Here is a 72,089-nt window from a genome sequence, read left to right as displayed (position 1 = left end):
GTGAAATGGCAAAGAAATTATCCTCCAAGCAATGTTCCATGGATGGTCATAAGGGATCTGAATGAGATAACAAGTCAATCAGAAAAAAGAGGTGGCCGTATCTTTTTCCCTGGCTAATGCACAGACCTTAACAACTGGATGGATGGGGCTGGGATGGCAGACTTGGGCTTCAATGGGAACCCATACACGTGGACTAATGCTCGGGAGGGCCTGGACCTTATAGTTGCAAACCCCTCTTGGCTCACTATCTTTCCAAACACAAAGCTAACTCATCTTCCACGCTCTTACTCTGATCATTGCTCTCTTCTTATTTCATTAAATGATTGTTGTAAGGGAGGCCCTTTTCCTTTTCTATGCAAAGAATCCTGGCTACTTCACCCTGATTTTCAGAATTTTTTTACTTCAAATTGGATAAACTCTGACTTTATTAAGGGGAGGAATTCTTTTTTAGATGATATCAAATACTGGAGTAACAATATCTTTGGTAATTTAATTTATCGAAAAAAAAGGATAAGGGTTTAATTGGATGGAATTCAAATTTATCTTGCCAATAGATCTTCTAGATTTCTTTCACAATTGGATGGAATTCAAATTTACCAAATTCACCATACCGAGAAAATAATTTAGGCTCAAAAAGCCGGGTTAAATTGGCAAAAATATGGAGATTATAATACAAAATATTGCCATATTTTGGCTAAGACTAAATAATCAAGAGGAAAAATCACAACCCTTAAAAATAATTCTGATGAGTGGATTTTTGATCAAAAATTACTTAAATAAATGTCTTGGAAGTATTTCAAAGAGATTTTCACCACAAATCATGATAACGGCCACATCATCACTAGCTTCTCTAGCCCAAATCGTCTGTTAGTAGCCCAAGCCCACTGTCTCTGTGATTCAATTACAAACCTAGAGTTAAAAGATGTCCTTAACTCTATGGCCCTAATGAAGAGCCCTGGCCTAGATGGTATTCAGCCCATATTCTACAAAACCTTTTGGGATGAATTGGGTGGGACTATTACTAACTTCATTTCTACTTGTTTTGATAAGGGTTGCATTCCTAAAGATATCAATCTCTCCTATCTTTGCCTTATCCCAAAAATTGATAGCCCTACCACTCTCAAAGATTTTAGGCCAATCGGTCTATGTAACACCATATACAAGCTCATCACCAAAACCATCACCCATCGAGTGAGACCTTACCTTGAAAACCTTGTCAATCCCTCCAATCTAGCTTTGTCAAATAAAAAACCGTTGATGAGAATATCATTATAATAAAATAGATTTCACACTACTTTAACAAAGCTAAAAAAAAAGGCAAAAACATTATGGCCTTGAAAATTAACCTCGCAAAAGCTTTCGATAACATAGAATGGGATTTTATTAGAGAAACTCTCCTTGGCTTTAATTTTCCAGAAAATCTCATCAACCTCATTCTCTCTTGTATTACCTCAAATTCCATTTCACTACTTTGGAATAGAGAGATTGTAGAACCCTTCCATCCATCGAGGGGTATCCGTCAAGGAGATCCTCTTTCGCCTTACATCTTTGTTCTTTGTATGGAAAGACTATCTCAATTGATTGAGAAGGAGGTCCAAAACAAGAATCGGGATCCTATAAAAATTACCAAAGATGTAGGCATCTCCCATTTGTTCTATGCCAACGATGTTTTTTTTGTTTGGAAGGGCTAACTCTAAGAACATAAACACCATAAAAAATACTCTTAAGAAATTTGGCAAAGCCTCGGGTCTGTGCATTAATCTGTCTAAATCATCCATCATTCTCCCAGAAAAATGTCTCACTGTGTTAGGCAAAACATTTCGCATATAGCAGCTATCAAAAGCTCCACCTCATTTGGTAAATATTTAGGGGTAATGATTCGACCTAATAAACTAAAAAAGGGGGGATTACTTTGAGTTGCTTGATAAAACAAAGGTGAGAATCAGGGGATGGAAAGCAAAATTATTAAACATAGCAGGAAGGACAACTCTGCTCAAGTCAGTTCTTAACACTTACCCTTTATATGTCATGCGAACTAATCTCTTTCCCATTGGAGTGATCAAAGATTTAGAATACTGGCTAGAAAATTCCTTTGGAATAGAGTGGATAGATCACGATACATCCCTAGAACTAAATGGGATACAATTTATAAACCAATGGGCCTGGGTGGGTTAGAAATCCGATCCCTTAGAACTTGGAATGAAAGTTTTATGGCCAAATTGGGTTGGAAGATGCTCAATCAACCTGATAAATTGTGGGTTCGTATCCTAACTGGTAAATATCCAACGAAATCAAATTTCATGGACACTATTCTTTCGCCAAATTCTTTAACCATCTAGAAAGATATCCTGAAGGGTCGACACATTCTTAAACAAGGCTTAATTTGTACCATTGGAAATGGCATCACCACCTCCCTTTGATACCATACTTGGGTTGGGGATAGTCCTCTCTGCAATCTTACTGTATTTCCCATACCTCCTCATCTTGCCTATTGGTGTGTTAGCAGCATAATCAAACAAGGTAAGTGGGACATAAACGAAATTTCCTACCTTCTTCCATCCCATATCCAGCAGAAAATCCTTGCTACCCCTCTTTCCACACTTGCCTGCCCTCCTGACTGAATTAGATGGAAGCATACAAAAAATGGAGTTTTTACCTTAAAATTTGCATATGCTCTTAACTCTTCTCCTTCTCTTGCAAACACCTCCCTCGATTTTAAGTGGAAAAAAATTTAGCAAATAAGAATTCCTTTCAAATATAAGATGCTTATTTGGAATGTGGTGCACACAATACTACCAGTTGGCACTCGTCTAATGAGGAAAATCCCAAATTTTGACCCAACTTGCACTTGATGTGGAGGGGCGAATGAAGACCACCTTCACCTGTTCAAAGACTGCCCCTACTCCTCGGGTTTTTGGAATATAGTGTTTGAGAAAATCAGACCTGCTAAATAAATTGATTTGAAACAATTTCAAAATAATCAATGGTGGGATCGGATCTGCTTTAATCTCTACCAAAAAAGTGAATGGAAGATTATTTTTGCAATTGGTATTTGGCACTTGTGGAATTACAGGAAAGCAACAGTGTTGAGAAGTCAATGTCTCGAATCCAAAACCTTTTTGCAAAATTCAATAATGACCTTTACTGTAATAACAAAATCTTGCCGACAAGGAATGGTATTCCAATGAAGAATGGTCCTCTTACAGAGTGGAAATTCCCCCATATGGGTTACAAGAAACTGAACACTAACGGCAGTTGGAAGGGGGAGCAGAATGCAGGTGGTGGTGGAGTAATTCGAAGCGATGATGGATCTTGTCTAGTGGGATTTACTATCAGAGAAGGCCTGATTGCAGCGAAAAAGTTTAACCTTCATCATCTTGAACTTGAAACAGACGCAGAAGCCTTGCTGAAAATGCTAGAGAATATAGAAGACTCTCTTCACCATGAGCTGGGAATGATAATTCAAGACATTAAGAGAGTGCTAGAGGAGGATTGGATTGTCATTTTTTTCATTTAAAGAGGGCAGCAAATGCAGTAGCCCACAGATTAGCTAAGATGGGAGCTCAAATTCCTGAAGATGACCTGAAGTATTACTATTACCCTCCCAAACTTGTTGCAGATGTCTTTGCCAAGGACCTAACACTAGGTGAAAAGAGTTGTTTGGCAGCGGTTCAAACCCGGTCTAAGGCACCGGTTTGAACCGCTGCCTATGTGGGGGGTGCCAAACCCCCCCTTTTTGGCACCGGTTCAAAACCGGTGCCATATACCCAATTAGGCACCGGTTAACCGGTGCCTTTAACAACTCTCCCGCCATTTTTTTTGGGTGGTAGCTATTTTAGGCACCGGTTATTAACCGGTGCCTTTTCACCCAATATTATTATTTTTTTTTTCAATTTTCGTGCAATAATATTTAAAAAAAAAAACCTGTTTCTAGCAATAATAATAACCTGTAATTCTAGCAATTATATTAAATAAAATAATTAATAATATAATTATTATAATTACTAATAATAATATTATTATTAATTATTACAATAAGATACAAAAATAATATTATAAACAAGAATTCAATTATATATATAGATATAAATATTCCCAAACGCAATACAATAAAACAAAAAGTTGCTTACATATACAAATAATAGTAAGTAAATATATAATGAATAATAAGTTATATAGTTCAAAAGTTAACATAAATAATTTACAATGACAATGCCATTTACATGTTGAAGGTGATAAAAGACGCCAACATGTCACGAACTTCATTAAGCTCCTTGATTGTCAACGGACCATCCTTTTGGACCTTGCAAAACTTGAAATAAAAAAACATTATATTAAAATTAATTAATTAGGCAAAACAATATGTATTTTATCAAATATTACCTATATGACTTCTATGTAGCCCATTTCCTACATTACTTATCAAATGAACTATTTCTTTTTCATAACATGTCAATGTTGGGTAGTTGTATGTGTGTAAGCCCTAAAATTGTATAGGAGAGCATTTTATTAAGGTTTATGACGCTTTTTACTCAAAATGGCCCGAATATTGCCTATATGACTTTACTTTGCCCATTTCCTACATTTCTTATTAAATGAATTTTATTTATCTAATAACATGTCAATATTATCTAGTTATAGGTGTATAAGGAAAGAAATCACATCAAAAGAGCATATTAACACAAAATGGCCCAAATATGGCCCATATGACTTCTATTCAGCCCATTTTCTACCTTTCTTGTCAAATGGCCTTTTTGTTTCTCATAACATGTCATTGTTGGGTAATATTAGGTGTCTAAGGCTAGAAATCACATCAATATAGTATTTCAATAAGTTTAACAACGCATTTTACTCAACATGGCCCAAATAGGGCCTATATGACTTCTATGTAGCCCTTTTCCTACATTACTTATCAAATAAACTATTTCTTTCTCATAACATGTCAATGTTGGGTAGTTGTATGTGTGTAAGCCCTAAAATTGTATAGGAGAGAATTTTATTAAGGTTTATGACGCTTTTTACTCAAAATGGCCCGAAAATGGCCTATATGACTTTACTTTGCCCATTTCCTACATTTCTTATTAAATGAACTTTATTTATCTCATAACATGTCAATATTATCTAGTTATAGGTGTATAAGGAAAGAAATCACATCAAAAGAGCATATTAACACAAAATGGCCCAAATATGGCCCATATGACTTCTATTCAGCCCATTTTCTACCTTTCTTGTCAAATGGCCTTTTTGTTTCTCATAACATGCCATTGTTGGGTATTATTAGGTGTCTAAGGCTAGAAATCATATCAATATAGCATTTCAATAAGTTTTAGGACTTACCTCATCAAGCTGTTGAGTGTCCGTACAATGAGTCACAATGTCAAGCATGAATCTCATCACATACAAAGCACAATCAAGTCCATTCTCTTGTTGTGCGCACTAGCATATGACAAACAAATCACATCATTGAAATATGCAAAGGAAAAGAGCAAATATTTACTAACATAGTTTTTCAAGATAATAACAATATCATGTAAATTACCAACGGTGACTTCCATGTTGGACCCTTTGGAGCACGACAATGTAGCTTCTTCATAACACTGTAGTAAAAAAAAAGTACATTCAAATTTGATTAGTCGTATGACTACTAAATTATTTATTATTAGCAATAATCATCACTAGGTTGCTATATATATTTACTTTTGCAATATAGACTTCACGAGCCACTTCTCCAATGATCGAGCTGAATCAAGGTGATAAATTGTGTTAATGGAATTACAATCACCATGAGGCTCCAATGCTCCCTACATAAGTTCACAATAGACAAGCAAATTAATATTTAAGAGTCAACATATAATGAGGCCAAATCGATTGAATTTGACATGGTTAGACTTACTCTCTATAACATGGGGCGAATATGAACTTGACTCCCGCACGCACTGATTCCCTGATACTCTGTTCAACATAGTACAACACATCATGAGGGTTGCCTATGATTCTAGGAGTGGATAACTGCTCGGGGCATAACCACCCAACTTTACAAGGAGAATTAGTGTTAGTTAAGTGCTCTTATAGTGCTCTGCGTGCATGAACATTGAATAATTAATCAGATGTAGGATAATCACCATCAATTTGAATAACTTGAAAAAATTATAGATTATCTGGGCATTGAATTACCTCATGAATGTTTGAATGAGGGAAATGTTAAGCTTTGCACCACGTAGAAATTCCTTCACATCTTCTTTGCTGATCCATGCAACTGCATCCTCATCATAGTGGAACATTGCCTTAGGAAGTGCAACTTCCATGGGATCGACCAAATGACAAGCACGGTTGTGAAGAAAGGTCATGTCAGCAGAGAGCGATTGAAGAACAATGTCTTCAACAAGTGGAGTAGGTGGCATGGGTGAACCTTTCGAAGAGTGCAACTTCGACGCTTGTTCACTCTTGGACCGTTGTTCACTTAGCTTCATCTTAGGTTGATCAATTCTTTTAGGCTTCTCCACCCTCTTTCTCTTTGAAGTTTTTCTTCCATGCGAAATCTGAAATAGTTTGAGAAGAGAATAAGTTTATAAGTTGAGAAATAAAGAAAATGGCTTTATTTTGATGAAATGGGCCCAAAAACTTTAGAACTTTGCTTCTTTTATGTAATTTCAACACAAAATCACTAATAAATATGTAATTATGATATGGTTTGAGAATGTATAAGTTTATTAGTTGAGAAATGAAGAAAATAGGCAAGTGAGTAGCCATTTCGGCTCAAAATGGCTTTATTTTGATGAAATGCGCCAAAAAACTTAGAACTTTGCTTCTTTTATGCAATTTCAACTCACAATCACTTATACATATGTAATTATGATATGGTTTGAGAATGAATAAGTTTGCAAGTTGAGAAATGAAGAAAATAGGCAAGTGAGAAGCCATTTCGGCTCAAAATGGCTTTATTTTGATGAATTGGACCCAAAACCTTAGAACTTGGCGATTTTTATGTAATTTCAAATGAAAACCACTTGTAAATATGTGATTATGAGTTTTTTTGAGATGAAAGGAGTTTATAAGTTGAGAAATGAAGAAAATAGGCAAGTGAGTAGCCATTTCGGCTCGAAGTGGCTTTATTTTGATGAAATGTGGCAAAAAAATTAGAACTTTGCTTCTTTTATGCAATTTCAACTCACAATCACTTATACATATGTAGTTATGATATGGTTTGAGAATGTATAAGTTTATTAGTTGAGAAATGAAGAAAATAGGCAAGTGAGTAGCCATTTCGGCTTAAATGACCTTGATTTTGATGAATTGGACCCAAAACCTTAGAACTTAGCGATTTTAATGTAATTTCAAATGAAAAACACTTATAAATATGTGATTATGAGTTTTTTTGAGATGCAACGGGTTTATAAGTTGAGAAATGAAGAAAATAAGCAAGTAAGTAGCCATTTCGGCTCGAAGTGGCTTAATTTTGATGAAATGTGGCAAAAAAAATTAGAAATTTGCTTCTTTTATGCAATTTCAACTCACAACCACTTATAAATATGTAATTATGATATTGTTTGAGAATGTATAAGTTTATTAGTTGAGAAATGAAGAAAAGAGGCAAGTGAGTAGCCATTTCGGCTCAAATGACCTTGATTTTGATGAATTGGACCCAAAAACTTAGAACTTGGCGATTTTTATGTAATTTCAAATGACAAACACTTATAAATATGTGATTATGAGTTGTTTTGAGATGAAAGGAGTTTATAAGTTGAGAAATGAAGAAAATAGGCAAGTAAGTAGTCATTTCGGCTCGAATTGGCTTTATTTTTATAAGTTGAGAAATGAAGAAAATGGCTCGACAGGCGGCTGCCATGGCTGCTGCAGCCTCGACAGGGTTGCTGTCGGGGCTGCTGTGGACTCGGCGCGGGCTGCCTTCGCTGTTCCGGCAGCGGGGGCGGCTCCCTCGGGTGTCCCGGTTTGGCGAACCTTGCATATTGTAAAAAAAAATATTTGAGCAATTTTTAATCAACTTGGCGGACCTTTTATATTGTAAAAAAAAAAAAAAAATATTTGGCGGTTTTATTTTTAGAGTGCCTAACGGTTTAACACAAAAATTGAGAAATAAATAATTTACCTCCTTATTAATCGACTTCACCCATGCACGTGGCCAATCAACGAAGCTACCTACAGCTTGCCAAAGCTTTGTTATCTCAACCTCCTCTATCGGTACGGGTAGTGGGATGTCTTCGAACCCCGCAACCACTGAATCGATCCCAACCGAGTAATGATGTGGCCCCGCCGTAGCACCCGTCGTCGGTTGGGCACTACCATACGCCACCCAACTCAACGCCGTACTATTTGCATGCCCCGGGGCTAGAAGTGCACACCGGGTGTCTTCCTACACAAGTATATATATAAAAAGAAGATAGTTAAATAGGACTTTTACAACAACATAGATAATATAACAAAATTCATTAAGGTAGAGGGTTACAAATCACCTATAACTCTGGAAATTCATGCGGTGTTGGATTTTCAAGCTCCCTCGAGTCCGCATGTGTAGGAGTAGGAACCTGCAACAGTACATCAATCATTGCACCTCAAATCTCAATTAACTCAGTATTTTAAAACTTTTAATAACCCAATTGATTTTACCTCAGGTGGCACATCTTCACCACGTATCTCATCTCCACCATGTCTATCACCTTCTCCTTGTCCTTTTGGTTCAGAACATGTGTCGACCGGGGTACTCGTGAGGAACGGCAAAGTCGGTAAGTTCATCAGCTTTGCCCAAGCATTCAATTCACCAACTAACTCATTGCGTACTTGTTCCTTAATTGATGCCACCTTGGCATCCAACTCCCCCGGTGAGTTAACACTGGCTCGAGATCTACCCGATTTTGTGTATTCGGGACCCATCACCTTTTGCCATCCAAGCAATGACCCTCCCGAACCTACTACTCGTCCTGGATGGTATGGCCTTCCCAAAGCCATGGTGAAAGGGTCATTCTCCACACTTGGTTCAAATTTGCCCTCCACCATCTCTTGAGTGTGCTCAAGCTATAGCATAAGGAAAAATGAGGTCAGTAAAATAGTTAATGGTTTGTACAGTGATTTAGATGCAAAAGTGACTTAAATTCAACAATTCATAGGTAACTTACAAGCTTATTTGCCACTTATTTGGCTTCCGGACCCTTGATGACCCATTTTCCGGTTTCCTTATCAAACGTATGGAGAGAGCAAAAGAAATCACCGGCACGACTCAACAATGTAGTGATCGTGGAACTAGAGGGTTCCTTCGATGCCACTAGAAGCGATTTAGGGTATAAACCCGAATCGACCCACTCAGGTCTCTTTTCACCAAAAGTCTTAGGACCCATACGATGGACGTATTCCTTCTTTTCTGCATTCTTTTTATTTTGCTCTCGAAGTTCCTACAAAACTAAAAATGTTAGTATCATTGCTACAAAAAGTGTCAAGCTATTATTCAATTGAGATCAGATTTACACAAACTTACAATGGCTTTCTTTTGAGTTTTCATTCTAACGAACTCTTCCCAATCATCTTTTGACACGGTCGGCCATATTTGCCACGGGAGACGGTCATCCTCATCAGCATTCTTCTTCTTTGATTTCTTCTTATTCTTGTAGATCCACCCATTATTCAACTTGGTCTTAAAGCCTCTCTTGCCACCACATCAGCATCTCTTGCCACCACACCCATGCCCACCCAACCTTTGTCAGATAACGAAGCATCTGCATTGACCTTGCAAGCACCAGCAAGGGGTGCTGTAGGGAATAATTTCAAGCCTTTAAATCCCACTAGCTTGAACCCCACTGTGATCATACACTAAAGTACGGTGGCGTCCAAAAGGGAAGAAGATAGAGCAAAAGAGTCGCCAACAAGTTTTAGGAACTTGTAAACCGTTCACGAGGTGAAGGTTACACCCCTTAACGATCCAAGAGATCGTCAACTCCATAAGGTCTAGAACCAAATAAGGGTTCGGGGATGAAGGTACAAATCCAACCTAAAAGAGATTGAACCTGCCCTAATAATAGGCCTCTACTTTATTCTGATCGTATTCATGTGCGCCTTCTGATTAACATGCAATCAATAGGATTACCCTAAACCTGTTTAATCTATGTTGGTTGAATATTAATGCACAAATAAATCTATTATTGGCGATCACTTGAATTATAATCATATTAACCCTAACAAGATTATTAATATCTTATTAAGCATGATTACAAATACCAAATTCCCTTTAAACATGCAATAAAGGTGTGATCAAGCAATAAAAATAAATATCAAGCAACATGATAAATAACAATAAATATCATGACAATAAAATTATAATCATAATAATAATCATCATAAATAAAATAATCATCATCAAAATAATAATAATCATAAATTATAACAATTATAATCATAATCATGTTCATGTTAATATTAAAGCATAATAATAGCAAGATCCTAGGCATTATACTGACAAGATTAATAACAAACCCTAGCATGTCACTAAGCAATAAAAATCAAATCTTTAACCCTAACACGATACTAACAATTATAAATATTAGGAAAAACATAGGAAGCATCGTAACAATCATATTAAGCATATTTGATATTATAACCTTTTCCCTAAACATGATACTAGGAATATCATAATAACAATCTAAACATGATGTCTACATCATAATATCAATTAAAAACATTGAAGTACTTACTTTGATGCCTCGTACCTCTTTCTAATAACAAAATACACACGTTAGTAACTTCAAGAAAAATAATAAATCAAACAATTAAATTAAATAATTGAAAGAGAGATTTGGGACCAAACCCTCATAAATTAAAACCTTTCACGTCTAGGGCGAAGACAACTTCGAATATGGCTAGGTGTTTCTAGATCTTGTGAATGCGGAATTTTGTATGAGAAAAACAAAGTTTGAAAGAAAAGAGAAAGAATGATGAATGAAGAATGCTAATTAAAACTGATTGTAGAACTTGTGAATGATGAGAATTGGTGAATGATTAGAGAGAATAGGTGATGAATGAAATCAATTGGTGAATGAAAACGGAGTTTTTTAATACGATATTTATAGAGAAAATCAGCCAAAAAGATAAATTAAAAAAAACAGAGTCAGACGCACAAAAAACAGAGCTGGCGCCAGACACCAACACTAGCGCCAGGTGCCAATGGCTAGCGCCAGGCGCCAAGCCTGGTTCCAGGCGCCAAGGCCCGGGGTTAGGCGCCAAGCCTGATTTTAACGCGTTTTCGAAAATCAGATAAGTTTGCCGTACTGAATGATAAAATCATATAATTTCCTCAAAAATGCTATTTGATTTTGATTAAAACTCTGAAAAGTCAACAAAAGTCAATTTATCAATGCTAATTGAATTAGGAATGAAAGAACCTTCTAGAAGACTAAAACCATTCCTAATTGCATTAGGAATGATAAATCATATTAGGCCCTCCCCTAGATCATTGGGTCGTACATAAAGCTCAAACCGGGCCCAGTTTAGTAAAATGGCCATAACTTCCTCAATATTCATCGGAATTGGGCTTATAATATATCGTTGGAAAGGTCTTTGTAAGCCCCATCCAACTACACTACCATTGGACCCATATTATGGACCAACCAAACTGGATTGGCTGTTTTCTTAAAATAAGTTTTCAAAAACAGAGAGAAGAGAAAAGAAATAAAAACTTTCCGCAACACTAGACTTTCCACACTTTTGTTTCATTCGATTATGATTCGACATGAAAGGTACTCATCACTGGGTTTGGTTTTGGGGAGACACAAATGGGTGTCTACAGGTGCTATCCATTTTTTTGGGCTAGACAGTTTGGGAGTTCTAGCAGCATTATAAATTTTCTTTGCATATAAACCAAATTCCTCAATATGTCTGATCACTCTTGCTAAGACCACTACATCAGGAATGTCGTTGTTTCTAAATAGCTTCTAATTACGTAAATACCATATATTCCAGGCTAGGATTGCACTCTTTTGATAGAGTCTTATGCTAGCAGCCTTCCAGGAGGCAAGCAGAACGCATATCGAGTCCTTCTCTTCCCTTTGAACCAAACTTTGCACCCTGCTGCTGTCCACAAACCTCGAACACACACACATTCAAACAAAGCATGATGTAACGTTTCCTCTTCTTGGAAGCCCAGGGGCATTGAGCACACTCAATCATATGCCGATAATGGAGCAACTTACGCACGGGCTATGTATTAGTGCAGCACCTCCAAAGGAAGTGTCTCACTTTTGGGATGACATCCAAGCCCCACAAATCAACACAGGTCTGGTGAAACCGATCAAGATTGCAACCTTTCCCTAACATGTACGCGGTTTTCACCAAATACTCACCATCATTCGAGAAAGCCCACGTGATTTCATCTTTGAGATTAAGTTCGCTGACGGGGATCGTAAATTCGTAAGAATAAACTTTGCATCTCTTTCATTAAATAGACACTCTTGACCCCTACATTCCAATCCCTACCACTGTTGTTCATTAAATCCGCTACATTAGTAACTTCATCACTTTCTAAGCTCATAACGAACCTGCCCTCATTGTCAGCGAGCCACGAGCATGCCAAAGGTTGATGCTCTTACCATCACCAACTCTCAAAATATATCCCTTAAGGATTAAAGCTTTCAAACTCCATACACTTCTCCATAAGTAGCTACCATTAAGACCCAAATTTGCCTCAAGGAAGGACCGATTGGGGTAGTACTTCGCTTGCATAACTCTGCCAAGCAATGAATCCGGGTGACGAATTAATTTCCACGCTTGTCTGCTGAGAAGGGCATCATTGAACACTGAAAGATCCTTAAAACCCATACCACCAAGACATTTTAGGGAACATATATCCTCCTAATTCTTCCAGTGCACTTTCCTCTTTGAATTTTTTTTCCCTCACCAAAATCTTGCCATTGCAGACTTCATACTTTGAATAAAACTGCCCGGGATTTTGTACACACCCATCAAGTATGTCGGGATTGCTTGGATTACAGACTTCAAAAGAATTTCTTTTCCAGCCCGAGATAAAAAAAATTCCTTTCCAACCCTGTAATTTTTTCCAGACTCTATCAAGCAAAGCATTAAAAGACACCCTCTTTGAGTGCCTAATAATTGTAGGAATCCCTAAGTATTTTTCATGTCTGTCCACCTGCTGCATCTTTAAAATATTCATCAACTCGTCCCTTTGCTGAACACTTACCCCTCTACTAAAAGACACTTCCGACTTTTCATAGTTAATTTTCTGTTTGGATGCATCTTCGTATTGGTTGAGGATATCAACTATCGCATTGCATTCCTGTCGTTTGCTCTAGCAAAAAAAGAGATTGTCGTATGCAAAAAGGAGATGAGAAACTGCGGGGCCATTGCGACTAGCTTTAGCCCCATGAAGACTTCCCTCAACCACCTTATTTTGAATCATTCTAGAGAAAGCGTCAGCTACTAAAATAAAAAGGTAAGGTAAGAGAGGATCACCTTGCTGGAGACCTCTAGTCGGGGTCACCAATCCACCAACCCCTCCGTTAATCACAGAGGAGTAAGAAACTGTAGAAACGCAGTTCATTACCAGATTTATCCATCTTTCATGAAAACCCATTTTTAGAAGTAGTTGACGCAGAAAGCCCCATTCTACTTTATCATAGGTTTTGCTCATATCCAGTTTCAAAGAAACCCACCCCTTCTTCCCCTTACTCCTCTTCCTCATAGTATGAAAATTTTCTAAAACAACAAGGGCATTGTCAGTAATCAACCTTCCCGGCACAAAAGCACTCTGATTTTCCATCACAATCCCAGGTAAAACAAACTTCAACCTGATTACAATTGCTTTCAAAACAAGTTTATAAATTACATTACAGAGAGCAATAGGACAGAATTCAGCAGTTGTAGTAGGTGATTTAACTTTTGGGATCAGAAATATGTTAGTATGGTTGATATTTCCAGGAGACAAGGAGCCATGTAAGATACTACTAACAAAATTTGCAATATTATCACCAATAATGTGCCAAAACTGCTGATAAAAGATAGCATGCATACCATCTGGCCCTGGGGCCTTGCAGGGGTGCATTTGCTGAAGAGCTGCAAAAATTTCGTCCTTGGTATAAGGACGAGTAAGGCCGCTTCTGTTGATTGCCGATGGGATCTCGGGTTTTACTAGCCTCAAAACCTCTTCCACATTGCTTTATGACGGGTTGGCCGAAGTGAAAAGGTCACTATAAAAGTTACATATTAACTGCTCAATCTCCTCCTCCTCCGATCTCCACGCACCTGCCTCGTCAAGAAGTCCATCGATAAAATTTTTCTTTTTATGATGGAAGTATTTTGTGTTTTTGTCTCCGTCCAGAACCTCTGAGACTCTTGATCTAACGTACCATTAAGCCTCGTGTTTTTCATTTAGATCATCAAGCCTTTTTTCAAGCTTTGAACATTCCTCACAGTTCGCCCTTGTCACCAGTTTCTGTTAGGCTACTCTCAGGTCCCCCTCCACCTTCTCAATCTATTCCCCCGGCTTGTTATATTTCTTGCCACTCCATCTGATCAAGCCACGGCCTACTGCAGAAACTCTCTCCACCGTATTTAGTCTCTTCGAGTCTTCCCATGTTCCCTTGACCGCCCGTTCACAACTATCATCTAGGAGTCACCCGGTCTTGAACCTAAATTCCCTTTATTTCTTCTTTTTCTTGCGTAATTTTTTCTTGCATCTAATCAATTTAGGAGTATGATCAGATTTATATCATAGCAAGTGTTCAACATATTGCTCTGGGAAAAGATCGACCCAAGAAGAAGAGGCAAGAAAACGGTCAAGTGGTTCTCTAACACGAGTGTCTAATGTATTCCCCCTCTCCCAAGTGTATCAACTCCTCTCATACCCCATGTCCCATAGCTCACAATCACCAACCGCTTCCCGAAAGTTTTGCACTTCCCTTCTCACTCTTCCCGCCCCTCCCTCAATCTAATCATAGCTAAGCAACTCATTAAAATCACCCCCAAAAATGATAGGTACCTCAACTCCCTCACACAACTGTCGAATCAATCTCCAAGTCTTATGTTTTTCTTCCTCCTTTGGCCAACCGTAAACCCCTACAAACCTCCAATTTCCCTTCCCTTCTAGAGAAAACTCACCACAAATATGGTTTTGAGAGAAATAAATTAAAGTGCAATCAACTTCCTCCCTCCAGTACATACATAAACCCCCTGCTTTCCCTCTACTACCTACCCCAAATGCATTAGCAAAACCCAAATTATGTTTCAGATTCTCCACTTCATGCTTATTTATCATAGTTTCCGACAAGAAGACTATATCGAGGGCATAAACAACACTCCATTTACGGAGTTCACGAACTGACTAAGGGTTGCCCACCCCTCAGCAGTTCCGGCACAATATATTCATTGCTCACGGTGGGGTTGGTCAACGCCATTCCCCACCGCTGTTACAGAATACGCAAGTCCTGCCATACTCATTTTGGATCGTTTCCCACTTTGTGAGTCTGCCAAATTCAGCTCAGATTCTTCTAAGTTTCTTTTATGGTCTTTTAAGCTGATATCACTCATTCCACGGTCTTCTCCTTTGTCTAATCTCCTCCACTTTTTATTTTTTTCCTGCCTTCTCGGCCTCAGAGTGGACAAAGACAAACTTTTCAGACCTCTTATTCAAATCCTCTTCACCTCCATCTCCTTTTTCTGTCAAAGCAAGGGTTGTGTTTTGATTTACCAAAGGGGATAATCCACATTCGGTTTAGAGATCATATACTGCATATCCACCACTTTTTGTGATGAACCTATAGCATCATCAGGGAGCATTTCTTCACTTTCAGGCCTGATGGTAGAGCTCTCTGCCTTTGAGATAAAAAGAGTTTTTCGGCTAGTCATCGATTCTACTTCCTCTAGTTCTTTTGCTCTACCCTTTCGAGGAGTAGCTTTGAGGTTTAAACTCCACCCCAATTTAGCTTTCTTGTCTTCCCCCGCGACCACCTGGCAGTCCCTTTCAGAATTCCCCATTACCCCACAAGAAAAACAGAAGAACGGTAGCGTTCATAAGCAAAATCCACTTGAACCTCCCTCTCCCTCTTATCTTTAATTTTTTGAAAACGGCGCAGAGGACGGGAGACATCAAGCAGCAATTTAACTCTCTGGTAGCTCCCAATTCCCAACAAATCCTTCTCAATCTCCAACAACTCTCCCATTCCCGCCACTACATCCTTTACATAAGCATCGGAGCGGCAATTAAAGGGCAGATTTTTTATACAGACCCAAAAAGGCGAATGAATGATCTGAATTTCATCAGGTTGTTCATTGCCTTCGATTTCTTTTAACAGGAGAAAATTGTTATCAAAACACCAAGGTCTGCCCTCTAAAACCTTCTCCTTATCCCTATAATGGAAGAATTGAAAGGCGTAAAGGTTAGGACTAAGAACCCTAATCACCACACCATGAGAAAGAGACCATACACTAGTAATTGTGCGTTTAAAAGTATCAACGTTATAGGATCGGTCTGAATGGATTCGCTCAATTAGCATTAGGGAAAGATTCTCATCGTTTTCATTGTTCTGAATTTCTCCTAAATCCACCACTGTTTCTTCCTCCTCAAGAGCAAGTCGCGAAACAAAAGAAGCAATTTCCTCAGCCATTGCTAAGAGAATAAACCACCAGGGTAGCCACGCCTTCACCTTCGGCAGATCGTTCTATCGAGTAGAGAGTTTACCCTTTCTTTCGAGGGAGCTCCTAAGGTTTAAGTATTAGTACTAACTCACATATTGTATGCTTCAAATGAATTTTTTTATTAAGGCGATCGTTGATCGAATCTGCGATGTAACTAGTTCTAAGGTGATTTGTACTTGTGTTGGAATATTAGATTTTCTAGGAATTGTTTGTAAATGTTGTTTGGCTATCTTTTCTTAATGAAATCATTTTTCTTCTGTTAAAATTCCTTAAGTTTGTATATATCAATATATATGCCCTTATTATGCAATTATGCCCTTAAGGATATCAAAGTTATTGACAATCCTTAACCCATTCTAGGCACCTAACTTCTTGAAGATATCAATATCATATCAATTATCACAGTACTTGTTGCACAATACACGAGACCACAAAGCATTTGGTTTCGTAAAAACCCTCCATCCCAACTTAGATAAGAAGGCAGTATTAGCTTGTCTCATTGAGTGAAGCCGTAAACCTCCTCCTTTTGGCCAGGTAATTGTTTCCCAAGCCATAAGGTGAATTTTTCGATGCTTCTCATCTCCACCCCAAAGAGATCTCCTAGTCTTCTTATCAAATTAATAACATATAAACATAGGAATTTATCTAGTTTAACTTGCATAGTGTAATACGGAATTGCAGAGAGACAAGCCTACAACAAATTATTTCTTCCTGAAAGAGATAAAGTCTTCGACCTCCAACCTACCAATTTAGCATTAATTTGATTCATGAGGTATTAATAGTCTTGCGTAGGGTCTGTTCACATTTATTGAACTGAGCTGAGCTGAACTGAACTTAACTGATTGGAGCTAAACTGAATTGAACTTATTAGAGCTGAGCTAAACTAAATAGAGCTGAAATGAATATTTTTAAAGAGAAGGAAATTAGGAGCTGATCTGAACGGAACTGATTGGAGCTGAACTGAACTAAATTAAATTAATTGGAGCTGAGCTGTGACAGGGTAAAGTCGTATCCCCTAATCAAAAGTATTACCTAAGTCCTCTAACTAATGAAGACAGGGAAGTAGGGTCGAATCCACAGGGAAACAAGTCTTTCTACTCCTAATTAATTATTATAATCTAAATTATCAAAGTAACCAATATTGTTGTAAATAAAGACTATACTACGAAGAATAAGATCGGAGGAAATAAAGTAGGGAGAAAATAAATAATAAAAGACCTAGGGAATAGGTTCACTAATAAACAATATTCCAGGGAAAATCATAATAAGCAATCATCAAGCATTGATTAATCAGATTATAAAGGGCTTTCGCTACGCACTATAATCACATAGTTAATTTACCGGTATTAAATCTCATATGTCGAATCTCGAATTAATATTGCTAAACTCATACAATTAAATCTGGCTAAACCTAATTGCATAGCATTAAATCAATCAATAGGAAATTAACCAAGCATTGGTAATCAACAATCACAAATTTACCCCTTCATATTATTTATTATATCCCCATAAACCCTAAAAATACAACTACTCAAGCATCATCATAACTAAACTAATCAAATAAATAAAGCAAGACATAATCAAAGAAGTAAATAAAATAACTGAAATTAAAAGAAAAGAAATTGTTACCAAAAGAAATCTGGATTAATGAATGTAATTAAGAACAAAGTTGAGAGAGAATTTCTTCAAAAAAAAAAAAAGTTGAGAGAGAATTCAAGAGAGAGAAAATATCCTAAATAGAGAGAGAAAATCTAAAAGAGAAGGTAAACAAAATTTACGTACATAATTCGTACTTAAACACTCCTAAAACAAAAACTAAAACAAAATTAATCAGCTACTTAGAAAAACACACGCCCGATCGGGCGAAGGGCCGCCCGATTGGGTCCGCCTTTTTACTATGCCCCTTGCTGGTATGCTGCGCCCGATCGAACCTACGCTCACCCGATCGGGCGCGGCTTCTTCCTTGAGGCTGCATTGCGCGCACTCGCCCGATCGGGCGTATGCTTGCCCGATCGGGCCCGACTTCTTCTTCAAGACTTGGATTTTGATTGGGCTCGATTCCTCGGCCCAATCCGGATTTCCTCATCGGGTCTTGATTACTTGATCCAATAGCCCCGGTATCACATACCGAGCCCTTAATCACCGGCTCTCACCGATCCTGGGCTTCAAGAATGGTTGTGTCCTTCTAACTTCCGTAGTTGATCCATGAAAACCTGGGAAAATGCTCCAAAAGTGCAATTTCCTGTAAAACTCAACCAAAACTACGAAGAAAACACAAATTAGTAATAAAAGTGGCCCTAAAGAGCCAAAAAACTACTAATTATGACCACGGGACGGGGGTAAAACACTATATAAATTGGACATATCAAACTCCCCCAAGCCAAACCTTTGCTTGTCCCTAAGCAAAGAGCTCATCAATGAACATATAAAACATGCCTCATCCCAATAAACAAAATCAAGCGCACACGATTTAAGATAAATCTAATGAACATGCTTCAATGTCAATCAATCTCATTCATCTAATCATCTTTCATCCCCAACAACTGTCAAGTAGAGCAAACCACATGAGCATATAGAATTCAAGACTAGTGCTCACACACTCAACTCTCATTTATGTGGCGAGTAAAAGATGTACTCGATCGCTCTCCAACCAACCCCTTTATTTGTGAACAATGCCCTCCCAACTCACACTCTCGTGTGTTTAAAACAATGAACGCTCAACCTACTAGTCGACTCAAAATATGTCATATCATAACTTGCATTGATAAACAACACTTTCACATTCATACAACTCTTATGCACAAAGGTCAGAAGGTCTTTAAAGCTTGTAATGTAAGGCTAGGGTAAAGGGTAGGATAAATTTAGGAAAATGTGAGAGTAAAGCCATGCTTAAGGGAGCCATATCCTAATAAAACCCAAGGTCACAACGAGTGATGACCAAAACATCTCCAATCACAACTCAACTCCACAAAAGTTCACCAAACAATCATATATACAACACAATCCCAACACTTACATATTCACTCACAAAATATGATAATATGAAATAGAGTGATTTAAAACAAACTTTGAACCACTTATTCTTTTTTTTCAAACTTGAACTTTTTTTTTTTTTTTTTTGAATTTTTTTCTTTTTTTTTTTCTTGAGCAACCTTCAAATAGAACATTTGAACATATGAGACAACCTTTTTTTTCTTTTCTCTTTTTTTTTTCTCTTTTTACCTCATATTGGAAATTTTCAACTTTGTAACACAAAATATCAATATTTTCCAATCATAATATCAAAGAACAATCACTCTTCTTTTATTCCCACATTGTGCAAACGATATGCACACCACAACTCCCTCACCTCACCAACTAATAGCTCCCCCAAGCCAAGCTTGGGACTAGTAACCAATGGGGCTCATATAGGCTTGTAATGTGGCTAAATAAACAATAAAAGGGCACAAGCAACAACATGGGTAACAAGAAGGGAACAAATGTATCTAATATCGTCTGAAGGCTTCCTAAAAGAACAAATGTCTTCGTCCTTCTCAATGTGCATAATATTGAGCTATATAAACATTACTAATAGTTGCAAACCAATACTCAAATTCATTGACATACCAGGAACTAACACACATTCCTAACCAAATCAACTAGTCAAGCACTATATTCACAAATAGTTGATAAAATTGACGCATGTTTAGGAATCCAAACAATTAAACTTCAAATCATGATCAACAAATTCACAAAGCTCATTATCATATACCAAGAATCAAAACAATATTTTCTAAGTATGGGACACAGGGAAGCATGATTTATAATTCATTGGAACGTATTTTTGATTTTTTTTTTTTTTTTTTTTGTTTTTCAAATTTTTTTTGTATTTTTTATTTTTTTTAAAAGGAAAGCAATAAAAACTACACTAGGAAAGCAATAAATAGAGAAAAGAGAAAGAGAGTTACCATATATACAAGAAATCTCCCCCCAATCCAAATCAAGCAATGCCCTCATTGACTTGGGAAGGTAGCTAGGAGAAGCTACTCCTCATCATCATCCATCCTCTCGTACCCTCCTCCATAGCTTGAGTCGGCACCACCCTGGCTCGTTCCAGCACCACCATAACCCGAACCACCTGTAAAGTAGTTAGGGTTCACATTTCCCCCCATACCCCCAAAAGGAGCATCACCCCCAAATCCATGGACTGAAGAGTAGTCCACATAAGTACCAAATGCTCCGGGGGTGGAATACCCTCCTTGGGAGTATTGGAACCAGTCGAGAACTAATGCCTCGGGGGGAATAGCCCCTCGGCGTGCATAGTCATCGTACATGAGGTATAGACCCCTCCCAAGGTTCCTCTCTATATGACCCACCCGACTATCCAAAGTGCTTAACCTAGAATCTAGGTTTTGCACCATGCCCTCTACTCTCCCTTGCCCCATCTGGCCATCTCTATACGGTCCAGTTGGCTCCTAAAAGCCAAAAAGTCATAAGGGGAATTGGGGTCGATGTTATAATCGACCGAGGAGGTGGATATGCCATAGGTAAAGGGTGGAGGTGGTGGGTAGTGTGGTGAATGGTGTTGGGGGGAATGGTCTTGGGGTGATTGGTGGGGTTGTGGTGAGAGGTGAGGTTCTTGAACCTTGCCTTGACTGTTTATCTCAAATGTATAAGAAGGTTTCCCCTTCTCAAATTTGGTCAAGGCGGGGTTGGGTAAGGTAAAGGCTTGGTCTCTCCTACCCGATTGCCGGTGGACTATCCACCAAGTCTCACCTCCCATGGGTTGCACCCAGTTTAGGTTCCCTAAATAAGCTAGGTCCATCAGGGTTGAGCCCACTACTTTCCTATGCCCATCCGGGGTTCCAACCCAGGTGTTTGATGGCAATATGGGTCACTAACCCCCCAAAATAGATAGGTGCCCTAGACCTACCCGTTTCGACCGCATTGGCCGCCCTTTGAAAGTGATTGGCAATCCTATGAGGTATGTTTAATTTTTCAACATTAGGGATTACATAGGATGCCAACAATTTTAATTCATCCCTCCTCACGTTTGTCGGTTCATGCCTCCCAAAAATAGTGAGGCCGGCAAACCTTTGCCAAAACTTTGGGACGGGATGTTGAATCCACGTCCCTTTGGCGTGTTAGAGGTTAGCCAAACCCTCCCCAGTGAGTCTCTTGTAGACCACGGCAATGTGGTCTTGGGAGGGTTCGTTAGGTTTATCCGATTTTAATTCAAACAACTTCCCAAATTCTTTTAGAGTTAATCGCACATCGTTATTTAATAACCGGAATTGTACATGAGTGATTATAGCATTCATTTTAATAACATTAAAACTAGAGATAAATTCTAATGTTAAATAATCATAAGTATCATGATGCATTTGGAAGAAACCACTTATACCTATACCCTTAAATAATTTCTCTACATATTTATCAAGGCCTAGTCTAGATAATGTAGGAGGATGAATAAAACGGGTTGAGATTACCTGCCTCTCGATGAGATTGAGCATCCTTGCCCGTTGTTCCGCCGAGGTGATAACAACCTCCTCCCATCTCGGTATTTGAAGCTCCGGGTCGACCATTGATTGTTGTTGCCTCGAACTTTCGCCCCTTTTTTGTCTAGAACGTTTGGAAGCCATAGGTAGGTGGAAATTTGGGTATTGAAGCTTTCTCTCTCTAAGGGTTAGAAGAAATTATGAGAGAAAGTGGGAGAAAGTGGGTGGAAAATGTAGAGGAAGGTGTGAGGATTAAGAATATGTAAAAATTTTAAGGTTTTGATGGGTGAATTTGAGGAGATCTTGGAAAGAAAGTTGAAGTTGAAAATGGAGGTTTTAGAGAGAGAAAGTGTGAATGAGGAAGAAGAAGTAAGAAAGAAAAAGAAAAGAGAAAGGGAGAAGGAGGATTTAAAACTTTCGGATAAATAGGCGCGCCCGATCAGGCAAGCCTCGCCCGATCGGGCGAAGATATGTCTTTCTGAAATGTAAAGTGCGCGCCCGATCGGGCGACCTCCGCCCGATCGGGCGCGAACACGAACCTCAAAATCGCCAATTTGCTCGCCCGATATTTCTTTTTGTGGCACTCGATTTCTCCGAAATTCCGCCCGATCGGGCGAAGATTCCCTTGATTTTCTTCCTCACTTGCGCGCCCGATCGGGCGAAATAATCTTCAATTCTGACCCTTAGGTGCGCGCCCGATCGGGCCCGTACCCAATCCTGGAGCTTCTCTTTTCTTCGCCCTTTTTCTCTTGAAACCTCCATACTTTGTGATCTAAAACCTGTACAAAACACTCATGAAAGGTAAAATTCCACTCTCCTCACATCTCTAAAAAGAAATAAAAATAAAAATAACGAAAAAAATAGTCTAGAAAGCAAGAAATACAGGTTGCCTCCCGCAAAGCGCTAGTTTATCTAGGTCCCGCACGACCCTCTTACCACAATGAAGCTCAAAGTGAATCGGAACCGCTTAGGTGAAGTAATTCAACTGCACCAATCGTAGCCCCCTCATGATATAGCTTGAGTCTTTGGCCATTAACCTTGAACTCATTACCATTTTCGTCGAAAACCTCCACATAACCGAATTTATTGGCCCTTTTTACAATAAAAGGACCCGACCACCTTGACCTTAACTTTCCTAGGAATAGTTTAAGTCGAGAGTTGAACAATAACAATTTATCACCCTCTTTGAATTCTCTCGGAAGGATCATCTTGTCGTGCCACCTCTTTGTCTTCTCCTTGTAGACTCGAGCACTATCATAGGCCGTCAACCTAAACTCATCGAGTTGGTTAAGTTGAAGTAACCTCTTTTCTCCCGCTAGTTTGGCATCCAAATTGAGCTCCTTAATAGCCTAATATGCCTTATATTCCAATTCGACCGGGAGATGACATGCTTTACCGTACACGAGTCTATACGGAGTAGTACCTATAGGGGTCTTGAATGCAGTTCTGTACGCCCAAAGGGTGTCATCCAACTTGTCGCTCCAATCTTTCCTTGACTTTGCCACCACCTTCTCTAGAATGGCCTTGATCTCACGGTTTGAAACTTCGACTTGGCCACTAGTTTGGGGGTGGTAGGCTAAACATGTCCTATGGTAGACACCATACTTTTTGAGGAGGGTGTCTAACTTCCGCTCATGAAAGTGAGATCCTCCGTCACTTATTATCGCTCTAGGCACGCCAAATCTTGGAAAGATGGTCTTCTTGAAAAGTCTGTGGACCACCTTGGCATCATTGGTAGGAGTAGCGATGGCCTCAACCCACTTGGATACATAGTCGACGGCGACAAGAATATAGCGGTTCCCTTTTGAAGAAGGGAACGGTCCCATGTAATCAACACCCCAAACGTCAAAAATTTCAACTTCTAAAATTCCAATTTGAGGCATCTCATGCTGCCGCGAGATGTTGCCAGTCCTCTGGTAAGAGTCACAAGCCAGCACAAAAATGTTAGCATCCTTAAACATTGTAGGCCAATAAAAACCCGACTCATTAATCTTGGCCACCGTTTTAGTGGGGCCATGATGTCCTCCATATGGTGAGGTGTGGCAACTAGTAAGCACACCGTGGACTTCCCATTCGGGAACACACCTGCAAAATAATCCATCTGCACACTCATGAAACAAAAAAGGATCATCCCAAAAATAATGCTTAACATCATAAAGGAATTTCTTTTTTTTGTTGGTAGGACAAGTCAGGGGGTAGAGTACCACCCACTAAATAATTAGCAAAATCTGCATACCATGGGTATTGCTCTACGACTGCATATAGGTTGTCATCAGGGAAATAATCATTTATAGGAAGAGAATCCTTACCCTCATCATACCTGATACGTGACAAGTGGTCTGCCACTACGTTCTCTGCTCCCTTTTTATCTTTTATTTCGATGTTGAAATCTTGGAGCAAAAGAACCCATCGGAGTAGCCTTGGCTTTGATTCCGCCTTAGCTATCAAGTACTTCAACGCTGCATGATCAGTAAAATCAATGACTTTAGAACCAGTAAGATATGATCTAAATTTTTCTAAAGCATATATAACAGCTAGAAACTCCTTCTTCGTAGTGGCATAGTTAACTTGGGCTTCATCCAAAGTTTTGCTTGCATAATAAATAGCATGCAAAACCTTGTTCTTTCTTTGTCCGAGCACGGCTCCTAGCGCAAAGTCACTTGCATCACACATGATCTCGAAAGGAAGATTCCAATCGGGAGCACAAATGATGGATGCTGATATCAAAGCCTGCTTAATCCCGTTGAAAGCCTCAAGACACTCGTCAGTAAAAATAAAAGGAGCATCCTTAAGCAAAAGCTAAGTCAGTGGTTTAGCAATTTTAGAAAAATCTTTGATAAAGCGGCGATAAAACCCCGCATGACCCAAGAAACTTCTAACTCCCTTAACATTAACTGGGGGAGGTAATTGCTCAATCATTGAAATCTTAGCTTTGTCTACTTGTATGCCCTTATCAGATACAATGTGACCTAGAACTACTCCCTCTGTCACCATAAAGTGACATTTCTCCCAATTTAGAACTAAATTGCATTCTTCACATCGTTTTAAAATTTTAGCGAGATTAATTAGACATGAATCAAATGAAGAACCATACACGCTAAAATCATCCATAAAAACTTCCATAATAGACTCTATGAAATCAGAAAAGATGTTCATCATACAACGTTGAAAGATAGCGGGTGCATTACATAAATCGAAAGGCATTCTACGATAAGCAAAAGTGCCATAAGGGCATGTAAAAGTTGTCTTTTCCTGACCTTCAGGGTGAATTGAAATTTGGAAAAATCCCGAATACCCATCCAAATAGCAAAAGAACTTATAGTTAGCTAACCTCTCAAGCATTTGATCTATAAAGGGAAGAGGGAAGTGGTCCTTTTTAGTGGCGATATTTAGTCTACGATAATCAATGCACATACGCCACCCTGTTACAGTTATAGTGGGAATTAATTCATTTTTTTCATTAGTGATCACAGTCATCCCACCTTTTTTAGGCACTACCTGCACAGGACTTACCCATTTGGAGTCAGAAATAGGATAGATAATACCTGCATCAAGTAGTTTCATAACCTCTTTCTTGACTACTTCCTGCATGTTGGGATTTAATCTTCTTTGGGGTTGAATGTAGGGCTTATAGTTTTCCTCTAGATGTATCCTGTGCATACAAAAATCAGGGCTAATACCCTTGAGATCATCAATACTGTACCCAATAGCTTTCTTATGGGTTTGAAGAACCCCTAGAAGTTGGGAAGTTTGTAGGTCATTAAGTGCAGTACTGATGATCACGGGGTATAGTTCCTGTTCATCTAGAAAAAATATATTTTAAATGAGAAGGGAGAGGTTTTAGTTCAGGTTTCTTGACCTCTGCAGGTTTCGATTCCTGAACTAAATTTACTACCTTCATTGTTTCCTTGGGGGCTTAACTCTTTTAAGGAAAGAGCTCTTTCAATATCCTGTACCTCATTACCCCAAACGCTTGCATTGTCTTTAGATAAATTCCCGCAGAGAATTTCCTCCAGGGGATCCCTTGCAAGAACCTGTGGCAAGCTATCATCACAAATATCATCCATTATATCAATTATATCAATATAACAACAATTTTCCTCTAGCATAGGCCCTTTTAAAACTTTCCCTAGATTAAAAGTAACATTATCATCACCTATAGAAAGGGTTAGTTTGTCATTTTTCACATCAATAATGGCTCCTGCAGTATGGAGAAAAGGCCTACCTAATATAATGGGTATTTGCGTATCCTCTGCCATGTCTAAAACAACAAAATCAACCGGAATAAAAAATTTACCAACTCTGACAGGGACGTCCTGTAAAATACCGGGGTATTTTACAGAACGATCTGCCATTTGCAAAGTTATATTAGTAACTTTTAATTCTCCCATATTAAGTTTAGCACAGACAGACGATGGCATAACACTGACACTAGCACCCAAATCACACAAAGCTTTATCAATAAAAACATTCCCTATATGACAAGGGATAGAAAAACTACCGGGATCCTTTAATTTAGGAGGGGATTTGTTTTGCAATAAAGCGCTACACTCCTCTGTGAAAGCTACAGTTTCTACTTCATTAAAGGCCCTTTTCCTAGTCGGAATGTCTTTCATAAATTTAGCATAAGCAGGAACTTGAGTGATTAAATCAATGAAAGGAACTGTTACCTGCAGGTTTTTCACAACCTCTAAGAACTTACCAAATTGTTTATCAAACTTACTCTTCAGTTGTCTATTAGGGAATGGAAGTTTGATAATCGGGCTCTGCACATCTCCTCCCTTATCCTGAGATTTACCCTGCACAGAAACATTAGTAGAGTTAGTATCTATTTGTAGCCCTGCAGGGTTAACAGAATTAGCGCTTGGTATAGAGGAATCTAGATCAGGAATTGGTCTATCTTTCTTTGGCATAGGAGGTCCATCATAATGTGAACCACTCCTTAGAGTTATTGCATTGGCATGATCTATAGGATGGATAGGTTGTGATGGTAGAGCTCCCTACTGCCGGGATTGTAGGGTAGATGAAAGTTGTGCAATTTGATTATCCATGATTTTATTGTGGGCTAAAATGGAATCAATTTGCGCATCCCTACTCTCCATATGCTTTTGCATATTGGTAAGCATTGCTCTAATTCCTGTCATGGCAGGGTCGGAAGATGATGAGGGTGATGCTTGGCTTTTCTGGCCGGAATTTGGGTGGTAATATTTTTGCTGTGGTGGGGGTTGCTGTTGTGGTTGTTGTGGAGGTGGAGGGTTTTGTACATTGGTACTCCAGTACGAAATATATGGATGGTTTCGGTAACCGGCATTGTAAGAGTTGGAATATGGGTTATTCTGCCTATAGGTTTGAAAGGCATTAACTTGTTCCATGGAGCTCCTACAATCTTGCTCCCAATGCCCTACAATTCCACAATTTTCACAAAAAGCTTCATTGTTAGCAACAGCAGAAACATTAGCTACAGAGTTAGGGGTAGCAGTAAGATTATCTAATTTTTGACAAATAGACATTAATTGAGCTTGCAAAAAGGATATGGAATCGACATTATGTTTTCCTTTATTTGCAAACCCTCTCGGATTCCTGTATTGGGAATTGTGTATTGCCATGTCTTCGATAACCTGTCCTGCATCGTCCACATTTAAATTCATGAACCTCCCACTGGCTGCAAAATCCAGAACTGATCTAGAAGAATTTCCAAGTCCATTGTAGAAAGCTTGGATCAATTGCCATTGTGCTAGATTGTAGTGGGGGCATTCTCTCTGTAGATCCTTGAACCTCTCCCAAGCCTCATATAGCGTTTCGTCGGCCTCTTGAGCGAAGTTCTGAATAGCACTCCTTAGTACTGCTGTTCTCTCTGTAGGATAATATTTATTATAGAAATTCAAACCAAGAGTTTCCCAGTCAGTAATACCAAGTGCAGTTCTATTCAAACCATTAAACCATAAAATAGCTTTGCCACATAATGAAAAGGGAAAAAGAATCTCCCTGATTTGGTCCTGCGTGACCCCGGCTTGTCTAATGGTATTACAATACTGGCAGAAATCTGCGATGTGAAGATTAGGATCTTCACCCTTAGCTCCACTGAATTGCTTCCTCTCTATCATAGTGATAAATTGGGGCTTGATCTCAAATTGAACTCCATCTAGCGCCGGAGTGGGAGTAAGGTGCGGGAAATCTGTGAGCTTCGGCTGCGAGTAGTCATTGAGTTTCTTCTGGGCCGTCATCTCTGATTCTGAATCTGAAGGAATTTCTGTGTCACTAGAATCAGAGGGAGGATCTCTTCGACTGTTGTCCTCCTCAGAACCCACCAGAATTTGTCTATAGATTTTCCTTAGCCTATGAAACGAGCGTTCGATCTCAGGATCGAATGGGATGTAACCTGATCTGGAACACCTGGGCATAAACAAGGAACTAAAAGACAAATATGAGAATTGCCTCAAAGAACTAACGTTCTTTGAGACAAAAGGGGATAATCTAGACTACAAAAGAATAATTAGAGAATAAAAATAAAATCGTTTCCCCGGCAACGGCGCCAAATTTTGACAGGGTAAAGTCGTATCCCCTAATCAAAAGTATTACCTAAGTCCTCTAACTAATGCAGATAGGGAAGTAGGGTCGAATCCACAGGGAAACAAGTCTTTCTACTCCTAATTAATTATTATAATCTAAATTATCAAAGTAACCAATATTGTTGTAAATAAAAACTATACTACGAAGAATAAGATCGGAGGAAATAAAGTAGGGAGAAAATAAATAATAAAAGACCTAGGGAATAGGTTCACTAATAAACAATATTCCAGGGAAAATCATAATAAGCAATCATCAAGCATTGATTAATCAGATTATAAAGGGCTTTCGCTACGTATTATAATCACATAGTTAATTTACCGGTATTAAATCTCATCTGTCGAATCTCGAATTAATATTGCTAAACTCATACAATTAAATCTGGCTAAACCTAATTGCATAGCATTAAATCAATCAATAGGAAATTAACCAAGCATTGATAATTAACAATCACAAATTTACCCCTTCATATTATTTATTAGATCCCCATAAACCCTAGAAATAAAACTACTCAAGCATCATCAAAACTAAACTAATCAAATAAATAAAGCAAGACATAATCAAAGAAGTAAATAAAATAATTGAAATTAAAAGAGAAGAAATTGTTACCAAAAGAAATCTGGATTAATGAATGTAATTAAGAACAAAGTTGAGAGAGAATTCAAGAGAGAGAAAATATCCTAAGTAGAGAGAGAAAATCTAAAAGAGAAGGTAAACAAAATTTACGTACATAATTCGTACTTAAACACTCCTAAAACAAAAACTAAAACAAAATTAATCAGCTACTAAGAAAAACACGCGCCCGATTGGGCGAAGGGCCGCCCGATCGAGCCCGCCTTTTTATTATACCCCTTGCTGGTATGTTGCGCCCGATCGAGCCTACGCTCACCCGATCGGGCGCGGCTTCTTCCTTGAGGCTGCATTGCGCGCACTCGCCCGATCGGGCGTATGTTTGCCCGATCGGGCCCGGCTTCTTCTTCGAGGCTTGGATTTCGATTGGGCTCGATTTCTCGGCCCAATCCGAATTTCCTCATCGGGTCTTGATTACTTGATCCAATAGCCCCGGTATCACATATCGAGCTCTTAATCACCGGCTCTCACCGTTCCTGGGCTTCAAGAATGGTCGTGTCCTTCTAACTTCCGTAGTTGATCCATGAAAACCCTAGAAAATGCTCCAAAAGTGCAATTTCCTGTAAAACTCAACAAAAACTACGAAAACACTAGAAAACACAAATTAGTAATAAAAGTGGCCCTAAAGAACCAAAAACACTACTAATTATTACCACGTGACGAGGGTAAAACACTATATAAATTGGACATATCAAGCTGATCTAAACGGAACTGATTGGAGCTGAGCTGAACTGAATTGAATTAATTGAAGCTGTGAACTGAAATTAAGCTAAAGTGAACAAGCCCTTAGATGTACTACCATTTATAGTCAAGACTACCAAATATCTCACTATGTTGTCAGTGTTGTCCATATCCAAAGTATTACAAATAGACACCTGAACATCACAATTGGTATTACCACAAAAGTAAACGCAAGACTTATCAAAGCTAAATTTGCTCCGAACGCTCCGTAAAATTTATCAAGACAATTTTTCATACAAGTAGCTTGTACCCAAAGCCTCGCAAAATAAACTAGGTTGCCTGCAATGGCTAGATGAGATATATCAAGGTCTCTACAACTAGCTCGAACAGCTTTCTTGGCTCTACATTTCACCTTATGTTCAATCAAGTGAGCCAATTGCTCCATACAAATAACATAAAGGTACGATGACAAGGGATCTTCTTGTCTAATAACTCTACTAGGGAAGTAGGAGAGAAGCTCATAGTTGGTTGACCATTCCACATAATCTGCATCAATGATTCCTAAATAAAAGACTAACGAAACCTATCATAGGCCTTTTTGAAATCAATCTTCACTGCCACCATTCAACTTTTCTCCGTGTATCCATCTCATCATTGTAGCATTTCTTGCACAATAGTTATATTATTAGTGATTTGATGTTTAGGGACAAAGCTAAATTGAGGATTTATTCTCTTCAACTTATTTCAAATACTTATTACTTATTCTTTGATAAATTCAAATCAGATCATACCAAATCAAAAAGATTCATATCAAATCAGACCAAATCAGAAAGATTCAGATCAGACCAAATCAGAACTTTTGATTATCATTTACTTATCGCTAAATATCATTAATTGTGTATTAAAAAATTAATAAAAATTACATATTTAAAAAGTTCGTGAGACAAATCTAACAAGATCCATTTTGATAATGTTTTCATTTATAAATTAATAATAAAATGCGGTCAAAGTTTAGTCAAATTATTAAAACAAATCAAACCAGATTAGAAATATTCACATCAGACTAGATCTACTTGTTTCAGGTGAAGAGAACAAGTCCTGAGTTAGAGAAATCAAATTAGGCAACAATGGTTTTGAGACAATTAACAATCACTTAAATGACAATTTTATAAATAATATTTCACAAATTTATAAGCAACATTGAGTTTGAGCAATCAGGAGGAATCATCAGATTAAGCTAAATAAGTTGAGAAGTTAGGATATTATTAGTTGAAGAATAAGGCTAAGAGCATCATTCTGAAGCATACCATAATAGATGAAGCAACACTTTGAAGCATACCTGAATACAAACACCTAGTTAAGCATCATCTCTGAGAATGAATGACAATTCATTCTTGTGTTTTAAAGCTGTTTTTAGGAGATCCAAAGACCTTTTTTAATATGTAAGATCATTAAAAGCTGATCTTGTCAAAATGAATTCTGGAAATTTTCATGACATAGTTAAGAGAAGTATATAAACCAATTGGAAATATAAGCAATAACTAAGAGCATAGAAAATCATCTTGAATAGACACGATAGAACACAAAACAAAGTAGGGAGGGTATCTCTTTCTAAGGATGCTCAGTATTCATTTCAAGACGGTACAAGTTTCATCTGAGTAGGCAAAATTTAAGACAAAACCAACAACCTTAACCTAGGACCTCGGTTTTTCCTTCTTTTCCTTGAACAGAGCTAGAAGAGAGACACCAGCAACCTTGACAACCTTAAATCGGACTCCAGGAATATCTCCCACGGCATGTCCTTTACGACCAAATCCAGCGATCAACACCTCATCCTGCACAAACCACAACTCCTTAAGAATGGAAGGAATAACATAGCTAGATAATGTCAATTTCAAAGTCAAATACAACATAATAAGGTAACAAATATTAGACAAAATTCCACAAACTTCTGCATGATCCACATTTTCAGCATGATCTACACCCAAAGTCCCAAGCACAACGTTAAATTACATACATATAACAGAAGACCTTGAATTCTTCTACCAATCAGGTAACTTCTTTAGTAAAAGGGAACAGTTCAGCGCTCTTTGATAAGAAGTATGAATCAGCAATATCTTAGAACAGCTTTTTCTAGATGATTTGCTCATAAAAAGATAAAAATCCAACAGTTTATGACTGATCATAATTGCTCAAGCTAATATACTCTCCACCGGAATACTGTTATGATAATCTTAAACCACAAAAATAAAGCTGCACATGTACTGAAAATGAGTGGGAGCATGAGTACTGACAGAAGAATCAGATAAACCAGCACATAAAGAGTGCTAACTATACTGTTTTATATGTTTATGGATAAACTGGGCGCAAGAGTTTATGATATAAGAAAAGCATTGTTACTAATGTTAAACCTTCAGTATCAGATGTCAGTATTACTCCAAAGATTCACAACAGAATTCGAATGACATTATTTCTACAACAGTTAACAAATAACTAGAGATATTTAGACTTTAGAAATGGTTTATTTGTAAAATTTATCCCCCAAAGGCCCCAATAACAGAATTTGGATTTAAACCCGTTTACCGTTTTTCCCACATCACACAACCATATATTTGTATTTACAGCATAAGAAACAGCCACACAACCAACCAACACTGCCACCAATATAGTTTTTCTAACTACCCTCTACCCTCAATACCAAGTCGGTTGCAGAAAGCAGAATCGAGAGAAAAAAGAAACAGATCAGAGAGACGTCAACCGCAGTAGAAGCATCAAATGGGGTTTCTAAAAGAGTTAATGTAATCACAAGAATTCACCATTGAAAGCTGAAGCAAGTACTTGAATACTGGCATGATTAGCAATAGATATTGGGAAGATAACAGATGAGATACATGATTAAAAGTGACGAAGAATGGAGAGATGAGTACGTTTAGTAAGAGCCTGATAGGAAGTTATGATGGAGTGGGACAACAGACGGTGGTCAAATTAGGGGTATAGTTGGGAAACTAATCTGACATTCCGACAGCTGCATATCTTGTATCTTTTCGTCAATAATAGATGATAAAAAGGTGTACCCACATTCAATCTAATTTTCATATTATGGAGTTTATTCCACCAGCCAATGCTGTGCAACTGGTATCTTCAACTACAGCTCAAGGTAATTAGCAAATATGACATTGATCAACTGATATGGTATAGAAATATTTTTTTAATAAGAGAAGCTCAAAAACCTTCAAGCAGTTCGATAATTATATTAACTACATTCACTTGGCCTTGCATTGAAAACATATACACCCTTTAAAAAGGAATAAGGCTTGCTTAAATCATAATATGGAATTGTAATAGGTGCACTCTACCTAGCATGAAGCAACACTATATACTAAAGGTATATATCTATTAAGACCAAATATTCTCTAATGATAACATGCGTTGAGAGAAGGAAGTTTACTGAAGCAGATCAAAAGTATTAAGACTCAGTGGTACACATATGCTTCTACAGACAATATAATGATCAATATTCAGAAAAAGATATATCACATTATCATGTTCTCACACTACAACCTACCAAGAACAATAACCAACAGTTACCGCTAAGTGTGTGTCGAAAGGCACAAAATACCAGCAAATTCACAACCGAGCAATTTATGAACCAGTAAGTGCATATGCTTGCAGACATTAATAAAATCGACTTACATTTTCCTCAATGAAGTTCAAACAACCATCATTGGGAACGAAAGCGGCAATCTTCTTTCCATTCTTAATCAACTGCACACGAGCACACTTTCTGATAGCAGAGTTGGGCTGTTTAGCTTCAATACCACTGCATCAAAAACTCTATGGATAAGTTCTCATACAAAAAAAGCATACATAATAAAAAGTAGTAAGCAGTGAGCTGAAATAATCCTACATCTTTTCCAAAACAATGCCCTTAGCATGGGAAGAGCCAGCGAACGGCTTCTTCCATTCATTTCCAAGATGTGACTTCTTGTAAGACTTGTCAGCCCACCTTTGCCTTCTGCGGTGGGACTTCAACTTGCGAGCAGCTCCCATTCCATGTGTCTTACTGCACAGTAACAATTTCACCCATTTTAACAAGAAAGAAAACTCCATCGAAAGAAAGAAAAAAGGAACAAAAAACAAAGTACAAAATTATACTCCCCAAGCACTTCTCTAAGTTCAACCCAAAGAAGAACCATTACTCTGATTACCGCTAGTCTCGTTTCACACCCATCAAACTCGATTATTCACCCAACTACAGCTCTATTTCCAACACACACATTACCCTAAATTCCATAAATCTCACAAGTCATACACATCAAATTTGATGAATCCCTCAATCAAAACTCTAATTTCAACACATACAACAATATTATAGTTGTTCAACTACAATTACATAAAAATATCGATACGCCGCCCCGGTGCAATATTTACCTAATTTCAATTACTACATAAATTCATAAACTTATACTTCAATCTAACGCAATAATCTTCCTAAACACTTGAATACAACAAATTTGAAAAATTAAAACCCTAATAATTTATTAACAGTAGCATCATTAAAAGTTTGTAAGATTTTCTATACAATACAATGTAGCAAAAAACCAATTTTGAAATGAATATACAAATTATTAAACCCCAAATTAACAGATGAACGAATTAAGAAATTTAATTTGAAGAACAGTAAAGCAAGAAAATGAATCAAAGTGCGATTAAAGAGAGAGAGACTAACCCCATGATTGCAAGCTTTGGAGATTCGCGCCTACTGTGGTGAAGAGGCGAGGAAGAAGACGACTGAACTCGGAAGAATGGTGAGCAAACAAAACCCTAATTCCGAGTTTTGGTTTATAAAAGGTTTTTTTTCTTTTTGTGATTTGGGCTTTAGAAGTTTCGGCTGAAGTCTATGAGCTTGAAGTAATAGACATTAGACAGTGCTTTAAGGCCCAAATCTTGCTCTCATTACTAGTTGGTCATTATCATAAAAGCACATTTTCGAATAGATAAAGTTGTCAAAAAGTGACCCGACCCCCTGAACCGAAATAAAAGTGAAGTATGTTTGGGAAATTAATGGCTCGTTTGGCATTGTTGTGTTTTTGTTTTTTGTTTTTTTTTTTTTAAAAAAAAAAAATCGTATAATATGTACAGTATTATATACTAATTCAAAATGTGGTTAAATATTTAAAATCATAATAATAATTTGAAAAAGGAAAATTTGTTAAATCATGTATTTGCTTTAAATAATCTCAACTTTGGACCAGATCGAATATTAAAAATTTGAATTTCAAGAATCGAAGATCGAATTGAAGCAAATTTAAAAAAACAACTATTTCACAAATGCCGCTGAGTACTTAAAAAATCCACCAAATGCCATCAAGGTTTTGAAAATTCACCAAATGCCATCGAGCTTTTAAAAAATTCACCAAATGTTATTAATGACTAATGGCCGTTAACTCTGTTTGTCATTAAGATTAAATCATGACACGTGTCATGATAAGATTGGTTCATTTTAATTATTTATTTTAATTAATAAAAATAATACGAGTACCTTTTTTCTTGATTTTTGTGGCAAAAATAACTCGGGTATAGTTTGGCGGGTCATTTTGACCCTTTATGGATACAAATTAAGCTCGGAATTGACAAAAAAAAAACTCGGGTCGTTTTGAAAAATATTTTGATTAGCGTGTCATTATTTTTTAACCATCAAAATTGATCGTGTAAGGTTTTAGGGGTAATTTTGACCTTTTATGGGTACAAATTAAGCTCAACATTGGCAAAAAAAGAAAATGCTCCGTTTTACGTGTTCAAAAATATTTCGCTTAGCGTGTAATTATTTTTTAACCATGAAAATTGATTGGGTAAGGTTTAGGGGGGTCATTTAGACCCTTTATGGGTTCAATTTAAGCTCGGAATTATCAAAAAAATAACATATATTTCCCCGTTTTGTATGTCGAGATCGTAATTTTTTTCGGGAAAAAAAGCAAAACGGGGTATTGACATCATTTTTTTTTTCCAATTTCGAGTTTAATTTTTACCCATAAAGGGTCAAAATGACCCCTAAAACCTTACCCGAACAATATTCGTCACGAAAATATAAAAAAAAGTATTAATTTTATTCATTAAAATAAATAATTATTGTGTATTAATTTTAAAAAGTAATGACGTTTGGTGAAATAATTTTCCAAAGTAATGGCATTTGGTGAAATAAGAATTGCATTAACGGAAAATTAACGTTCATATGCTATTAGTGGCACGAGGTGTCATTATATGGTTTGTCAGTGGCATTTGGTGAATTTTGAAAACCTTAATGGTATTTGGTGAATTTTATAAGTACTCAGTGGCATTTGGTGAAATAATCGTTTAAAAAATGAACATTTTCTTGCTATTGGATGATTATTCATTTATTCTTACAAAATTAAAAGTTGGGAAAGTTTGATGCAAACAGAGTTTCCTAAATTGTACTCGGAAAAAATAAGGACAAGGAGCTCATTTACTATTGGTCCATCTTCTCTTCACCTTATATTTTCCAAACTTAAATTATATTGCCGAACTTAGGCCCCGTTCTTTGGAGCTGCTCTGCTCTGCTTTGCCCTGCTGAGCCCTGCTCTGCTCTCCTCTGCTCAAATCAAATCTGCTCTACTCTACTCTGCTCAAAAGAAATTTGCTCGACTCTGCTCTGCTTTGCTGCTTTGCTCTATTTAATAATAACAACAATAATAATTAATATTCAATAATAATACTTCCTCCGTTCTGTTAATATTGCAACAAGGAGGAAATTACGCATCCCAAAACACATTTTATATGCTAAATATCTATAATTGTGTAAGAGTAAAAATTATAAAAAGTTGATATTGTGAAAGTATTTTATGAGACGAATCCAACAAGATCCCACTTGACTATATTTTGCTTAACGTATAACTCATATTATATGGTCAAACAAGAGTGATGAATAGTGCAAAAAGTCCATTGTTGCAATATTAATAGAACGGAGGAAGTAATTAATATTGTTTTGATGATAATAATTTATTATTTTGAATAATTATAATAGTTATTAATATTAAAATAATTTTAATAATTATTCATAATAATAATAATTAATATTTATTAATCATAATAATAATTAATAATAATTATTATCAATAATAATATATAATAATTCAAACTATTAAGAATTAATATTTAATAATATTATTAATTAAAAATTTCTAATAATTATAATAATTCTTTCAAAAAAATTAATAATGATAATAATAACAATTAATAACAATTTCTTTAATAAACATTTGATATTAGAATCACAATATATGTGTAGAAACATTTTATGTGGGTATTGATTGTTAGTTCATTGAGTTGAATTATTTTTCAAATCTTTCCATACATTTTAAGATTTTTTTAAAAAATAGGTTGTTTTCAAGTAGTACTTTGTACATTATTATTATTTTTAGGGTAAAAAAATATATGATTAAGACAAATTTATAAGTAAAATCATTATTACTCATTAAATCATTTTATTTTATAATTTTTGTGAAATAAATATAAGTAAACTGTTGTCTTTTATCTTTCTACTATTAACATATGTTAAATATGGTACACATATATTTATGTTTTCACTCACCTAAATTGTATATGCACTTAATAATAATAATAATAATAATAATAATAATAATAATAATAATAATAATAATAATAATAATAATAATAATAATAATAATAATAATAATAATAATAATAATAATAATAATAATAGTAATAACAGTAATAACAACAACAACAATAATAACATTAATAATAGTATTAATAATAATGTTGAAATCTGCTCTGCTCTGCTCGGCTCGGCTCTGCTCTGCTATCCTGAAATCAGCTCTGTTCTGTTGAAATTTAATCTACTCTGCTCTGCTGACCCTTGCTATGCTCTGCTCTGCTTAGAAGCTCAAAAGAACAGGGCCTTATATTATTTTACTTAACATAAATTATTTTGCCTTCAAAAAAAAAAAAAAAAAAAAAAAAAACTTAACATAAATTATTTATATTGACCAAATCAAAAGTCATATTTAAAGCCATTTTCATGCTCCAACTTGATGTGATATTAATTAGAGTTATATATTACTTTGTGTTTATCTAACATTAATACTGCATTGATTCTCGATGATTGAATTGTAATTAGTTAGAACATGCATATTATACTCCCTATATATTTTGTAGGGAAAGGACTACACATACAATGGTTGTATGTGATAGCTCACATACAACATGAGTTGACATATTTCTATTGGGCATTAAAATTGGACTTATTTACCACTTAAAACCAAAATTTCAATTTGAATATCAACTAAAAACGAAACTCCTAAATTTTTAAATTTGAAAGAGCTTTGTCATTTCCAATATAGTATTAACTTGTCATATTTTCTTTTAAAAAACCTTATTTATTTATTTATTTATTTTTGTTGTTCATCTTTATTTATACTAGTTTTATCCCCGTGCAAATGCACGGATTTATAATAATAAGACTTGAAAATAAAAATAAATAAATAAATGAATAAAATTCAATTAAAATGGAGTTAGTTTAAATGAAATGGCTTATATGTAACATTTTTTATTTTTGAATTTGAATTCATATCATGTCTATCCTTAAAATTCTCTTGTTAGATACATTATTTAAAATATTTTATAAATTATTGTAAGTTTTTTTTCATTAAATTTTTTTTATCATGTTATTTTTTAAGGGAAAAAAAGAAATTTTAAAAAAAAGCTAAAAAATATTTGGGCGGGAAAATTTTTGTTGTGAATGTGACATGTGTACTTAAGGGATAACTCTGGTGATTACTTTAGTATATAGTATATATAGATAAGTTGTTAAATGTCTTCTTGTTGTTCACCGTTCATCTGATCTTGTTGTTTATCGTTCTTCTTTGATGCCTTTTTTTTTCCCTGCAAATGTTATTGTAACATACTACTCCCTCCGTCCCTAAATATAATTCTCATTTGACTTATCTAGGTCAAACTCTGAAAACTTAAACCATAAATTCGAATTAATTTATAAGAGATTATGGGTTCATTCGGGATATTGTTGAATTCGTCACATTGTATATTTTTTAAATATCAAGTTTTTATGCGTATGAGAATAGACATATAGACATTTTAAGACACGTCATGGAGATTGTGAAAAAGTCAAATGAGAACTATATTTAGAGATGGAGGGAGTAATAAATAATTTATTAACATTAAATAATTCATTAATCCGATTAAATAAAAATAGATTTTTAAATTTAGAGCAAAATTTATAAAACTGAGGGATTTAACTGTGCAATTTATACTACGTGAGTTTATTCCGTTTATACTAGAGTCACTACTCACTAGTGCTTATTTGGTTGGATAATATTTTCCTAGGAAACGGAATTTTCTAGGCAATAGCTAATTTAAAATGTGTAAAAAAAATATAGATGTTGTGGTTGGTTAGAAATTTCTTAGGGGAACGTAAATTCCCACATAGCATGGGAGATAACTCATCACCAAGCCCCCTAGGAAATACTTATTCCCATATGATGTCAACCAAACACTTTTTGCAAAAATTTTGTGTAATTAGAAAGGGAAAAAACATCTCATGGTATATGATTTCATGTGCAGGAGCGAAACCAAGGGGAAGCTAGGGTGGGCCTTGGCCTCTCCCTTGGTTTTAGATATATATTAAATGTTGGGAGAAGATCATGTAATTATATTATAGTTGAGTTGGTTTTCGGAGAAAATTGAATTTAGTAAGACCCAAGCTTTGTGTACACCCGATATTAGTTTACATCAAACACTTTTCGGTAACTTTTAGTTAATTTTGGATAACTCTTAACCTATATGTGTAACTTTAAAGCTAATATGATTTTAATGTATATATAAACAATGATATACGTTTTATTAGTATGAGGTTGATATAGTTATTTTTGACTCATTGATATTTGACTTTTACTCACTTAAACAAAATAAAATAACATATCTTTATTTTATTTATAACAGGTTAACTTTTGATCATTATTTTAGAATAATTATAATGGATAAATAATTTATATTGTGTACTCTAATTTTATAAAAGTTTGTTTGCATTTAAAGTGAACTTAAGGTGTAATATTATTGTAATAAGAGATCTTTTTTATTGTAAACAATAAGTAAAATATGATGGGGTAAATTTTGATTATTGTAACATTAATTACATTCATTAAATACAATACATTGTATACGATTTTATTTGAAAGTTGCACTAAGAAGATTTTTAGTAGTAGGTAGATGGTGATGATCATCTTTTGAATGTCTCATTTACCATATAATGACAAATTGAAAATTATATAATCACGAAAATTATAATTACTCACTTGTCAAAAATGGTGAGATGGTGTGTGCAACTGCAACGCTAAGGAAGTGAGTGTGTTAGTGGATTGCGGAGTGTGATAGTGGATATAAAAATGGTGGATGCCACATCTTTAGAGGAGGTTGCTTATAATGCTGAGGTGAAACCACTAGATCATCAATTTTGCCTAATTGATGTGGCCTTTACCATCATATTTTGTTCTCCACACTCCACATTTGCAACGTTTTAATCCCAAGAAATCATTGGAATCCCAAAATGTTTGGAATGATTTAGAATCTCAAAAACATTTGCAATATTTGGGGCAGCCTACCACTACAAGAAATTAAAGTTAACTTTTTGTAAGGATTATTTTAACATTTTGTATCGATTGTAATTGTTACCATAACCTTTAGTAGTTTTTTTGGTTTTTGCTCGGGTTGTCCTCATTAACTAGTACGGAAAACCACATTCAATCGTGGTGATTATCGTAGCAACTAATCCCTACGTATGACATATATGATATTCAAATATGCAACCTCAAGCGGTACGGTAAAGGCTACATATACAATTGTTGTATGTGTATCACCTCTCCAAGCGGTAAAGGCTACACATAGTAAATCCAATAAGCTATGACATATTTTATGTTATCTTTGTCAAACAAATTTTTCAGTCTAGTGTAAAAAAGACTTTTCGTATTGTAGACACCTAAAAATGTCTCCCCAAAACCAAACCCGATGATGAACATCCTTTCACCGCTACTATTGGTCGGGTTCAGTATTTAATCCCGAGAGTGCTTAAAAAATCGTATTTGATTACATTCGTATTTTTGAACAGTCCATGGATTAGTCTTGATGTTTGGTAAAAACATAGTTTTAATTTCAGCCCAAACTTATTATTTAATTTCAGCCCAAACCTTTTTTATTTTATTGTTTTATTATTTATTTTTGGCCCAAAACTTTTATTTATTTTATTTACTTATTTTCTTATTTTAGCCCAAATAATAATAAATCAGAATAAGGCCCGAAATTATCAATCGGCACTCAAAATGCTGAACGAAATTAGGGTTAAAAATGTATTTAGACGAAAAAGCGGGCTGAAAATTCCCGCGCCACGGCAGGAACCCACCGTGTCACGGGAATTATTCTCGTCTGACGGTGGGATTTCCCGTGACACGGGAATCTTGCTGTTACACGGGAATTTCCGTGTCCTTTCCGCGTAAACCCTTAACGCGTTTTCTTCCCCGTTTACTAAAAATTTCCCGCGTCACTTAAAAATTGCATCGTGTCACGGGATTGTTTCCCGTCTGACGGTGAGACTTCCCGTGTCATGGTACAGTTTGCCGTGTCGCGGGATACTTTTTTAGGGTTTTTATCATTTAAGGGTTCCGTGTGTTCCCTCAGCACATTTTCTCTATAAATACCCCCTCATTTCTGATGTACGGGGCATCAATAATTCTCTAGTTTTTTTCTCTCTTCTATGCTCTAGCCTAAACACTAGCCTACCCTTCTTATTTCAAAATTCCTTCTTCAAGTACTCCAAGGAGTCCATACTTTACTCGTGGTTCTGTCCTTAAGACAAGGCATGAAAGGTAGAACTGTTTGAGGGTTTGGCCCCAAATCAATTCTATTTAATTTAATTTAATTATATTATTGTTTTATTATTATTCCCTTGAAGTTACTAACTCGTTTATTATTTTGTAGTTGCAAACAAACAGAATCAAAGTAAGAATTATGTTCCTTTTATTTCTATTATTTTCTAACGGTTTTATATTGTTGGAATTATTGTTAAATTGCTTCCAATATTGATGTTATTCTATTATTTTTTATTGATCACCATATTGCATGTTTAAAAGGAATATGTAATTGAAAATCACGCCTAATAAGATAATTTGGACAACCGGTTTAGGTTCCTTTTTAATCTTATTGTTTAATCAAGTGATCACAAATATTTTAGAATAATGTGTTGCATTAATATTCAACCAATTTAGCATAATAATAGTTTGGAGCAAATTGAATCTCTATTCATATGCCTTTGAGATCGCATGAATCACTTTTCACTATAAGAATCGAGTAGAGGCCAATACGGGCGAATGTGATTCCATGACTCACTTCGTACCATCATCCCCGATCCTCCTTTCGTGGTTCCGAACCATATGGAGTTAGTAATCTCATGGATTATGAATGGGGTGTAACCTTCACGGGTCAATCGTTGTTGCCGATTGTTGTCCCTTATTCGTGGTTGCCTTTTATGATCCGTGAACGGTTTACAAGTTCCTTAAAATCTTGTTGGCGGCTCCCTACTTTCCTTGTCCCTAATCGTGTCCCTTATCGTATTATGTCAATTCCCACTTCCTATGAGTGCCAAGCATATTCACGCATACTAGGCGCACTTCGAACGACGCCCACAATTTGGCGACTCCACTGGGGAGGATTCTTGGTTATTTATCGATTTGAGTGATCGGTATTTAATTAAGATGAGTGGATGAGACTTGAAATATTCTTGAAAAAATATTCCTGTGATTAATTTGGCATTTTGGCATTGCATGACGTTTTAACGTCGCATTTAGGTCTGTCCCGTAGGAAAAATTGAATAACTTGATTGCGTACGAAGGAAAACAGGGCACCAGTCAGATTATCTGACTGCCATGCCATGGCAAAATCTGCCGTGTCACGGTACAGTGCACCGTTTGACGGTGTGCAGTACCGTGGCACGGGAATTTTTTCCGTGTCACGGCATTCCTAAAATCAGTCCGGTGGCTTATTTTCTCTTCTCACAGTCAACTTCCTTCGATTTTTCTAAAAAAACGTATGTGTTCTACATGCGTCTTAGCCCCAGGGGATTTAAGCTCTATCAACCCAAAAACGCTCATGGCAATAAGGGTTCATCCGAGTTATTAAATCCACCCAAACCATGGAGTCGAGTTCGATTTCATAACGAACTCGCGGAGCCGCCCGTTGGCATACACCCTCAAGGGAGGCTGCCTTGCTAACGCGTCCAAACTCTTAACCATGGTACCCTTTTGACACCCAAAGCTTGACCAATAGTTGAACATAGATCTTGACTCTAGGTTGCGAACTTTCTTACATCATCAAGCCTAAATGCTACATGGTTGTTTGGTGCTAACCTTCATGTGTTTATTCTTTTGTTTAACCCATGACCGAGGGTTTTTATTTTCACATAGTAATTAGTACGGACCTAAAATCGATTAAAATCTGGAAAAATCACAAAACAGACCTGGAACTGTGCACCGTGTCACGGCATGTTCTGCCGCGCCACGGTGAACAGTGCCATGACACGGGACTTTCTACCGTCTGACGGTAGACTGCACCGTGTCACGACAATCAGCACCGTGACACGGTGCCCAGGAAAAGTGTCCCGTCAGTCTTTTTTCGATTTTTGTGCATACGTATGTGGTTTATATGTCCAGTCTGGTGTCATGTGTAGCTGTACGGTCAAAACACGCGTCTATAACCTCACTTAATCACTCACATATCGTGTTCACACACTTTTTTCTTTAGTCGTGCACCACTTTTTTTTTTTACCGTATTTTAGGGTAGTCTTTTTTTTGTGTCGTTTTTTTTCGGAGTAACACTAGTAGAAAAAACATTATGGGAAGCGGTTCAAACCCCCAAATGGGAAGCGGTTCTGAACCGCATGGGTTTGGGGGGCTTGCCAATTGCCATGTAAATGGCAAGCGGTTCAGAACCGCTTCCCATTTGGGGGGAATGGCAAGCGGTTTGGCGCCAAAACCGCTTCCCATTTGTATTTTTTTTTTATTTTTTTTTATTTTAATATATATAATAATTAATAATAATAATATTATTAGTGACCTGTTTTGATATGCACATTAATCCAGTTTTTTAAAAATTATTATTATTATTAATATTATTATTAATTAATATTAATAATTAATAATAATTTAATTAAAAATATTACAAATTTTAAAATAATAATAATTCAATAACAATAAAATGCATAATAATAATAACATATATAAAACTCATAAATAATGTATAGTACTAATTACAAATAAGTAATATAATGTACATATGGATTTACTACATACTAAAAATAAAAAAGATATGGTAACTAATTAATTAAATATTAATTGTTCATAAAAAAAATAAAAAAAAACTCAATCAAATTCATTATCTAACTAACACATATATATTATATATTCTACCTAGATGCCATCAAATGTCACAAAAAAAGCCCACATGTCGTGAATTTCATCAACTTCTTCCTTTGTCAAAGGGCTTTCCCTTTGAATCTTACAAACCTTTGAAAAGCTAAAAATACCAAACATTAAACATCATTCATATATTACATAAAATTATATATATATATATATATATATATATATATATATATATATATATATATATATATATATATATATACACACACATATATATATATAAACATCATTCTAACTTGCCCGATTTAGCATTCAACGAACTAAGTTTTAGGACGGCTTTTACCAATTTGCCTGTTTTCTACATTTCTTATCTAATGAGCTATTTATCTATCATAACATGTCAATTACAACTAGTCTTAGGTGTCTAATGTTTGAAATCATAGCAAATTAGCATTATTCTAATTTTTAGGACGGCTTTTACCAAAAATCACCTATTTCACTGCTACTTTGCCCGTTTTCTACATTTCTTATCTAATGAGCTATTTATCTATCATAACATGTCAATTACAACTAGTCTTAGGTGTCTAATGTTTTAAATCATAGCAAAAGATCATTTTACTCAGTTTTAGGACGACAATTACCCAAAATCGCCTATTCCACTTCTACTTGCCCATTTTTTACATTTTTTTTCGTTTGGAATTTTTTTTCACAAACATTGCCCATAATACACTAACAATGCAAGTACGTAAAAATTACACAAAATTGCATGAACGGCTCGGTTTCTTGAACGGATGATGCTTGGGCTGCTGCAAGAGCTGCCTTGGCAGCTTCCTGATGGCTGCAGGAGCTGCCTTGGTGGCTGCAGGAGCTGCCTTGGCAGCTGCCTGGTGGCTGCTGCAGCTGCCTTGGCAGCTTCCTGGTGGCTGCTGCAGCTGCTTGTGCAGCTCCCCGGTGGCTGCTGCAGCTGCTTGTGCAGCGGCCTGGCTGCTGCTGCTGCAGCTGCTTGTGCAGCGGCTTGGCTGCTGCTGCAGCTGCCAGGTGGCTGCTACTGCAGCTGCCAGGTGGCTGCTGCGGCTGCCTGTGCAGCTGCCTAGGCTGCTGCTGCTGCTACTGCTGCTGCCTGGCAGCTGTTGCAGTTTGGTGGCTGGCTGCTTGCAGCTGCCTAGCATAACCCGAGGCTGTTGCCTCGGGTGCTGTAGTTGCCTCGGGTGCTCACTTTCCCCATTGCTACATTTCTTACCTAATGAGAAATTTCTTTATCATAACATGTCAATTATAACTAGTCTTACGTGTCTAATGTTTGAAATCATTGCAAATTACCATTATACTAAGTTTTAGGACGACTTTTACCCGAAATCGCCTATTTCACTACTACTTTGCCCGGTTTCTTCATTTCTTATCTAATGAGCAATTTCTTTATCATAACATGTCAATTATAACTAGTCTTAGATGTCTAATGTTTGAAATCATAGGAAATTAGCATTCTACTAAGTTTTAGGACGGCTTTTACCCAAAATCGCCTATTTCACTACTACTTTGCCCGATTTCTACATTTCTTATCTAATGAGCAATTTCTTTATCATAACATGTCAATTATAACTAGTCTTACGTGTCTAATGTTTGAAATCATTGCAAATTACCATTATACTAACTTTTAGGACGGCTTTTACCCGAAATCGCCTATTTCACTACTACTTTGCCCGGTTTCTTCATTTATTATCTAATGAGCAATTTCTTTATCATAACATGTCAATTATAACTAGTCTTAGATGTCTAATGTTTGAAATCATAGGAAATTAGCATTCTACTAAGTTTTAGGACGACTTTTACCCAAAATCGCCTATTTCACTACTACTTTGCCCGATTTCTACATTTTTTATCTAATGAGCAATTTCTTTATCATAACATGTCAATTATAACTAGTCTTACGTGTCTAATGTTTGAAATCATTGCAAATTACCATTATACTAAGTTTTAGGACGGCTTTTACCCGAAATCGCCTATTTCACTACTACGTTGCCCGATTTCTACATTTCTTATCTAATGAGCTATTTCTTTATCATAACATGTCAATTACAACTTGTCTTAGGTGTCTAATGTTTGGAATCATAGCAAATTATCATTATACTTAGTTTTAGGACGACTCTTACCTGAAATCGAATCGGAAAAAAGTAAAAACAAGTACCTCCTTAATGTGTTGGGCTTCAGTGCACCTATTGACTATGTCATGCATAAACCTCATCACGTATAGGGCACAGTCAACGCCGTTGTCTTGTTGCGCACACTAAAATGACACAAAGTTAAAATAGTCATGCTATGATAAAACTCAAGGCAATTTTATTAAATAAATCAATATATCAAGGCTTTACCTTCGCATATTTCCACGTGGGACCCGCAACCGAACGACAATTCAACTTCTTCATAACACTTCAAAAAAATAAAAAACAAACGATTTAGGAACATAGCCACTCAATCACTTAGGTGATGATACAAAACAAAATATATAAAGCGGTATGTACCTATTCAATAGGTTATTCACTAGCAACTTCCTTGGTGGCCATATACGAGCCGAGTCAAAGTAGTAGATTGTGTTATTGGAAACACAAATCACCATAAGGCTCCAATGTAGACTACATGTATATTAAAGCAAATATCAATCCATCAATTGTTATGCGTCAACATCTATACTTAACAAACAAATTAAGAGTGACATATTTAAACTTACTCCTCAAAACAAGGGGCTAATAAGAACTTGTTTCCCGCACGCATTGATTCTCTAATACCCCGCTCAAGGTAATCTATCACATCACGAGGGTTATGCAAGCATTTGGTTACGGAGGTCTGCTCGGGGCATAACCACCCAACTGCTGCTTCACCATCGGGTTTACTAGCAAGGAGCTCCTGTAGTGACCTTCAAGAAAGTAATGTGTGCAAGTAATTACTAGTTGCATTGTTTTGGTACGAAAATATCAAAAATACAATATGTTTAGAAATAGTCTCGTTAATTTACCTCATGAATGTTTGAATGATGGAAATGTTAAGCATGGAACCGGTTAGAAATTCCGTCAAATCCTTTCTAGAAATATATGCGATCGAATCCTCATCATAGTGGAACAATGCCTTAGGCAAGTTCACTTGAATATGTGTACCCGTAGGCAACTCACTAACACGGTTGTGAAGAAAAGTACACGCTTTCGAAAGCGACCTAAGGACTTTGGCTTCTACTAGTGGAGTACATGAAGCTCTCGAACTCTTCTTCGACACTTGTCCTTGTTCCATCTTCGGAGGACCTTCTTCCTTGGATTTTTGCTTCTCCACCTTCTTCCTTTTAGCGAAATGAATTTCCATAGTAATCTAGTAGCATAAAAAAACATGGTCATTGCACAAAGCACATGTTAATCTAGTTACATACAAGTAGTTACATACAAGTATTGTTTACTTACCCCTCCTACCAACCTCAACCAATCACGTGGCCATTGCACAAAGCTCCCGGTCGCGTCACGCAGCTTAAAAAAATCATATTCCTCTCTAGGCACCGGTAGTGGTAAGTCCTCAAACCCAGCAACTATAGAATCGATCCCGACCGAGATGTAATGGGTGCTAGTATTAGACTTAAAATGCACCTTGTCAAAAGGTTGTGCACTACCATACCCCACCAACTGCAACTGTCCACCGGTTGTTTCCCCGGGGTGAAGAAGCTCACAAGGCGTCTCTTCCTACATATTTGGTTAGGAGTTAGGACATAAGTTAAGAAATAATAAACGAAAGCCTAACATAAGAAAAGCTGATTACGTAGTGAAGTTCACCTTAACATCTGGGAAAGGTTCAGGCATCGGATTTGCTCTCTTCAGTGACTCTGCATCCATAGGACTTGGATCCTGCAAAAGTAAAATAATTAAACATGCAAACGACCTCATTAGACGAACTTCATATGACGTAATTCGTCCTTGTACTAAAATTACCTCTCTCTTAACTACTGGATCGTCCTCGGGGCCTCCTGGGTGACTACATGAGTCTACTGGGGTACTCGTGGGAAATGGCAAAGGCGGCAAGTTCATGTGCTTCAGAATGGCATTGAATTGACTTTGCATCTGTTCTTGCAGCTCCGCGCGTATCTCCGCCTTAATTGATTCCTTTTCCTTCTCATCAATCCGATGTGGCGAATTAACACTTGATCTGCTTTTTGCTGATTTGGTGTATTCTGAACCCATCACTTTCTCCCACCCTATTTGTTTCCCGCCAAAACCAATTACTCGCCCATGGTGGTATGGTTTTCCCAAAGCTAAGGTGAAAGGATCATGTTCGATGCTTAGAGTCAGCTTGCCTTCAATCACTTCCGAAGTATGCTCGAGCTTTAACAACACAAAAATTTATCAGATCTTAGTACAATGTACTTGACAAGGAAATATAATTAATAAGTAGAAAAATTTGCTTACAAGTGCATCTGCTACTACTTTCTTATCCGGTTGCATGACATACTTGCCGGTTTCCTTGTCCATCCCATGCATAACACACCACCAGTCGATTGCACGATTAACCAAAGTTGTGACCGTGGAAGAAAGTGGTTTATCAGTTGATGACATTATGGATTTGGGGTATAGACCCGCTTTGACCCACTTTGGTCTTGACTCCGCAAAGGTCTTACAACCCATATGATGGCTATACAATTTCTTTCCGGCATTGATTCTAGCTTGTTCGCTTTTTTCCTATACATTCAGAAATATATGTTAGCATCAGTCATTGTAAGAAACTAAATATGAGTAGCCGACTCTATTGATAAATAAAAACATACAAGTGCGGCCCTAGTGGAAGATTTTTCCACAAACTTCTCCCAATCATCCACCGTTATTTGTGGATATAAATCCCACGGTTTCTTATCAGGTTTCTCTTCTTCTCCATCTGCAGGCACATTTTTCTTTGGTCTTCTCTTTCTTCTCTTATGGATCCATCTCGTCCTCAAGTAACTCTTGAAGTTTTTAAATCTCTCCTGTACAAAAGCTTCAAATACTTTTCTCTTGGCCGGCTCATCAGGAATATGGAACATACTCTGTAATTGGCGCAAACATCCACGTTAGGCAAGAGAAAAAAAATGAAAAAAAAACCCAGGCATCGGGCAAGGCAGCAGCCGAGGCAGCTGCAGCACCCAGGCAGCAGCCCAGGAAGCTGCAGCAGCCCAGGCAGCTGCAGCACCCAGGCAGCTGCCCAGGCCAGCTGCAGCACCCAGGTAGCAGCCCCGGGCAGCTGCAGCACCTAGGCAGCAGCCCAGGCAGCTGCAGCACCCAGGCAGCTGCAGCACCCAGGCTGCTGCCCAGGAAGCTGCAGCACCCAGGCAGCAGCCCCGGGCAGCTGCAGCACCCAGGCAGCTGCAGCACCCAGGCTGCTGCCCAGGCCAGCTGCAGCACCCAGGCAGCAGCCCCGGGCAGCTGCAGCACCCAGGCAGCTGCCGGCTGCAGCCCTCGGGTTAGGCCGGGGGTTTTTTTTGCAATTTTTTTTTTGATATATATGAATTTAAAATAAAAGTTTGATTGAAATAAATACTTACCATAGTATCGTCCCAAAATTTTTGAAGCAACCCGTGAGGTATCTCGGCAAACTCAAGTGTGATTGGTATTTTACGAGTTACAATGCCAACTTGACTAGAAAATTTGTCGCGCCATTGGCCAGTAGGTTGATCTAACTCATCAAACTCAAGCACCATAGGAACGCCGGGTTTCTTGAAAGCTTTAGTTGCACCCCTACTCCTTCTGTTCACCGGTGGCTTTACCCCTCCTCCACCACCGGTTTTTTTCACTTGCCTTTGCATTTGAGTTTCACAATGTGGATCACCTACAACTTCGGTAACCACATTATCATCAATAGGTGGGGCAGTTTCAGCTATACGCTCAAATTCATCAAGTTTATGTTGGAACTGGTCATAAGCTTGGTCTTCCGGTTCCCCCATATCCGTCTCCTTATTAACATCATACAACTCGTCACCATCATCATCATCCATATCCTCATCAGAATGAAGGTTCTCATCAGGATCCATGATATGTGCACACCTACAGTAAACAAGCAAAGCATGTTGTTAGTCATTAGTAATGGCAATCAATTCCGAGGCACGATGAAAGACAAACACTTACCCAACTTCTTTGGTTTCATAACAAATTCACATATAATCCTCTAAACAATTCATATATTTAGTTCATATTACATGCTTATACGTTGAAAATATAAAAAAATAAAACACTTCCCGAAATAAACAAAGTTGTTGGAGCATAAGATATTTAGTAAATAAAACATGCATTAATAAAAGTACCTCATTCGTGTATTCCCTCATTGTGGTCAGATCGAATATAAGTAGCATCATCATCTACATCAGTTGCTACATCAAGTGTAGGAGCAGTGAAAGGGGGAGAATCATCAAATGCATCATATTCTTCCTCGTCCTCAACCTCTCCAACCCCTAAAATTCTCCTTTTGCCAGACAGGACGATGGACCATCTTGGATCGGACGGGTCAGTTACATAGAACACTTGCTTAGCTTGAGATGCAAGGATGAATGGTTCAAGACTATCCCGCAAGTGGCCAAGATCTACAAGAGTGAAGTCATCATTTCTCACGTTGCGCCTATTATTATCGACCCATTTACACTTGAATAGACCAACCTTGAAGTCACGGTAAACTAGTTCCCATATTTCCTGAATTCGTCCATAGTATGATAATAGTGCGTCAACTGGTGATGTATCCTTCGCACTTGCAAACTCTCTTGATGAAGCCACAAGAGTGACACCACTATTTTGAGTCGATGAGGATTTCTGATCCCGACTTTCAGTCCGAAATGTGTACCCATTTATATCATATCCCTCAAATGAATGAACATCTTCCTTTGGACCATAAGCTAGACACTTTATTGTATCTCACACAGCCTCATCCAATTGACGCATCACACGATCATGGAACCACTTCACAAACATCTTATTATGCAACTGCATTAGTGCTCTTTCCCCTTTTGATGGATATTCAACACGCAAACTATCCATGTGCTCTTCTAAATATGGGTGAACCTCCGCAATATGATGAAGCACAAATAAGTGAGCTTGCATGATTTGATCTCGAGCAGCCCAGATCCTTTTTGACCCGATTGTGCCATGACCATCAAGTCTCCCTTCATGTCGGGATGTAGGAAGCCCAATAGGTTCGGCAACGGCAACATACTATGCCACGAAATTCCCAATCTCCTCGGACACAATTCCTTGTATCATACTGCCTTCCGGATGGGCTGGATTTCTTACTTTATCTTGCAGTGTACCCATGTGTCGTTCAAAAGGGTAGCACCACCTCATAAATACTGGACCACACAACTTAATCTCACGAACAAAATGCAGAATCAAATGCACCATTATGTCAAAAAGTGAAGGTGGGAAAAACATCTTAAATTTGCACAAAGTTACCACAACAGTCGCCTGGAGAGCATCAAGTGTAAAGGGATCAAGAACTTTGCTGCAGATAGTATTGAAAAACGCACAGAGGCTTGTTATAACTTCTCTCACGTGCTTTGGTAAAATTCCACGAAGTGCAATCGGTAGGAAAACTTGCATCATCATGTGACAATCATGGGATTTCATACTTGTCAACTTCAATTCTCTATTTAAGGAAACAAACCTTTTCATGTTTGACAAGAACCCAGAAGGAAGCTTAATGTCATACAAACAAGCACAAAACCTCCGTTTTTCTTCCTTTGATTATGTGTAGCAAGCTGGAGGTAAATACACCTTTTGGTTTTTTCCTTTTCCATCACCTTTCTTCTTTGCGATACCCGTGGCCTAGTCCTTGCGCTTCCCCTTACAGTTTTGCCACCATCTTCGTTTCCCTTTTCCTTAACCTTCGCCATCCCTACCTTAGCTTGAACCCACAACTCCGGACGAACACCCCACTCTTGCAAATCTAACCGCGCATTCTTGCCATCCTTCGTTTTTCCAGGAATGTTCATAATTGTCCCCAGAATTGCATCACAAACATTCTTCTCTATATGCATCACATCGAGACAATGTCTAACATCATGTTCTGTCCAGTACTCAAGCTTCCAAAAGATTGATTCCTTTTTAAAGAAAGCGTGTGGGTCAATTGGTTTCGTTGTTTTACCAAAAACACATGGAATACCCTTCACTCTCTCATAAACCTCCTTTCCACTCAATGGCCTAGGCGCAACCCCCTCCTCAACTTTCCCATCGAAGGCCTTTTTCTGCTTACGATACGGATGATCGCGCCTAAGAAATCTTCGGGTCCTCACGTACACATCTTTGCCATAGTGGTCAAGGTACACGTTCGGTGTGTCATCAATACAAATGGGACATGCTTTATGCCCTTTGTTCTTGTACCCGGACAGATTGCCATATGCAGGAAAATCGTTGATGGTCCACATAAGGGCAGCACTCAAAAGAAACATCTCGTTCTTATGGGCATCATAAACGGTAACACCTTCGTCCCACATCTTTCTCAAATCATCAATAAGGGGCTCAAGGTAAACATCAATGTCGTTTCCAGGTTGCCTTGGCCCCGTTATCAAAAGTGAAAGCATTATATATTTCCGTTTCATACACAACCACGGAGGCAAGTTGTAAATCACTAAAAGTACCGGCCATGTGCTGTGTTTAGTACTAAGAGTGCCAAATGGATTCATACCGTCCGTGCACAACCCAAGCCTTAAATTTCTGACTTCACCACCAAATGCCCTAAACTTCATATCGATGTTCTTCCATTGTGGAGAGTCAGCAGGATGCTTCAACAAACCATTTTTCTTTCTTCCCTCAGCATGCCATCTCAGGTTCTTGGCGTCTTTTGGTATTGAAAATAGACGCTTTAACCTTGGAATAATAGGAAGATACCACAACACCTTGGCAGGAGGTCCTTTACTACCAGCATTGCAGCTTGATCGCTTGTAACGCGAATTACCGCAACGTGGACACTCCTCCAACTCTTCATATTCATTTCGATACAGAACACAGTCATTAGGACATGCATGTATCTTTTTATACTCCAAACCAAATGGACACAATAGTTTCTTTGCATAATAATAGGAATTAGGAAGTTCATTCCCATCTGGCAACATATCACATAACGCAGTCAACAAAGAAGTGAAACTAGTGTCACTCCAGTTATGCTTAGACTTAATGTTAAATAGTGTAAGTACGACTGAGAGTTTTGTGTATTTTTTGGACCCGGGATACAAAGGCTTTTTGGCAGCCTCTGATAATGACTCAAATACATCAGGTCGGTCACCAAATTCACCTTCAACATCACGCATCATCTCATCCAAGTGATCATCACCACCACCATCCTCGGTGTCATCCCCTTCACCACCATCATCACTCCCATTTTCTTCTTCAACATGAATCTCGGCACTTTCAACATGCGTCTCATTGCCAACAACATTCTCCCTATACGATCCCTTCTCACCATGCCAAACCCAAACATGATATTGAGGCCTAAACCCACGACATTGTACATGAGCCATGATGGTATCCACACTATTGACCCTTATGACATTATTACAATTGACACAAGGACAATAAAGGTAATTGACACCCGTTCTAAGCTGATACTGTGAAGCACTCTTGCAAAACTCTTAAACCCCATTAAAAAATTCCAATGTATCACGTCTACCATACATCCAACCGCGATCCATTGACGATTTAAATTGCCTTTAAACATACCAACACATTTCAAACAATGATAAATGTAACATATATTATGTAATCAAAGTACATAGCATATATATCATCCATAAATCGTAAAAATGAATGCTCCCAAAAGGTCCTTATCACTCCAACCTAACCCATCCTTGAACGTCTAATCTCACTAGTGAATGTATGTCAACTTTTCAATTTTAAGGAAAATCCGACAGCATTTCCCCCCAGTTCTCCAAGTACACGATGTAGGTAATAACTTACCTACATATGTACCCAGAGAACATGGTGAGAAAATGAGAAGCCCGGATATTCCTTAAAATCGAAAAAGAGACATACATTCACTACCTAAGTGAGATTAAACGTCCAAGAACAGTCCCAACTGGGGACTATTCAAGACTTTCTCCTATTGAGAAAGACTCGAACGGGTATCTAGGCAAATGATGATGCAAGCATTCAATTATTATTTGCATTTATTTGACATTCAACAATAAACAAGTTCATTAATTTAAATAGGGCTAATAATTAAATTAACATACATACAAAATCAAACTAAGTTTACTTATATATATATATATATATATATATATATATATATATATATATATATATATATATATATATATATATATATATATATATATATATATATATATATATAGCAATCCATTATATTCATACATTGCAATTTACTAACCACATTTAACAAACTAAAATGTTAACTAATATATATTCTAATCATAAATTTCATTCAAAGCTACTCAAATTCAAACAATATATATATACATATGAAACTTGGATTAACTACTTGAAACCCTAACTTGAAATTTTGGAATACCAAACAATTAATACTAATTAATACATATGAAACTAAAATTTAGCAAGAACTCACCCTAATTTGAGAGTGAGAAAGACAAAGATTGAAGATTGAAGAATGCGTGCTTGGGCTCGGTTGAACAACACCCTCGAACATGCACCACCACCAAACACCGGCAGCCTCGAGCAACCACCAGCAGCAGCCTCGACCCACCACCAGCCACCAGCAGCCTCGACCCACCACCAGCAACAGCCTCTACCCACGACCCACGACCCCCAAACGCAGCTTCAATTAATAGCCAAATAAAAAAAAAATTGAATATGAATGGAGTGGTGGTGGTGACAGGGTAAAGTCGTATCCCCTAATCAAAAATAATTCCTAAGTCCTCTAACTAAAGTAGATAGGGAAGTAGGGTCGATCTCCACAGGGAAATAAGTCTTTTTACTCTTAATTAATTAATACAATCTAAATTATCTAGTAACCAATATTTATATTCGAATAAGTAACTAAACTACTAAGATTGAGAATAGAGAGAAAACAATATATGAAAGGATCTAGGGTATAGGTTCACCAATAAATAATACTCCAGGGTAAAACATAGTAATCAATCATTAATATTGCATAAATAACACGATTAACAGGCTCTCGCAATTTATTAATCACCATAGATCTAACAGGCTTTCGCAATTTACTAGATCTAAGTTCTTATTGAAAATAGCCTTTAATATCAAATTAACATCTGCTCGATTCATCAATTTAATATTGCTACACTTTTACAAGCCGCAATTGTAAAACATTAAAACAATTCAATAAGAAATTATCATGCAATACCAATAATCAATAATAGTCAATCATCAATGCACCAATTAACCAGATTGTAAAGGGCTTTCGCTACGTATTACAATCACACAATTAATTTACCGGTATTAAATCTCATCTCTCGAATCTCGACTTAACCATTTATAAATTAATCTGCCTATTGAAACTAGACCTAGACATTAATTCTCATCTGTCGAATCTCGAATCCATATTGTCAAACTCATGCATAAAAGATCAGGCCTAATCTAGTCACAGAGCATTAAATCAATCAATAGGAAATTAATCTAGCATTGATAATTAACAACAATCAATTACCACTTCATATTATTTATTAGATCCCCATAAACCATAGAAATAGAACTACTCACACATGGTAAAAACTAAACTAATCAAAACAATAAAATAAATCATGATGAAAGGAATAAAATAAACAACTAAGATTGAGGGAAGAGAAATCGTTACCAAAATAAATCTGGAATTAAGAGTAGAATTAAGAACAAAGGTTTAGAGAGAATTTAAGAGAGAGAAAAATACTAAGTAGAGAGAGAAAGTCTAAGAAAGAAGGTCATCTAATAATTCCGTACAAAATCCTATTTAAACGTTTTCTAAAACAAGAATTAAAACTAAACTAAATCAGGTCTTCTAGAAACGCGCGCCCGATCGGGCGAAGGGCCGCCCGATCGGGCGCGCCTTTTTCTTCGCGTTCTTCCCAAGAAGCATCGCCCGATCGTGCTAGATGCTCGCACGATCGGGCGCGCCTTAGCATGCAGCCCTATGGTTTGCCGCGCCCGATCGGGCTAGAGGTTGCCCGATCGGGTCTTTACTCCTCTTGAGGCTTGGACTTCGATTGGGCTAGATTTCTCGGCCCAATATGGGTTTCCTCTCGGGTCTCGAATACTTGGTCCAAATGCCTCGGGATCCCAATTACCGAGCCCTTAATCACCGGCTCTCACCGATCATGGGCTCCAAAAGTGGTCGCGTCCTTCTAGCTTCCGTAGTTGCTCTAAAATATCCCGGGAAAATACTCCAAAAGCATAAATCCCTGAAAAAGTCAACCAAATCTACGAAAACACTAGAAAACACCAATTAGTAATAAAAGTGGCTCTAAAGAGCCAAAAACACTACTAATTATGACCAAAGGACGGGGGTAAAATACTATATAAAATAGACACATCAAACTCCCCCAAGCCAAACCTTTGCTTGTCCCAAAGAAAAGATCTCATCAATGAATAAATAAATATGCTTCACCCCAAAAAGTAAAAATCAAGCACAAACGATTCAGAGTAAATCAAATAAACATGCTTCAGAGTCAATTAATCAAATCCATTCAATTACCTTTCTTCCCTAACAATTGTCAAGTAGAGCAAACCACAAGAACATATAGAATTCAAGACTAGTGCTCACACACTCAACTCTCATTTATGTGGCGAGTAAAATATGTACCCGATCGCTCTCCAACCAACCCCTTTAATGTGAACAATGTCCTCCCAACTCACACTCTCGTGTGTATAAAAACATTGAACGCTCATCCTACTAGTCGACTCGAAATATGCCAAGTCATAACTTGCATTGATAAACAACACTTTCACATTTACATAACTTCTATGCACAAGGTCGGAAGGTCTTTTAAGCTTGTAATGTAAGGCTAGGGTAAAGGTAGGATAAATTTGGGATTATGTGAGAGAAAAGCTATGCATTAAGGGAGCCAAATCCTAATAAACCCATGATCAAAATAATGATGATCATACATCTCCATAAACATAACCAACTCCAACAAAAACCACCAAATACAACTCCAATCATCATAAACAATCCCAACACTTACAATAGTCACTCATAAAAATATAATAATGTAGAACTTTGAGTGAAATACAAACTTTGAACTCATTCTTTTTCAAACTTAAATTTTTTTCTTCTTTTTTTTTTTCTTTCTTGAACAACCTTCAAATAGAACAATTGAGCATTTAATTTTTCTTTTGCTCTTTTTTTTTTCTTTTTAACTCATATTACAAATTTCAACTTTGAAACACAACATCAATATTTTCCAATCAAAAATCAAAGAACAAACACTCTTCTTTTATTCCCACATTGTGCAAATAATGTGCACACCACAACTCCCTCACCTCACCAACTAATAGCTCCCCCAAGCCAAGCTTGGGACTAGTAACCAATGGGGCTCAAATAGGCTTGTTATGTGGCTAATATAAACAATAAAAGGGCACAAGCAACAATATGGGTAACAAGAAGGGAACAAATGTATCTAAATACTCTGAAGGCTACCTAAAAGAATGAACGCCTTCGTCCTCCTCATGGGCATAATAATAAGCCATGAAACACTACTCATAGTTGCAAATCAATACTCAAATTCATTGACATACCAGGAATTATAGAACTATCACACATTTCCTAACCAAATCAACTAGTCAAGCACTATATTCACAAGTAGTTGGACAAAATTGACGCATGTAAAGGTTTCAGGGCAATCAAACATCAAATCATGATCAACTAATCCACAATGCCTATCATCAAATACCAAGAATCAAAACAATTTCGAAAAATTTTCATCAAGGGGCACAGGAAAGCATGATTCATAATTCATTGGAATAAAACTAACCTAAGAAAGCAATAAAATCTGTACTAAGAAAAATAAAAAATAAAAATAAAAAGATAAGAGAGAGAGTGAAAGATGTACCATACAAACACGAGAACCTCCCCCCAAGCTAAATCAGACAATGTCCTCATTGGCTTAAAGGGAAGCTAGTAGTCAAGGTGACTACTCTTCATCATCACCACATCAATGTCACCAAAGCCTCGAGGATTGCAATGCATCTCTTTGGAACAAAATTGGGCAAGAAAGAAATAAAGTGTTAGTGGGAAAAAATTTAAATTTGAGTCAGGTGCACTATTATGATCATAACTTTTGATATATAAATGATAAAGCAGTGATTTTAATTGGGTTGGAAACTAGACTTGAATAGCTTTCCAACGATAGGTCACACGGCAAAATCGGATAAGAAACGCAAAAGTTATGGCCTGTCGAAGTTGAGTTGTTTTGCTGACGCGTACGCGCGCCCGATCGGGCGAGCTCTGCCCGATCGAATACGAGTGCAGTTCCAGCGTGAATGAAGCTTTCTCTAGCTCAAAATCTGCACAAAAACAAACTCCCACAAAGCATAAGTTACACTCTCCTTACCTCTATAAAAGAAAAAATAAATAAATAAATAAATAAAATAAAATAAAACACACACACACAAAAATAAGAAAAAAAAACTAAACTAATTAAAAGGCAAAATAAAGTACGGGTTGCCTCCCGCAAAGCGCTAGTTTATCAAGGTCCTGCTCGACCATACTCCTTCTCTCAATCGGAAGAATTCAACGCCTTGAGTAACTTATCAAACGCTCCTGCAAACATTTCATTAAACACTATATAGGGCTTAATTGCAAGCACATTAATCCCTACAAAGAAAAGGTTAGGAGCACATAAAGAGAACTCAAGGTAGAAGGAAAAATCAAAAGTGAGAGATGAAAATACACCACAACCTTCTACTTCCTCCGCTAAAAATTTAGAATTAATAGAACGAACACGGAGGTAGTCATTGTCTTTATCATCCAATAATGACTTGAAAATTCCACCCTTACGAATAACCTCATCATCAACAAAGAAATTTTCAACCACCGTTTCTACAACTAATGATTTTTCAATCACCGATTCGTCAACCAATGATTTTTCAACCACAAATTCTATAACCGACGGTTCTTCATCCTCAATAACATTCATATTATTATAGTGTCCGTAGACTTTTTCATCAAGATCCTTCCAATAACTTTCATTAGCAACTAATCGTTTCCGAATATGATCATATGTATATGGAAAGACTCTAAAATCATCCGAAGCACGCATAAAAAACTCACTATAAGGACATTCAGGATTTTCATGACAAAGATGTTGACAACTACAGTAGTTAGGTGCTGCATAAAAATTATATAATTCTTGTAGTGACGTAAGCATGGATATTTTCAACTCATAAAAAAAATAAAAACAATAAAAAATTAAAAAAATAATCTAGACTTTAATAATAATTAGAAATAAAAATAAAACCGTTTCCCCGGCTACGGCGCTAAATTTTGACAGGGTAAAGTCGTATCCCCTAATCAAAAATAATTCCTAAGTCCTCTAACTAAAGTAGATAGGGAAGTAGGGTCGATCTCCACAGGGAAACAAGTCTTTTTACTCCTATTTAATTAATATAATCTAAATTATCTAGTAACCAATATTTATATTCGAATAAGTAACTAAACTACTAAGATTGAGAATAGAGAGAAAACAATATATGAAAGGATCTAGGGTATAGGTTCACCAATAAATAATACTCCAGGGTAAAACATAGTAATCAATCATTAACATTGCATAAATAACACGATTAATAGGCTCTCGCAATTTATTAATCACCATAGATCTAACAGGCTTTCGCAATTTACTAGATCTAAGTTCTTATTGAAAATAGCCTTTAATATCAAATTAACATCTGCTCGATTCATCAATTTAATATTGCTACACTTTTACAAGCCGCAATTGTAAAACATTAAAACAATTCAATAAGAAATTATCATGAAATACCAATAATCAATAATAGTCAATCATCAATGCACCAATTAACCAGATTGTAAAGGGCTTTTGCTACGTATTACAATCACACAATTAATTTACCGGTATTAAATCTCATCTCTCGAATCTCGACTTAACCATTTATAAATTAATCTGCCTATTAAAACTAGACCTAAACATTAATTCTCATCTGTCAAATCTCGAATCCATATTGTCAAACTCATGCATAAAAGATCAGGCCTAATCTAGTCACATAGCATTAAATCAATCAATAGGAAATTAATCTAGCATTGATAATTAACAACAATAAATTACCCCTTCATATTATTTATTAGATCCCCATAAACCATAGAAATAGAACTACTCACACATGGTAAAAACTAAACTAATCAAAACAATAAAATAAATCATGATGAAAGGAATAAAATAAACAACTAAGATTGAGGGGAGAGAAATCGTTACCAAAATAAATCTGGAATTCAGAGTAGAATTAAGAACAAAGGTTTAGAGAGAATTTAAGAGAGAGAAAAATACTAAGTAGAGAGAGAAAGTCTAAGAAAGAAGGTCATCTAATAATTCCGTACAAAATCCTATTTAAACGTTTTCTAAAACAAGAATTAAAACTAAACTAAATCAAGTCTTCCAGAAATGCGCGCCCGATCGGGCGAAGGGCCGCCCGATCGGGCGCGCCTTTTTCTTCGCGTTCTTCCCAAGCAGCATCGCCCGATTGTGCTAGATGCTCGCACGATCGGGCGCGCCTTAGCATGCAGCCCTATGGTTTGCCGCGCCCGATCGAGCTAGAGGTTGCCCGATCGGGTCTTTACTCCTCTTGAGGCTTGGACTTCGATTGGGCTAGATTTCTTGGCCCAATCTGGGTTTCCTCTCGGGTCTCGAATACTTGGTCCAAATGCCTCGGGATCCCAATTACCGAGCCCTTAATCACCGGCTCTCACCGATCCTGGGCTCCGAAAGTGGTCGCGTCCTTCTAGCTTCCGTAGTTGCTCTAAAATATCCCGGGAAAATACTCCAAAAGCATAAATCCCTGAAAAAGTCAACCAAATCTACGAAAACACTAGAAAACACCAATTAGTAATAAAAGTGGCTCTAAAGAGCCAAAAACACTACTAATTATGACCAAGAAACGGGGGTAAAATACTATATAAAATAGACACATCAGGTGGCCGGAATCTGAAGAAGTGAGAAGAGAGGTGAGGACGAGGGAGACATAGAGGAGGAGTGAAGGCGGGAGACAGAGAGGAGGAGTGAAGTGAGAACGAAGAAGCTAAGTGAAGTGCGCTGAAATTTCGCAGGGAGGAGAAGAAAAGGGTATATCCCGCTTTTTTTTTTTAAATGGCCAGCGGTTTGGCCTTGAACCGCTTGCCAATTTAACTAATGGTAAGCGGTTCAAGGCTAAACCGCTGGCCATTAGTTAAAAGGCAAGCGGTTCGCGCCAAAATCGCTTGCCATTACACTTCCCTCTTTTTTTTTTTATTAATCTAATGGGAAGCGGATTTTGTAAACCGCTTGCCTATAATCGCTTCCCATCACATTTATTCTACTAGTGTAAGTCGGATAATATCCTCCCATATTGTTTTTTAAAAAAAAAAACAAAAAAAACAAAAAAATAAACAAAGAGAATTTCAAAATTATAGATTTTTTTAAAATTCATTTTTTTTATCCGGATGGGTTAAGGTTAAGTTTGGTCATTAAAGGTGTGTTTGTTTCAGTGTCACAGCACTTGGTCAAGAAGCAGGGGTAGATTGTTACGATTCGAGTCAATACCTCAACAACCTCTTATACCAAAGAGGCGTACAAGGAAACCACAACAATCATCTCCACAAGATCCATCTCCAGTCTACTTTCAACCAATGGCTACTAAAGAAGACATCGAGAACATCAACAAGACAATTGAAATGTTGTCTAACATGATGCAGACACTCACCACTAGAGTCAACACGTTAGAGCAAGACAATCAAAACAATGTCACTACCGCTGCAATGGACAAGATTAAGGAACAGATGAGTAAGATTTCTAAAGAATTCACTTATGTGGAATAGCCTGTCACCTCTTCGGCCATAAGGGACAAGCTTCCTGAGAAGTTTTCCACTGCTGACATTCCCAAATTCAAGCCTACTGATAATCCGCTTTTCCATTTGAAGGCTTTTTCTGCAACTATGGCTCTTAAGGGAGTAGATGTGACACTCTTCCCTACAGTGTTCCCTCTTTCCTTGGAGCATGCCTGTCAACAGTGGTTTTACTCTTTGGAATCCAAACATGTCGCGACCTGGGAGGATGTTGCTGAAAGCTTCATGAATCGTTACAAGTGTAACATTCAAGCCAAGACTTCTGAACGTGAACTCTCCATTCTCAAACAGAAAGAGAATGAAGGCTTCACCACTTACTTAAGCAGGTGGAGGGAAACAACCGCGCTCTTGGTGGATCCCCCCAAGGAAAAAGAGATGGTTCGTTTGTTCATTGCCAATCTAACTCATAAGTACAAGCAACACTTGAAGTTTCTGCCTCTGAGTACCTTTGAAGTTGTATACGATATTGGGATCAATATCGAGGATGAACTGATGAAGACTGCTGGTAGCAACAATAATAATATCACTTGGAAAAACAAGAAGAACGACACTCCTTCTTCTTCTTCTTCCAAGCCCAATAATGCTACCAACAATATCAATATCAATGATGTGCTGGCCCTTACTGCTCCTCCTTAAAGATTCCAAAGGCAAAGGAGGGTTTACACGCCTTTGGGAATGACTTATGATGCTGCTTTTGACCGTTTGCATGGTCAAGGACTGATTATGCCAATTGGACCATTTCCAGAACCTCGACCAGAGAATAGGTACGCCAGCTATGACCCCAATGCTCATTGCAAATTTCATCAAGGCAAGGGTCATAATACTAAAAAGTGTTGGAGGTTGAAGGATGCGATCCAAGACCTAATTGATGCTAATCAACTTCTTGTCCCTCCAGGGGGCAAGAAGCCTAACATTCAAACAGGTCCTCTTTCCGATGCTTTGGCTATCATGGGAGATGAAGTCTCCTTTGATCCGTCAATACTCATTCAACCTGTGAATGAACCTCTGCCGGAAGTTGTATTTGTCCCGAGTTCTGAAGAAGTGAATGGAATTTGGGATAGTGACGATGAAGACGTCTATCTCAAGGATATAGCCTATTCATCTCTTGGCACAAGTGAAGATGTTTGGGGAGACCTTGAGGTCAAGGTTCTCACTAGAAGTGGATGGTTGCAACAACCTAGTCCACCTCCACCTCCACCGCAATCACATCCGATAGTTGATCCCATCGACCCTGTGAACAACGATGTGGTCAAACAATTACAAAAGACCAAGGTGGAGATGAATGTATGGAAGCTTTTGGCCACCTCTCACGAGCATCGAAAGGCTGTGATGAATGCTCTGGTGAAAATAGGAGTTGATGATGACATGACTCCTCAAGGACTGGTCAACTTTCTCACTACTGAATTGCCAAGTACTAGCAATCTGATTTCGTTTTCTGACAAGGATCTGCCCCCGGAAGGGGACCAACATAATAAGGCCTTACACCTCATTGTGGTGTGTAGGCAGATGAATGTTCCTATGAGCCTGGTTGATAACGGCTCTGCGATCAATGTATGCCCACTCCGCACTGCAAAGAAGTTGGGCATAAAGAATGAAGAACTGACTCCCTCGACCCAAGGGATTCGTGCTTATGATAATACTCGCCGTCAAGCCGTAGGTACTATCACACTAAACATAACTACTGGGGCCATTGAACGTCGCACCAAGTTTCAGGTGGTAGATATTAAGGCCTCTTTTAATCTGTTGTTAGGACGCCCTTGGCTTCATGAGCTTAAGGCGATTCCATCATCGCTGCACCAGAAAGTGAAAGCCATAGTTGGAGGGGTTACAATTACCATTGATGCCTCTCCTATGCGCATTCAAGTTATCGACACTCCTATTGTCCATGTCGAACATGACGAAGAAGACGAAGATCTTTGGGGGTTTTCACTCGATGATGTTCTCGTGATTGAAGAAGAGGAAAAGTGCCATCTCGACTTCGATCCCTATTCAAACACCAATATTAATGCCATTCTGAAGAAGCAAGGGAATTTCCCTGGAATGACCCTCGGACTCAAAAAGAAAATGGCTGAACTTTGGGGCCATCCTGGTGCACTCAAGAAGGATACTTTTTGCTTGGGATTCAAGCCGACAAAAGAAGATGTGAGACAAGCCCTCTTGAAGATGAAGGCTCGCAACAACGATCGAATCATGAAGACGGAAATGGCCATGGATCCATATCCATTAACCATCAATGGCCAGTACATCAAAGAAGGGGAAGACTCCCCATGCTATGAATTCCCTGAGCCATTCGTCCACAATGGGAAGCGTGAGCCAGGATTCGAGATGTTCCTCGATTGTGACTTTCTTGATGAAGACGAAGAGCTCTTCACAACTGAGAAACCAGCTAGCCCACGATCTGATGATCTAGGCATTAACCTTCTTTTTGGAATGGAGAAGAATGAATCTAAGCCCGTCTACAATGATAATTACGAGCTCGTTCAAGCTGTTATAGCAAACAAGGATTTTGACCCCTCCGAGTTAATCGTCCAAGCTGATAATATTTCAAGGGGATGGCGCAAGACATTGAGGATCACTACGCCAAGTGGAGAGAAGTTGGAAATAACCGCTGGCGAAGGTCCTATGTTTGATGAGTCTGAGTCGTCTAGGTCCGAGTCTGAGTCCGAGTCTAAGTATGTAGACGAGTCCTTAGAGTCTGAGGCCGACCCTCTTTCTGCTATAGAGTCCAATCCTGAGTCTCTTGTTGAGTCCTCTCTTTCTAGTCCAAATAATTCCGGTAAGGTCGCAGCTGACCTTGCCCCTTTTGATGTATTCACCAATGAATTCAATAAAATGAGTACCTTTTCTTACGATGCGTGTCATTCCCCTAGCCCTGATCAATATTGCTTTGCTAATGATAAAAATGACAAAGAAATAATAAAAGCAATGGAAGAACATGAAAATAAAACAGTAGTTATCGAAGATACAAAAATAGTTAACATTTCCAATGATACGACTGTTAAAGAAGTAAAAATTGGATTAACACTAAGTCAAGATAAACGCAAAGAGCTAATTAACTTGCTTAGTGAATTTGTTGATGTATTTTCTTGGTCATACCAAGATATGCCAGGAATTGACAAGGATATAACTCAGCATACGATACCACTCATTCCAGGTATGAAGCCTGTCAAACAAAAGCCGCGCCGTATGAAACCGGATGTGGCTCTCAAAATCAAAGAAGAAATCAGAAAGCAGTTGGCCGGAGGTTTCATCAAAGTATCCAAGTATCCAGAATGGATAGCAAATGTGGTTCCAGTTCCAAAGAAGGATGGAAGGGTCAGAATGTGTGTTGATTACAGGGACCTCAATAAAGTAAGCCCGAAAGATGGGTTCCCTCTACCTCACATTGACATCATGGTCGATAACACAACAAACCATGCACTCCTATCGTTCATGGACGGCTACGCCGGATATAATCAAGTATTGATGGCTGAAGAAGATATGGAGAAAACCACATTCATCACACAATGGGGTACATATTGCTATACGGTAATGCCATTCGGGTTGAAAAATGCGGGTGCCACCTACCAAAGAGCAGCTACAGCATTGTTACATGATATGATGCACAAAGAGGTGGAGGTCTATGTTGATGATATGATCGTTAAGTCTAAAGATCGTCCACTAGTAGAAAAAGTGCTATTTGTAACTGGCGAAATTGACTATTTGTAACTGGCATTGTTGGTTGCGAATGCCACCGTTACAACTAGTGAAAATTATTCGTAACCGGCTAATGTTAGTTACAAATAATGTATTATTCGTAACTGGCATAACCCAACGCCAGTTACAAAAAGTCTATTTTCCAAGTAAGAAATTACACTATTTGTAACTGGCATTAAGTTACGTCGGTTACAATAAGGGTATTATTCGTAACTAGCATAACCCAACGCCAGTTACAAAAAGTCTATTTTCCAAGTAAAAAAGCACACTATTTATAATTGGCATTAAGTTACGTCGGTTACAATAAGGGTATTATTAATAACTGGCAAATCTTAACGTCGATTACGATTATATTTTTATTTATTTTTAAAAAATACTATTAGTAACTAGCACTAGATTACGCCAGTTAGTAATTAATATTTTTTTAAAAATATTTGATTCGAATACAAAAATGGTAGTATATCCTACCAAACGACCCATCGTCAAATGGGTTATAACCTGTTACAATTCAACCAACAAAACACGTACTACGAATACTTCCATACAATACAAACACTCTAAATAGTTCCACACAACTCGAATTATTCATCCATAACCATACAACACAAAAAAAAATTAATTATACTTTAATTTCCAAAAAACAATTAAACTTGAATTAAAAAAGCATTGATTTATAATTTAGAAATGTAATAACAATAACCAATAGGATAAATAAAATTAAAGTAGATCTATAAAAATGTGTTATATCATTTTATTAAGCTAAATGCGATAAATCATAACATCGATTAATAAGATAACTAGTCTTTCAACAAAAAATTAAGCCTAAAAAACTTAGCCCATTGTTTTCGAATCTCATCCAATTTTACATCGTTGTAGGCTGCAAGTCTTGCCAAATACTCCTGAAAAAAAATACGTGTATATTTATTATACTTTATAAAAATAAAACATCAACCAAAACTCGTAATATATCTCATCACTAACCTCTTTCAAATTACCCTTGCAATCGCTATGGAAAGATACTATCTCATACATATATTTCATCACATAATAAGCACATTCGGTACCACCACATTTTTGAGCACACTATTTCAAATGAACATAGTACAATTATTTAATATATTATATATACTTTTATTACTAATAGATCGAAAAAGCAAAAATAATACGCTTACCTCCATTCTTATGTGTAGTAATTGTGGCTTACTCGTTTTGAAAGCATTTCCTTTAAGGTGTGACCTACATACATTGTAAGGTCTAAAAAAAATCATAAAAAGCATTAGATTAAACGAATGAAAAATAAATTTTAATCACATGCATATGAATACGTAGTACTAGGAATGTTGTGTACTAACATCTTCATTACTTTGGACAACTCTGAGTTTCGAGCGTTCGGAGGTGATTGAATAACAGAATCAAACTCATACACAAGACTCATACGCAAATCAATCACATAGAGTACCCAATGATTCCTACATTTCAATAAACTTGTTTTTATTATTCACATAATAAAAATAATAAAATTATGAAAAAGTAAAGATTTCAAGGATCAGTAGTACATACGCTTCCATATATGGAGCCAAAATGAATTTGCATTGTGCATCCTTTTTCCTTCCACTTCTTCACATTGTTTTCAACCACACTAATTTCCTTCCACTTCTTCACATTGTTGCAATCACGGCAAGGGCAAAAGATTGTTTCTCCTTTAGTAGTCATCTGGTGTTCAATAGCAGTTCTACAAAATTCCTCAATCCCGTTCAAGAACTCGGGTTGAGTTCGATTTTCAACATACATCCAACCACGATTCATTTCTTACTACAAATTATAGAAAAAGCAAGTATATAACTATTAGAACAAGTACATTAGAAACAAACAAAGACAATTACAATAGAACAACAATTAGAGATTATCAAACAATGCTTAATCAGTTCAGAATTTCAGCTCTGAATAAGCTTTATTTAGTGCAAAATAGTGCATGCCGGCAGATGTTCTGCTTAACAAACAATGCTAATTGTTAACTTCAATTCCTAGCAAAGAGTAACTGATGGCTACTAGTTTTAGTATTAGCGAATTGGTCAAGTACTATCTCGTCACTCAAAACTCAAAAGGATCCAAAACTCTGATTTCAGTTCTGATTTTCAGTCCTGAATTTCAGCTTTGATTTCAGTTTTGATTTTCAGTTCTGAACTTCAGATCTGATTTTGAATTTCAACACTGAAATCATTTCTGAATTTCAGCACTGAAATCAGTTATGAATTTCAGCTCTGAAATTAACTTTGAATATCACCTCTGAAATCAATTCTGAATTTCAGCTCTTAAATCAGTTCTGAATTTCAGCTCTGAAATCAGTTCTGAATTTCATCTCTGATTTTCAGTTCTAAATTTGTGCTCTCATTCCCTCTCCCCTTTATTAACCTTTTTGGGCTTTACTTAATCAAATACTATGGTATTGATGTTAAAGTGTGATAGTCTGAAACAGTGGCGACGAAAGCAATATATCCTACTTTGCTGATAAATGTCAATACTTCTAGCTCTCGAAATCAGTTTTGATAAATGTCTGAGTTATGTCTCACTAAACTCTACCATATGCTCATTATCCTATTGGATATTTTATGTCTCACTATACTATACAAAGTAGTGTTTCAGATTTTGATTGCAATCTTGGCCTTTATATTCTGTCAAGAACGAACAACAAAGCAAAAGGATGAAATTCAACCACTTGATACACATATTAGCATGACTATTAGACCAAGATAAGTAACAAGCAACTACAATTACAACACACCAACAACTACAAATTGAAACAAGGAATGGTAACCTAGATCGATCCCCAACATTTTTAATAGCAAAATTAATAAATTCCCTTATTCCAGCTTCATATTGTGGGTCACCTGAGATTATTTTTTGGGTTAATTGTCGCCTGAGATTATTTTATTTACCAAATTGTCACTTAGGGTTATTTTTTTTACCAAATTGTCATCAGAATTATTTTTTTTACCAAATTGTCGCTAAGGGTCTTTTTTATTTACCAATCTGGTCAATTGGTCGACGAACCGAACAAATAAAAGGGCTTATAAGTCACAACAGAGAAAATATACACAAATAAATTGCATGTAGACTTTTCAGTTTTGTGCTATAAAGAAGATCAGAAAACTTAGAAGCAAAAAAGATGAAAATTTAGAAGGGCTCACAAGAGAGCAAATCTGCTGCAGTTCTACACTTTATGCATATAATAGTTACATAGAAAGTATGTGCCATACAAAAGACACATTATGTCTCAAACTCTCCAGTTGTGCATGCATCTTGGATAATAAACTACCGCGAATATCCTTCAAAATATTGGTTATATTATAGGGTGCATACAATTTTAACTGTACATTATTTTCTCAAAGTAGGTAGAATCAATGTTTTCCTGATAAGTTGTATTGTGTTGTTTAGCTAATTCTTCTACTAATTAAGCTATATAAATCACATAAATGAAGAAGTGGCTCAATTAGCTAGTTGTTCAGAGCAATGCAATAGGGAGGATTGTCGTGAGAATTAATAGTTTCACCTGACTGTTTAATTTTGTTTTCCAGTTTGAGTATAATGACTTAGATTCTGACAATCACAAAGTTCATAAACCAAATCAGAAAGGCTGATGGCTTCTAGCCTTCTATGAGTTCTATCTCTAATTCTCTATCTTAGTTCTTACTCACTGACTCACTTCTTCTTAATATTTTTATTTATTGACATAATGTTGGTTACATGATTATTATTATTATTATTGTTGTTGTTGTTGTTGTTACTCCGTATATTTTTACATACAAACTGATAAAATTAAACAAGTTCAATTGTGTGATAACTAGACCCAAAACCTGTAACTTTTTCGAAATTACTTTACTTGAAGGTAAAACACATTTTACAAAGTATTTGGTATATTATCAAGTACAATAATGTTATTATAAACTTTTCCAAAACAAGAATTTACGAGCAACAGAGCACTATTCTAGGTATGCATTTTGGTAGGATGCACCTCATCTCTAGCTTTGCAAATGTACTTCAGTACGGAGTACCTAGCTACTTGTACTTAGTGGTTTAAAGTTCCACCAATTATTAAGCTTAACAAAAACTACATGCCCTCATTCCACCCATTTAGAGCCTATATACGATGGAAGAATCACTCCAATTGCTAACTTATTTCATAGCAAGGTAAATCTAACTCCAAGCCTCTTATCAAGCCCCCCTCAATGAGTTTGGCAGATTATAGAAAAATGGTTAGACTTAAGAGAAACCAATTAATCAAGATATCTTGCAAAAACTATAAGAATCACGATACTATATAAAGTTTCAGTCTTACAATTTGTTTTAGTAGACAATTCTAATATTGATACTTTCCATCTCAAGATCAATTGGTCCAAAATTACTCATAATACCACTAGATAAATACCAATTAATTTAAACAAAATTAATCATAACATTGAATACCAAACTTGCTGTCATCTAAAAAAGCTACTTTTTTTTTTCTAATAATCATACAAACAAAGTAGATTATGATCAACGCTTCAACTCCACATAATATTTCTAATAAATTAATCTAACATGCATAAAAAATTAGATTATGATGAGTTAATTAAGATTATACCTGTCGCAAAATTATGATTGGTGGCTGGATTAGGCAATTCCACGAGTACCGATTGTAGGCGATTACGAATGCGGTTGAAAGCAATAAACCCTAAATTTTAAAATATTGAATTGAATTATGAAAGAAATTAAATAGCCTTTAATGGAGTACTAGGATCACCGGCAATAGAGCAAAGGTCGGAAAAGTAGCAAGTAGTAGCTTGGGCTATGGCGGAAAAGTTGTAGGGAGTAGCAGTTGGTTTGGGCTATGGCTGTAGCAGAGAGTCAATTGGAACTGAAGAATATATTTTATTTTTCTTTTTTTGACAAATGAATTTTTTTTTTGTTTGGTAAGTTAATCTACTTAGTAGGAGGGAAGTAAAATAAGAAACCTGAATAATACTAGCTACTTTAATTTTATTATTATTTTTTTTTTTACCTTTAATCAAAATTTAAATGAAAATTACTTTTCAAAAAAAAAATTTAATGAAAAATAAATAAAATTAAGGGAAAGTAGAAAACTTAATATTTGTTGCTTTTAAAAAAAACAAAAATTATTGTTAGACTTATTATTTATAACCAACATTTGTAAGCTAGTTACAAAATTTTTGGTCAAATGTACTTTGACTTATTATTTGTAACTGACGTTTGTAAGCTAGTTACAAATGTTTTGGTAAGCTTTTCTTTGACTTATTATTTGTAACTGGCGTTTCTAAGCTAGTTACAAATGTTTTGGTCAACTTTTTTTGACTTACTATTTGTAACTGGCGTTTATAAGCTAGTTACAAACGCTTTGGTCAAATTTTCTTTGACTAAGTATTTGTAACTGGCGTTTGTAAGCTAGTTATAAGTTTTTTAGTTAAATTTTTTGTGACTAAACATTTGTAACTGACATTTATTTAGTCAGTTACTAATAAAACTTCAAATAATGATAAACCACATATTATAACTGACATTTACTACGTTGGTTACTAATGTCATGAAATTTGTAACTGGCATTATCTTAGTCGGTTACTATTGATGCTTTCGTAACTAGCATAATATACGCCAGTTACTAATAGGGCGTTACAAATAGCATTTTTTTCTACTAGTACCCAGGCCACATCATTGCACTTCGCAAGTTCTTTGAAATAATCCGCAAGTACAACATGAGATTAAATCCAACAAAGTGTGCATTCGGAGTCACGTCAGGCAAATTACTTGGATATGTGATCAGTTCTCGAGGGATTGAAATAGATCCCACAAAAGTCAAAGCAATCATGGCCATGCCACCGCCCAAGAATGAGAAGGAAATTCGAGGTTTCATTGGAAGGTTGCAATATATAAGTAGGTTCAT

The 72,089-nt window shown here is 36.9% G+C and overlaps 3 protein-coding genes across 5 annotated transcripts; all 3 read right to left on the bottom strand.

The window, feature by feature from the left end:
- Window positions 1-15,986: 15,986 nt before the first annotated feature.
- On the bottom strand, window positions 15,987-16,616 carry LOC145643113 (uncharacterized). The gene has a single exon (XM_081694275.1). It carries the CDS (start codon window positions 16,614-16,616, stop codon window positions 15,987-15,989), a length of 630 nt encoding a protein of 209 aa, XP_081550401.1.
- A 14,900-nt stretch (window positions 16,617-31,516) lies between these two features.
- On the bottom strand, window positions 31,517-34,892 carry LOC145641919 (small ribosomal subunit protein uS12). Its single transcript, XM_081692948.1, has 4 exons — window positions 34,732-34,892; window positions 33,910-34,065; window positions 33,696-33,822; window positions 31,517-31,837 (listed from the first exon to the last, which is right to left on the bottom strand). The coding sequence occupies exons 1-4, from the start codon at window positions 34,734-34,736 to the stop codon at window positions 31,697-31,699; spliced, it is 429 nt and encodes a 142-aa protein (XP_081549074.1). The 5' UTR covers window positions 34,737-34,892; the 3' UTR covers window positions 31,517-31,696.
- Window positions 34,893-66,804: 31,912 nt separating this feature from the next.
- Window positions 66,805-71,088, bottom strand: LOC145556198 (uncharacterized). 3 transcript variants are annotated; one of them, XM_081617852.1, is made up of 6 exons: window positions 70,776-71,088; window positions 67,715-67,966; window positions 67,507-67,623; window positions 67,327-67,408; window positions 67,136-67,237; window positions 66,805-67,053 (listed from the first exon to the last, which is right to left on the bottom strand). In XM_081617852.1, exons 2-6 carry the CDS (start codon window positions 67,720-67,722, stop codon window positions 66,952-66,954), a joined length of 411 nt encoding a protein of 136 aa, XP_081473978.1. In that variant the 5' UTR covers window positions 67,723-67,966; window positions 70,776-71,088; the 3' UTR covers window positions 66,805-66,951. The 3 variants fall into 3 exon arrangements, with proteins under 3 accessions (XP_081473978.1, XP_081473979.1, XP_081473980.1); XM_081617853.1 differs by having other exon boundaries at window positions 67,327-67,390; XM_081617854.1 differs by lacking the exon at window positions 67,136-67,237 and having other exon boundaries at window positions 67,327-67,390.
- Between the last annotated feature and the right edge of the window lie 1,001 nt (window positions 71,089-72,089).

Source organism: Chenopodium album, chromosome 8 (genome assembly GCF_948465745.1).
Source record: "Chenopodium album chromosome 8, dcCheAlbu1.1, whole genome shotgun sequence".
Lineage (NCBI taxonomy): Eukaryota > Viridiplantae > Streptophyta > Magnoliopsida > Caryophyllales > Amaranthaceae > Chenopodium > Chenopodium album.
Note: the sequence above shows the minus strand (reverse complement) of the source record. Positions and strands in the feature narration are given on the sequence as shown.

What these genes read in the sequence shown, in the direction of transcription:
- LOC145643113 (XM_081694275.1), bottom strand. Translation starts at nt 16,616, where the DNA reads ATGGCTGAGGAAATTGCTTCTTTTGTTTCGCGACTTGCTCTTGAGGAG.
- LOC145641919 (XM_081692948.1), bottom strand. An exon ending in GGCATTGTTTTGGAAAAGAT is followed by an intron (nt 33,823 to 33,909) that starts GTAGGATTATTT and finishes TTTTTGATGCAG; the next exon opens with TGGTATTGAAGCTAAACAGC. An exon ending in TGAACTTCATTGAGGAAAAT is followed by an intron (nt 31,838 to 33,695) that starts GTAAGTCGATTT and finishes TGGTTTGTGCAG; the next exon opens with GATGAGGTGTTGATCGCTGG.
- LOC145556198 (XM_081617852.1), bottom strand. An exon ending in TACTACACATAAGAATGGAG is followed by an intron (nt 67,238 to 67,326) that starts GTAAGCGTATTA and finishes CATTTGAAATAG; the next exon opens with TGTGCTCAAAAATGTGGTGG. An exon ending in GCAAGGGTAATTTGAAAGAG is followed by an intron (nt 67,054 to 67,135) that starts GTTAGTGATGAG and finishes ATTTTTTTTCAG; the next exon opens with GAGTATTTGGCAAGACTTGC.